The 72,089-nt window shown below is 35.6% G+C and overlaps 2 protein-coding genes across 18 annotated transcripts; one reads left to right on the forward strand and one right to left on the reverse strand.

The window, feature by feature from the left end:
- Nucleotides 1-12,290: 12,290 nt before the first annotated feature.
- On the reverse strand, nt 12,291-16,141 carry LOC114270997 (Sphingomyelin synthetase family protein). The gene is made up of 4 exons (XM_028212610.2): nt 15,685-16,141; nt 13,577-13,971; nt 13,068-13,261; nt 12,291-12,983 (listed from the first exon to the last, which is right to left on the reverse strand). The coding sequence occupies exons 1-4, from the start codon at nt 16,011-16,013 to the stop codon at nt 12,585-12,587; spliced, it is 1,317 nt and encodes a 438-aa protein (XP_028068411.2). The 5' UTR covers nt 16,014-16,141; the 3' UTR covers nt 12,291-12,584.
- Nucleotides 16,142-29,855: 13,714 nt separating this feature from the next.
- Nucleotides 29,856-52,119, forward strand: LOC114271020 (citrate-binding protein). 17 transcript variants are annotated; one of them, XR_014332843.1, is made up of 5 exons: nt 29,892-30,146; nt 34,912-36,055; nt 39,392-39,579; nt 50,554-51,511; nt 51,595-52,119. XR_014332843.1 is itself a non-coding variant. In XM_082874537.1 (5 exons), the coding sequence occupies exons 2-5, from the start codon at nt 36,031-36,033 to the stop codon at nt 51,959-51,961; spliced, it is 726 nt and encodes a 241-aa protein (XP_082730663.1). In that variant the 5' UTR covers nt 29,892-30,146; nt 34,912-36,030; the 3' UTR covers nt 51,962-52,119. The 17 variants fall into 17 exon arrangements, 12 of the variants coding, with proteins under 12 accessions (XP_082730661.1, XP_082730670.1, XP_082730669.1 ...); XM_082874537.1 differs by having other exon boundaries at nt 50,554-50,699; XR_014332845.1 differs by lacking the exon at nt 34,912-36,055 and having other exon boundaries at nt 29,898-30,146; nt 50,554-50,699; nt 50,815-50,974.
- The last annotated feature ends 19,970 nt before the right edge of the window (nt 52,120-72,089 follow it).

Here is a 72,089-nt window from a genome sequence, read left to right on the forward strand (position 1 = left end):
TCAACTCACGTGGCTCGTCCGTCTCGTGCCCAACCGCAACTGACCAGTGACGAGCACGTTGCCCACTCAACGTGGCGTCAGTCTGTCGATATACCTTCTCGCCCACTGAAATCTATCACTGTTAGCCGTGACTCGCCAACGCCGACCACACCACCAATTCAACGTGGTGTCGGTCTGCCTAGTTGTTCCAGTGCCAACCACACACGCCGCCCTTCCAACACGGCGTTGCTCTGTGCGTGACCACTTCAACTCACGTGGCTCGTCCGTCTCGTGCCCAATCGCAACTGACCAGTGACGAGCACGTTGCCCACTCAACGTGGCGTCAGTCTGTCGATATACCTTCTCGCCCACTGAAATCTATCACTGTTAGCCGTGACTCGCCAACACCGACCACACCACCAATTCAACGTGGTGTCGGTCTGCCTAGTTGTTCCAGTGCCAACCACACACGTCACCTTTCCAACACGTCGTGTGTGGTCACCAACTCCGCTGCGACACCACTGCTGCATCCAGCTTCGGATTGTCTAATGCCGACTACGCATGTTGCCTGTTCAACGCGACATGCGTTGTCTTGCCTGGCGCCATTTAGCTCATCACCGGTCCTCCATCTCAGCTTATCAACACTCTTCGGAGTTCCGAACCCCCAGATCTTGGTCTTGATTTTACAAACTTCATTCTCTTCATTGCTTTGGATTTGTGAGTATATGCTTGAAACCCTCTTTCTTTGGCTTTCACAGGTTTTGTGAACAAACTTCTAGAACCCTTGAAACTTGACTCTCCATTTCTGATGGCTTTTAAGTTTATGCACTTGGACATGTAAACAATTTGGGTTTTGTTACCTCTGTTTGTTTAGAGTCTGAGTCTTGTATAAACTGGGTCTTTAATATTGAATATTGTAATCTGAGAGAGAACGACCCACTTGAATCTTGTATGAGTTATTGATGTTGAGGAAGAACATATAATCCACGTGAGTGTTGTTGCTAGCTTTGCTTAAATGGGACGAATAAAATAAATGTTGTCGTTGATCTTATGGATGCTTGGGAAATACGTAGTTGATGCTAAAATTTTGTGTGACTGTTGTAGCTTTACGTCGACTTGAGAGGAATAGACGAAACATTGATTATTATTGTTGCATTTTTCATGAACTTGCTTGGAGGAATAGAATTGTTGTAGCTTAAATAGATCATTATTATTTGTTGATGATCTGAAATTGATATTGTTTGTCTCGTTTGTTGGCTTTGCTATTTCAGGCAAATGAAATCTTGATTGAAATCCACAACCTCGGGGCCCTTAGAACCCGCACTAATGAGAGCAAAGGCTGTTCCTCGGAAGTCCGAACAGAAGCAAGACTGTCCCTCGGGAGTTCGAAAGTAGCACACACCCTACTTTGGCAAGAAAGATTCCTCTGGAAGATAACTGAGTCTACCAAGCTTGCACCAACAGAAGTAAAGTTGTCTCTCAGAAGTCCGAGCAGAAGCAAGGCTGTCCCTCAAAAGTTTGAACGGAAACAAGGCTCTCCCTTAGAAGTCCGAGCAGAAGCAAAGCTGTCCCTCGGAAGTCCGAGTGGATGCGCACTTCTACTTCGGCAGCTAATGGAAGCAAAGGCTATCCCTCGGGAGTTCGAGTAAGAGTCCACTCTACTTTGAAAAGAAATATCCTCGTAGCTCGTATTGATGAAATGAGGTTTGTTCCTTAGAGTCCAAATGGAAGCAAGGGCTGTCCCTCGGAAGTCCGGATGGAAGCACACTCTTTTCTTTGGCAAACAAAATCCCTTCTGGCTAGTAACTACAAGAAAGATCCCTCCTGGCTGGCAACTGAATCTATCAAGCTTGTACTAACGGAAGTAAAGATTGTTCCCTAGAAATCCGAGCGGAGACAAAGCTGTTCCTCGAAAATCCAAGTGGATGTACACTCATTTCTTCGACAATCAATGGAAGCAAATGCTATCCCTCAAAGTTTGCACTAACGGAAGCGAGATCTGTTCTTCGAAAGTCTAAGTGGGAGCACACACTCTACTTCAGCAAGAAGGATCTTCGAAGCTCGCATTGATAAAAGCAAGGGTCATTCTTCGGAAGTCCGAGTGGGATCACACACTCTGCTTCAACAAGAAAGACCCTCGAAGCTTGCAATTTATGGAAGTAAGGGCTGTTCTTCGGAGGTCCGAGTGGGTGCAACACTCTACTTTAGCAAGAAAGACCCTCGAAGCTTGCATTGAAGGAAGCAATGGCTGCTCTTCGGAGGTTCGAGTGGAAGTACACTTCTACTGTGTCAAGAAAACTCCCTTCAGGTTGGTAACTGAGTCTACTATTCCTCTTTCTTCTTTGAGGGGCAACAAAAAATTGAAAACTATTTCAAGCAACATAACATAATGAAGATATACAATGTAGAGAAAATAACTTCTAATGGAGATACATAATATAGAGGAAATAAATTTCTTCATGACATAAGAAAGATAGAACTCCTTGGATAATGCAGTAAATATAAATTGTAAATGTCATAGATAGACTTCTTCTACGGAATGTTGAAATTTGCCCCTAGAGTTACAAGATCATTTGGAAAGCTTTCACCAGCTGCTCGGGTTGTGGCCATCATGCACCATCATAGCCATATCTTTGGATCTTTCTATACAGACTGATATCCCCAGCCCCGCAAGACTTTTCATGGATCTGTTGTAATCGGAAACTTGCTTCTTGTTGGCCAACACACCGGGCTAGGAATCCGGTACCTCCTCGGAAGTAAAGTTCACCTTGAATAATTATGAATTGGGCAAGCTTGGCCATAGTCAATTTTCCAACTTTGCTTTTGAGTTGTTTGAGGACTTCTCCTCTCCAGTCCTCCGGAAGGCCTTTGTCTTCAGGTATTATCGAAGGCTCTGTTCTCTTCTTGATGATAATTGTCGCCTCCTCCTCTGGGATATCAACTCTTGCCCCTAATGTAGCAAGGGCATCTGAAAACTTGTTGTCGGAACGAGGCACATGCTCTATTTCGACCTTCTGAAATTTGTCAAGAAGCCTTTGGACTGTTGTTCGATATGTGGCCAAGGCAGGCTCCTTTAAGACGAACTGTCCTGAAACTTGCTTCACTATCAACTTTGAGTCCCCCTGAATCCGAATCTTCTTGATACTGCGCTTCTCAGCTGCTATCAAGCCTAAAATAAGAGCCTCATACTCGGCTTCATTATTCGAACAATGTAAATTCAGTTTATAAGACAAATATAACTTTTCTCCACTTTTGCTTGTAAGGACTATCACGGTTCCTCCTTTACCTCCAGCTGCTGCTCCGTCAAGGCTCAATGTCCAAAAGCTTTCCTCGGAAGCCATAGCTGTATGCACCTCTCCTCTTAATTCTTCATTCACTGGTTCATAGTCACCACTTGGAAATTGAGCAAGGAGGTCAACTAAGGCTTGGCTTTTGATCGCCTTGGGGGCTACACATGTGATCTCGAATTCACCCAGTGCTAACAACCATCTTGCCACCTTCCCGGTTAGAACAGGCTTGCCGAGGAGGTATCGAATTGAATCACTTTTAGTAACAATCTGAATCTGATGTGCTAAGAAGTAATGTCTAAGCTTTTAAGCGGTGAATACCAGAGCTAAGCAATGTCTCTCTATCGGAGTATATCGGACTTCTGCTCCTCGAATCTTCGGGTTGATGTAATACACTGGGCGTTCTGCTCCATCTACATCTTGGACCAATAATGCCCCTATGGACTTAGGGGGTTGAAGTTAAGTACAACATTAGAGGCACCCCGGGCTGCGGGGCTATCATGGTCTGAGGCGAGGTCAAGGCCGCCTTGATTCTCTCAAAGGCCTTTTGGTGCTCTTGGTTCTACTCAAACTTGGCATCTCTTTTTAACAAAGAGCCGAAAGGCGCAGAGATCTCTGCCAGTGCTGGGATAAACCTCCGAATATAAGACACATTCCCGAGGAACTTCTTTAACTCCTTCTGAGAATGCGGGGGAGGCATTGCTCTGATAGATTTGACCTTGTCTTCATCTGCCTCAATACCATGCCTATGTACAAGAAACCCGAGGAACTTCCCGGCCGTCACCCCGAAAGCACATTTGAGAGGATTCATCCTCATTTTGAATTTCTGGCACCTCTTGAATACCTTCTCAAGGTCTCGGAGATGGTCTTCTTCTTTCTTGGATTTCACTACTAGATCATCAACATAGTCTTCCACCTCATGATGGATCATGTCATGAAAGATTGCAGTCATAGCCCTTTGGCAAGTTGCACCGGCATTCTTGAGTCCGAAAGGCATGACTGTATAGAAGAAGTTTTCGAGAGGTGTTCTAAAAGCAGTCTTTTCTGCGTCCTCTTCAGCCATCTTAATTTGATTGTATCCACTGAATCCATTCATGAATGAGAACATCTGGTGTCCCGAGATAGCATCCATGAGGGTGTCAATTTGAGGAAGAGGGAATTCATCCTTCGGGCAAGATTTGTTCAAATCTCGAAAGTCTACACATACTCTGATTTGGCCATTCTTCTTCTTTACTGGCACGATGTTTGCTAACCACGTGGGGTACTGTATTGGCCGGATGAAACCAGCCTGTTGAAGTTTTTCAATCTCCTCTTTAATCTTCTCTTCGAGATCTGGATGATATTTTCGAGCAGCTTGCTTAATTGGCTTGGAGTTTGGGAACACATCAAGATAATGGGAGACTAGGTCAGGATCTAGTCCGGGCATTTCCTTATATGACCAAGCGAACACATCTGAATATCGGCTTATCAACTTTAACAACTGTTCCCGCCTCTCTGGGCTAAGGCTCGAACTTATGAATATCGGCCTCGGTGCATCTTGTTCATCACTCAGATCTATTTCAATAAGTTGTTCGGGCAGAGGCTTCGGCCCATCTTGCCTGCATTCTGGAGCCACTTCAAGCTTTATCACTATGTCATTGTCAGGAGGCTCTTCTTTTGACTCGGAGTCGGTTTCACCGACTCCGCACACCTTCATAAATAGTACACCATCTTGCCCCCTTTTCGGACTTTCATCACCTTCCGAGGAATAGGCGGACTTTCTGGTCTAGAGATCGCCCGTTTACTTGATTCTGCCCTTGGCTCCTTGTCATCTTTGATATCCTCCCAATGAGGAATTTTGACCCCCCGAGGCTTAGAGGTGGTGGGAACTTCTTCGACAGCCAGTTCGGTGAAGTAGATGGCATCAGAATAATGAGCTTCATGGACCTCGAAAGGCCTTTCTGTGGCCTGAATTGTCACCGTCTTCTTTTCCCATTTAGCCTTAACACACTGATGATAACTTGATGGTACAGCCCCATATCTATGCATCCAGGTCCTCCCTAGGATGATGTGGTAGTTTGCCTCGGAATCGATAATATGGAACTTGGTGGCCGAGCGAATCTCTCCAACGGCTAAATCAACTGTTACGCATCCGATAGTAACTCTCCTTTCTCCACCGAAGCCAGTGATGACTATCGGCTGCTTCACAATGCGTTCTTCAGAGATTCTAGCCTTTTCTAGAGTAGCGCAAGTCATAATGTTGATAGAGGCTCCACTATCTAGAAAGGCCCTTTTGAACTCAACCCCGTTAATAAAAACAGTCACATAAAGCGGGCGATTGTGAGAAAAAGGATACTTCTGATCAACCTCGGAGAAAGTAATGGCACTAGATTGCTCTTTCGCCTTCCTCGGGATAGATCCCTCAGTCGACATGCATTCCTCATGGTGTGCCTCGGCTATATTAATGATAGACTTGGTGATTTCTGTTCTTGCCTCCCTGGAAAGTCCAAGCTGGTCAAAGAACTGCTTGAACTTTACACAGTCTTGCAAGGTTTTGGCATAGTGATCCGGATCTTTTTCCACTCTTGGAGGCTCGTAGTTAACCATCTCCTCGGTCTTTTCAAAATAAGGTGCCACATAAACATGGTGTCCTCCTCTTCCATAGTACTCTTCTCCTCCTTCTGGATCAAAGGGATCTTCACCATGAGTCATAAATGTTCTGCCCTCTGGATCGAGAGCACTTCCATAGTAAACTTGCTCACCCTCTGGCTCGAGGATGTCGTCCAGATAACAATCATCATCATCGAGATTGGCGATAGCCTCGATCATCGGGCCTTCATAAGCTATCATAGCAACATTCTTGCCCTTGTCTCAGTGTTGAGGATATGGTTGTTCTCGGATGTCTTGAGTTCCTTGCTTTTTGAACCTCAATCCGTCTGCCTCGACTTTATCTCTGAAGATTTTCCTAAGAGTCCAACACTTCTCTGTCGGATGTTTCAATGTACGATGGTAGACACAAAATTCAGGGCTCTCGCGGTCCTTTTTTGATGGCATTTCTTCGACATAAGGCAATTTTAGCTCTCCGTCGGCCACCCATTCCTTAACTAGAGCTTTCACTTCCTCGATTCCACATGGATAAGAAACATTCCCCTTTTCACCATTATATTGCTTTCTCTTCTGGCCTCTATGACCTCCTCCTTGAGAATTTCGGGTATCTGGGGCAGAGGCAGCAGCAACGATAGGTCTACGAGACGACTTGAAACTAGTCTTGTAATTGGCCTTAAATCCGGACTCCTGAGCCTGAAGAATGCTAATGTTCCGAGCTGCTTTTATTAATGCCGAGAAGGTGGGTAGCTTGTGATTAACTAGAAACATTTTGTACCTGCTCAACGCCCCTTCTAGACAAATTTGAACTAGATAACTCTCCTCAACTGCTTCATGACAATCCACGGCCTTGTCCTAAAACCTTTTGACGTAGTCAAGGATGTCTTCACTTTCTTGTTGCTTCTCTTTACACAATGTAAGTGTGGTCACCTTCTCAGCCACTTGAAAGAACTTGGAGTGGAATTTGTTAACCATTTCCTCCCAACTTTCGGACAGAGTTTGGGGCCAAATTAACATACCAACTATATGCTCGGTCGGTGAGGGACTTAGAGAATTCTCTCAGTCGGAGGACGTGGTTTGAACCATGAATACCCAGAGTCTCGATGAATCGCACAACATGTTCTCAGGCATTTCCTTGTTTGCCGTCGAACTTGATAAACTTCGGCACTGTATACCCCTCAGGGTATGGATAGCTCAGCATCTCAATGGGGTAAGGCGGCTTGACGTCTGGATCAGGCAAAGAGGGTAAGGTCCTCTTGCCCCGTTCGAGATCGAACATGGCCTGCACATCGGCGAGAGTGAGAAACTGTTGAGGGAGAGAGTTTGATGGTGGTATTCCCGGTGTCACGACCCAAACCCGGCCCTATGGGTTTAGCACCGTAACCGGCCAGTAATCCGAGATTACCGAAGGCCTGCTTAACAGTAATACAGTAAAACAGAGTACAGGGCCTGGCGGAAGCCAATACAGTGATTAAACAATGTCCAATGAGCTGTGACAGTCTGTATGCCAAAAAGATTTTTCATGCATTCATACATATACAAACAGTACAGTCTATACAAAATTTACAGTCACACAGTACAGGGACCTAATCCCTTGATAACAGTACAGTTAGCAACTGACAGTCTATACAGTAATCCAAACAGTATGGAGACAGACGGGGGAAAACAAACAAAACACCCCAAAGCCATAGCATGGCAACTCGGAACCTCGCAGTGAGGCACAAAGGCTGGCTTGACAAAACTGGAGTCTAACCCACGCTCCTAGCTCCGATCTGGTGGCTGAGCACCTACATATATATATAAACAGTGAGCTAAAGCCCAGTGAATAACATAATGCGTAAAGAGGTTTAGAATGAATGTCCTTACGGTAATGAAAACAGTTCAATTCAATCAGTATTTCAGTTGTTCAGTACAGTAAACAGTCATATGTGGTACATCCATTAGCATAACAGTAACAGTAGGTCTTAAAAGACCGAACAGTAATGATGGCCATCAGTCAGTAAACAGTAGTGGCTCCACGAGGGAACCGACAGAGATCTCTGTAACAGTAACAGTAACAGTAAACAGTATGTACTAAGGATGCCACAGTACAGTTCAGAAATAAAGGACATACATTCATTCAGTAATACCAGTTCAGTAAACAGTTCAGTTCGGTATTCAAAAGATATCAGTTGAACATATCTTTACACAATTGTTACTCACAGAGTTTGGGCTACGGTATGCTAGAGCGTGTCTCCCCAGTCGCCAACCCTACACAGTTCACAGGTTGAACACACTAAGCTACACAGTTGGGAAATATCATAACTTAATCCCTAATTTGCCTTGGTGTGTTCTTCTACAACGATATCCTCATCAAGATGTCTTAAACTAGGCCTAAGAATGCCTAGGATGGGATGAGGATGCAAAAATACACTTAGAAAACATTTTGCAAACTTTGCTGAAAATAGGAGCCTCGCTCGAGCGAGACTTTCTTCGCTCGAGCGGAAGTCCAAAATCAAAGGCTTCGCTCGAGCGAGGAATCCTTCGCTCGAGCGGTCTGTCGAAATAGTAAAAATACTGGATGCTGTGATTTTGCGCGCAATGGTCGCTCAATGGTCGCTCAAGCGGAGCCCTGGACAAAGGTGCTCGCTCGAGCGGGGAATCCTTCGCTCGAGCGAGGAAGCCAAATCTGGAATTTCCAGATTTGCCTCCCAAGCTCAAACCAAGCATTCTACCACTCCAAACTCGACCTCTTGGGCCCAAATTCTGGAAAACATAACTAAATTCAATGTATAACAAGTTTCACAGCTCAATTTATGAATTCAAGCCCCAAAGGTGAGTCAATAAAAACCATATTTAAACCCAATTTCAAACCATTTTCCAAGAACAATATGAACATGCAACATGCATGATCTTAAATCATTTTCAAAGCTTTAATGCTGTTTCAAAAGAGCTTAAACCTTCAAAAACAAGATTAACTCATGGGGTACCACAAAATTATGAACATGCATGCACCATTATACCATGAATACAACTCAAAACTCATTAATTCAAACATGCATGCATGAAATGAGCTTCAATTCACCATTAATGACCCAAATCATGACTTAGCTCTACAATCTAACCTGGACCATGCAACAAGCAACTCAAAACATGAACAAGAAGACAATGAAGCTACCTTTAGTCTTGTAGTTCAAGAAGGGAGCTCAAATATGCAATCTCCTTAACAATTTCTTCAATTTCCAAACAATTCTACAAGTGAACTCAAGACTCTCACTTCCTCTCTCTCTAAATTCGGCTAGAACAAGAAGAAATGGTTGATGAAATGTTTTGATAAAGCATACACAAGGCTTCAAATATGAGTAAACAAAGGCCCCACTAGATGGCAAAAGTGCAATTACGTCAAACTCTATAATTAGCTTATTTTAATCTAATTTAATCATACCCAATCAGTTTTCAGGTAAATACACCATAAAATCACATTAATTACGAGGGTCATGGAACATCAATCGGTTTCTAATTCGGCCGCCGATAAGGCCTTCAATTAGCAGTTTAAACATATAAGCATGAATAGATAATCATACAGTCAAACAGATAGAATGCAATTTAACTAACATATACTCAATCAATTCGGTTTCCAATTTCAGTCAGTCAGTTCAGTACTTTAATCAGTTTAATTATCAGTCATAATCAATTCAGTTTAACGATAATCGATGGTTATCGGTAATCAATCAGTCATAAGTCGGTAAACAGTATGAGGGTTGTTACACCCGGGACTTGGCTTATGGACCCGAAGAGTGAGCTAGGGGCGACTTGACCATTCTGGTGCTGCGAATTCATCATTGGTGAGGACATTTGACGATACTGGCCATCAGCGCCTATAGACAAGCCAGTTGGTGATGGGATATTGAATTGGGGCCCGTAGAGTCCACCGCACGGCGCCGCTATACCGGGTTGTGCTTGCAGATTTGTTGTCGGCACCAAAGGAGGCCCGCTTGGTGCTTGGGTAACATTTATTGGCGGTGTAACAAGATTAGGTACGGGTAGAGCTCCCTTTTGCGCCATCATGCTCCTTATGTTTTCCTGGACACCAACAGTCGCTGGAGCGCCATTCATTACACTAGAAACTCCCCTAGTCACCATTGGATCTTGGCTTGGCACGCCATGGAGCCCGGGCATGGGCAAACTGCTGCCGCCTACTGTGGTTTGAGCATGTGTTACTGTGGCCGTGTTGCCATGAGCCATAGGCTGATTGGGGCCTACTTCTCCTTGGATTTGATTTTGCGCTCCGGCGGAAATAACTCCACCACCAGTTTGATTTCCGTTTGGCGACGGTGCAAAGTTAGAACTCATCACCAACATGGTGTGAGTGAGATTCTGAAGAGTGGTAAGAATCTCTTGTTGAGTATTTTGAAGTCCTTGAATGGCTTCAAGCAAAAGTGGTTGATCTGGAGCCATGGTCCTGTCATCACCACCATTAGAAGATCCTTGTTGGTGAACTTCATCTTCTCCCGCCATCCTTGTTGGAGTTGTGTGGATTCCAGATCTCGTTGAGACCATTAACCAATCCGCCTCCCCAGTGAAGTCGCCAAAATGTAGAAAAGGGTTCAAGAAAGAAGTTGGAAAATTCGAAGATCTTCGAAGATCCTTGAAGAACAACTTCGAATTCTCTAGAAGAAATGTGAGAGGCTTAGATTCTTCAACAGTCTCAACTCAAGAACACAAGAGTAAAGGAGATGATGGAGATAAGAGATTGGGTGAAGAAGAAGGCAAAATAGCTAGAGAGAGAATAATGGCAAGGCTCTCCCATGGATCTCCCACTTTCACTCTCAAGGTTGATAATGGAGATGGGAAATTAGTTCTTTCCCAAGAGTCATCTCTCCAAAAATTCATCCCTTGTAAAGCTATGGGTGGATGCTATTTATAGGCACCTCATGATGTAGGATGGAGCCCATGTGCAAGGCACATAGGGGATATTCTCTCTAACCACCTTGTCCGAGGAGGTGACCTCTCCGAGGATGAGGAAAATCCCGAAGAAGAGATCAACCTCTCGGCGAATCCTTCTTCTTAGCCACACCTAACCAATGATCCCCAATCATCCCAAAGGGTCAGGGGTAGTCCCAGAGGACGTCCTGCCGCATAAGGGCCAGGGGTAGTTCAAGAGAACGCCCTGCCGCAAATATTGCCGAGTCTCAGGGACCCCCTAGATCGTGCCACCTCGACCCGGGTATAGGCTAGTTTAACCGATGAGTGAATTTATCTCCACTCACCGTCCTCGGGATCGGGTCCTTTGTTCGAACTCCATTACGCCCATGGTTCTGGTGCGTAGATCCCAGAAAGCTCCGAGCCCGCAAATGTTCTGGGACTCATTGACGGAGCGACTTCTAGATTGTGTCTGAATCCGTTCGAAGCCAAGTGTTTCGGACCTCTAGGTTACCCTTTCGAGTCCGAATGCCTCGGATCTCTAGGCTTGCTTAATCCCCTTTCGAGTCCGGGCCCGAGTAAGTCTTTAGGTTCGTGGATCTGAACCCTTTCGAGTCCGAGTACCTTGGATCTCTAGGCTTGCTTAATACCCTTTCGAGTCCGGGCCCGAGTAAGTCTCTAGGTTCGCGGATCCGAACCCTTTCGAGGCTTAGATCCATTTAGCCCGTTTGATGGTGATAAATTCGAGCCCACCAATCTTAGACTTGCGATAAATTCAGGCCCACCAATCTTAGACTATTGGGCCTAATTAATTTAATGGGCTCAAATTAGCCCCTCTTTCACCAAGCATTTTTGCAATTTATTTCATCCACAATTTTTACTCTATTACATCTAGCTTTATGAATAATTTTTACACAATAGAACAATATTTATGTACTGTTTGACTATCTTATTGTTGTTGGTGGCCATAGCGAGTGTTATCAATTATTTCATGTTTTCTTAAACGTTAACACCAATGTATCACTTGTAACCATGCAGTATTTGAATTTTAACTAAAAATTTTGGCTGAAGGTAAATTTAAAAAAAAAAAAAAAATCTTCAAAAACAGGAGGGAAAAAAAAGAGAAAAAGGGAACAATGCCATCTTTCATTTTCATACACCAAATCACCAATAACAAACAGTATATGCTAAATTAAGGGAGGATACACATTTATTGAGGAACATTCTCTTCCTGTTTGGGGGGTAAAAAATCAAAACATGTTTGCATTATTAATAAAGGAAAGGAACGAAAAAGGAATATAAGAGAGAAACAAAAAATGGAAAGGAAAAGAGGAGGAAAATGAAAGAAAATAATAAAGGGAGAGAGAAATAATTATGAGAAGTTTTAATTTCCTTTCCCCACTACTTTGCCAGGAAAAATTGGTTACCTGAAAGTGAATAAAAATTCTCAGTTACAACAATTATCATTTCCTTAATTTTTCAAGACAACCAAATGGCAAAATAAATCCCTCCTAATTTTCAACAAATTGTGACCTGTTGTTGACATCATAATATGATTTTTTTTTTTCTCTTCTTTTTTTCTAACAAATACAAACAATTAGACAAATATGCAAAATGTCTTTCTTCGCTTCAACCCGTGGGAAGATATATGGCAGAGTTGGAGATCATCTGCAGGAAATGGAAATACAACAAAGAACACACTAAAAGAAAAAGAAATAAAGAAAAAAGAAAAAGATGACAGACTCAAAAGTTACATTAAACTACAATGTTGAGACTTCTTAACCGTGGTGCTAAATCGTGGCACAAAAGCCCTCCAAAAATCACAGCAAAAAATCACCCATCACTCGTCCATGTAAAAGCCAGAAGAACAATGGTAAGTGTGGAGAAAATGGTGGCGCCAGAGAACAACCACATAGCCCGGCTCGTGCTAGTATGGTGGATCTCTTGACTGCCCAACTCAACCTCTTTCAAGAGCTCCCTCACCTCATCCATGTCAGAATCTTTTGCAGCCTGGATTAATCTGCTTTGAATCTTCTCTAGCTTGTCTAGCCTCCTATCCCTCGATGCGTCCTTGGTTCGCCAAATAAAACCTGTCATCTTCCAAAGGAGAACGCCCACGTAGATGGCCACGATACAGTCCACACTGTAATGGTGGCGTTCCCGTACTTCTCTCTGGGCACTGTGCATTACTAGTAGCCATATCAGAACTGAGCTAAAACCTCCATAAGCTTCCTACAATCACAACAAAATACAGTAACAGTTCAAGATTTGAAAATTGGGGACAATGAGAATGCAAAAACATTTTATTATGCGCACCGTCCATGCCATAGCTGTGAGTACTGCTACGAGCATATGGCCACTGTATAGGAGGTCGTTGCAGCCGCCTCCAGCCTTTTTCAGAAGATGATACCATGAAGATCCTTCGAAAGCATTGGGTCGCAAGAAATCAATTAAGAAGTTCATTGATCCCCAATCCGGACGGGGATCTTCAATGAAATTTGCAACTTCATCTGGATAAAGAAGAAGAAAAAAGTTAACACCTTCTTGTCTGGCTTGTACATTTTAGGACAGCTTTACACTGGAGAATCACGTAGAACTAGTGCAAGAAATAAAATAAGATACATATTTTCACTATACTACCAATGGCAAAAACAAACTCAAAACACTATAGGTTCGGTCGTGGAACACATTAACAACCCTGCATTTGAAGTGATTTGAACATGGTAAAAATCATTTGGCTTGGAAAAAGATAAAGAACTTCAAGTGCATGCAACACAGAAGACGAAACATGAGAATGAGAATGTTAATTCATAGACAGAACATACCAAAAGCTCTATCAAGATGGATAAGCTGGCGTATAGCGTTGGCATCAGAAGCATAAGGTACATAATATTTTTGAGCCCAACGATGAGGGTATGCAGGGACTCTGAACCGAGTTGATGCACACCAAGGCCGAGCTGATGGCAAAATTGTAGACACAAAAGTTATGGCCCGAAGAAGGCGCCCAATCGCCATGGTGAATATGTATCTTGCACCCAGCCCAAGACCAGGAGCTTTTACAGAGTCAAATAGCACAGAAAATGCCAACATTATAAACAACATCAGGAAATGGTGTAGCCCAATTACATGGGCTCTCAATATCTCAACCATTGTGTGAGGAAGTTTCTCGTTCATTGCCAGCAGAAACCACTGCCCAGTGTCCGGAAGAGGTGCAGTATTACTGTCAAATATTAATAAACCAATCAAATATCCAATTGCTAGATATTAGCTGGCATATTGCTGGAGTAGAATTACTTAGGCTATGTTTGGTTGGAGGATTTGGGAAGGGATTTGCAAAGGAAAGGGAAAAGGCAAGTGAAATGTGAACTAAGTAATGCGATGGTGAAACTTTTCATGGAACAACAGTTACAGATCTGTTTGATATCCATATAAGCAATGTATTTTCAACCTACAGCAGCTGAAATATGAAGCTATTGACATTTAAGTACACGATTATGTATTCTCAATCATTAAATTTTCCAATCATGCAAACTTACACTCAATGGAATGACTTAGTAAATGTATAATATCCCCTATGCTTTTACCGCATGACACCCAAGTTTGTATCCTGGTGGCTACAGGTTTGTGTGGTAGTTGTGTTCCGTATTACTCATTTCGTTGGTGCTAATCCTAGATCACCTTGACTGATCACCTTGATTACTCCAAAATATGATTATTTTTTCCTTGTTGAATCCTCTCAGCCCTGCTATTATCAGTCATAGTTCATGGCCTAAACAAATCATCAAAATCAACTTCAGTAACTAGAATCGTTGAGCAAGATTCAACTAGAGAAAACATAAAATTAGATTATGGGAAGATGGAGCCAAGATATTTATCCTACATAAATCTATCAATAACTTCTCTTGCAAGTTACAAGTCATTCCAATCCTCACCATAATGAAGTTAAAAACATTGCATATTCACACATTTTGGACTTCTCAAAATTAAAATACTTAAGCATAGCCAACCAAAAGTGATTAGGAATTTGCATCATAGGAACTTGTTCACTTGGCAATAATCATTTCTATCAAACTACACATGGAATGTACCACAAATCCTAGTTTCTAACTAACTCGTGTTGCTCTATTGGAATGAATATACACGGACCAAATACTACTAAGATAAACAACATTGCACAAGGCTAACCAAAATGATATGATTGGAGGCTACAATATTGAAGCGGCACTATGGTTCAAACCACATTGGCTATAAAAAAAAAACCATGTCCATATATAACAATGCTATGAACCATGAACAAAGTTTCACGAAAATCATCTCAAAGCCATGGCCAGTCAATCCTAAGCTTTGCCAATCAACTTGCTGGTCGACAAGTCATGGCTTCAAGATGATTTTCATGAAACATTTTTTGTGAAGCCTAGACTTACTGTATCCATACAATATAAGTGCCCTAATACGTTCATTCACATGCATATAAACACAAGATAAAAAGCATTTTGGTGCACTTTTCAAGTAAAAATCTAAAAGAATCTGCAACAGAACACCCGTACATAAGGGTTAATAATTAGCAACCAAACAAGAAAGATTCAACATATCCAATAACCTGAAATAACTGAATTACACATCATAGATCTATTAAATATCCAGACAACTCATTACAGTTGTCACCAGATCTGACTATGTTTTTAAAATTACAATGAAAAATGTTACTTAAAAAGCAAAACCTATCAAATCAAAAAACTGATCACTCCAAATCAAACCGAAAATTAACAAATCTAGTTCACTTTTTTCAAAGATCGAGCTTTTATATTTCCATTCTTAGAGATTTGTAAAACCTCAAATAATAACACCACAAATTAAACACATATATCGATTTTTACGAGCTGAGTAAGGATTCATCAGATTTGAAGAGAAGAGAAGAGAAATTGTGTATTACCGGTGCCAATCGAGGCCGAGAACGGCGGTGACGAAGCGAACAGAGAGAGCTTCGAAGAGGAGAGCAGAGAGCATGAAAAGCAAGGCGGCGACGAAGGGGAGAGCGGAACGGAGCTCGGCGGACCAGTGCTTGTAGAAAGGGACGCGAACAACGGCGATGAGAGCGAGAACGGTCCAGAGAAGCGGCTGGAGCTTCTCGTGCCACGACGGAGCAAGGTAGCGGAGGTAGTCAACGCCGACGTACGACATGGCGGCTAAACCGAGGCCTCCGCCGCGTAAGGCGGTGAAGATCGCCGCCGGCCGCAGCGGAGGCGGCGGCGACCACCTCATGGTTTGGTGGTGTGTGGCGGCGATGTGTGAGTGAGTGAAACAGTTGAAGATACTTTGGAGTGGTTGTTGAGATAGATCGGTGAGACTGTATTTGGAAAAGTTTGTTTTGACTTTCACTTTTTTACCGGGTTTCTATTTCAAAAGTTTGTTATAGATAATTAGCATAATTGGAAATTTCTCTACTTTGTTATCTGAAAAAAAAAAAGAAAAAAAAAAGGTTTATTTTCAGTTTTGTTTTCTGCATTTTTTTATTTATTTTCAGTGAACTTTTTATATTTTTATTTTATTTTTTAGATTCACTTAATTTAAATGTACATAAAAAAATTAAATATTTGTGATTTTTTAATTAATTAAAATTTACTAAATCCAAAAAATAAAAAATAGTCCGTGTTTTTTTTTAAATATTTTATTTTTGTAGGTACATCTTGATTTGTGTTTAAATAATAATTTTTTTGATTTAAATATATAAAAAAAACTCATTAAAAATAAAAAAAAACGCGAAGAATAAAATAATTTTAAATAGTATTCAAAAATTAGACTAAACAAATAAAAAGGAAAAAAAAAAAACAAGAAGAAGAAGAAGAAAAAAAACTCGCTTAATGATGTATTACAAATTTAATGTTGTTGGATGTTTTGTTTTAATTAGAGTTAGACGTTAGTTTGGTTTGTTTTTCAAAAAAAAAATTGAAAAAAATCCTCTACAAATAAATTTTTAAGAGTAATCAAACTAAACAAATTTTTTCAAAAAAAAACTCAAAATTTTGTTTGGTTAGCTACTTTCTAAAATCACTCTCTCATATACACATCAAATCAATCATTTTTTTTTTTACAAAAAAAAAAAATCAATCACTTTTTTTAAAATTCTCTCTCACAAAACAATTTTTCAAAACCATTTCTGAAAAAAGATAAATCAAACAAATTTTCGTACTTTTTATCTCAAAAGTTACTCTACAAACATGAATCAAATGCTTCCAAATGCAGGCTGCAGCTCAGCCAAAACTTCATCGTTTTGACTAGGTTTGATTTGTATATATATATATATAAATTATTGTATTTTATAATACACATCTATTAAAAAAATTAAAAGGATTTGTTTAGTTAAAATAAAAAAAGTAAAAGTTACATGGAAATTTAAAATATTTTTATTTGTCTCAAAATCACTTTTTGATAAAAAAAAAAAAAAAATTGCAAATCAACGCTAAAACATAAACACTTGAAATAGAAAACATAAACACTTAAAATAGAAACACAAAAATTTAAATTTTTTTAAATTAAATTTAATTAATTAATTTTTTTTAAATATAAACACTTAATTAATTAATTAATTTTTTTATAGAAAATGATTTTGAAACAAATAAAATTATTGCAAAATTAAATTTTCATACAATTTGTACTGTTTTTTATTTTAATGAATCAACTTCATTCAATTTCTTTAATAGAATTGTATTACAAAATATAATAATTTTTTATTTTTATTTTTTATATACATACAAATCAAACCCGGCCAAAACGATGAAATTTTGGCTGGGCTGCGGGTGGAAGCCTAGTCAATTTTTTTTTTTTTTTTTATATATATACAAATTAAATCTTGCTTGTTTCTACTTTTCAAAAAACACTTTTAAGAAAATTCTACTTTCTTATTTTTCGTATTTTTTTATTTTTACTGAAATTTTTTAATATTTTAAGTAATTTTTTTACTTTTTAGACACACCTAACATAAGTACACCTAAAAAATAAAAAAAATTGTAAAAAAAAATCTTTCAAAAATTCACTAAATACCAAAAATGCAAAAAAAAATACAAGAATTCAATACATTTTTTGTATTTTTATGTATTTATTAATTTTTTAAAATATTTTTTCACAAATTTTTTACTTTTTAGATACATCTAAGTAAGGTGCATCTAAAAAAATATAAAAAATGTTTAAAATTTAAAAAATATTCACTAAAAATAAAAAAATACAAAAACCAAAAAAATTAATTTTTAAAAAACTTAATTCAAAAAACTCAAACCACACACGTTGAATGGTGTTGTAGAGTGTTGTGACAACAGCCATCCTACTCCTAGTCTAAGAGCATTCAATTATGGAAAATATTCGAGACACTTAAAAAAATTATCACAATTCGATCTATTTTGTAGTTAAATTTTAATTTGTTACATATTTAATAATATAAAATTTAACTGCCTTATCACTTTATTATGAATTTAAAAGTGTAAGTCTTAAACAATTTTGTTTCAAGCATAAGGTTCTGGAACATTGTACAATGCTACCACTGGATTAGATGGAAGGGACTAGACTGTCCCTAGTTTACTATCGGACTAGACCATCCAGTCTGGTTTATTGAGTTTACTTTTAAATTTTGTTTTAATAATTTAAAAAATTCAAAATTTATTGTTACAAAACAAATATAATTTATGTGAGACTAATCGTATTATTAGTCTCCTTTTTTTAAACCAAAAAAAAAAGGCTAATTATACTAACCGTCCTTGTAATTTGAAGATTGTGTCACTTTAGTCTCTAACTTTTTAATTGTAATACTTTGATTTTGAATTTTGAATCTTGAATCTTGTTCCTAATAAAAATAATTAAATATATTTCCTTGGTAAATGGTTCATTTTAAAGGCAAAGTCGTCATGTAACTTATTTTGCGTTAGTTAATTTGTATGTTATTTGGAATGTAATGACATTTTTTTTAATGAATAATGCTAAAAAAAATTTGGTTATAAAGTTCTGTTTGACTTAATTTGTATAATCTATTTTCATAATTTTTTTTAAGAAATTAAAAAATAAATTGGTGAAAAAAATTAAAACACATTATTTATATAATTTTATCTTTTGGGAGGGTAGAAATAATTTTTTTAAATAAATTTTTTTGATATTTATTTTCGTTAAATTAATTTCAATTTTTTCAAAATTTAAATATGGCGACAACTTCAATATCATTATTAAACCAATCCATTAAATTAAAAAATCCAAAACTAAAAAGATTTCATATATTAAATATATCGATTACGCATTAAAAGCTTAATAACCATTTTATTACATGATAATCATAAAAAAAAAAAAAAAAAAAACCTGTTAACAACAATTACAACCATTTATTACATTATAACTATCCAAAAAATCAACAAAACAACCACTCATTACACGATCATAATCCAAACACATATTAAAATTTAATTTGACAAAAAATATAAAAATGTAAAATATTTATCATTTTTATATCGTAATTTTTATCTTTGGTTGGTAGAAGTAATTTTTAAAAATTCAAAAATAATTTTTTGATATTTATTTTTGTCAAATTAGTTTATTTTATCAAATTGATGACTTTGCCCGTTAAATGGAGCAACAGTGTTTTCAATTGTTCTTACTTGAAATAAGAATCAAAATTCATGATCAAATGTATCACAATTAAAATATTAGGAATTAAAATGACACAAGTTTCAAACAACAAGAATTATTAGTGTAATTTGCCAAAAAAAAAAAAAAAAAGGAAGTTCCGTAGGGGTATTGTAGTTTTCGTAGGCTTTGGCCCTGGGATAATATGTTGACAAGCAGATTTAAGGGTTGTTTGGGGTGTCCTAAATAAGTATACTTTTTGTCTTTTTGGACTCAAAAGTTGAGGAAAAAAATATGGATATTTGGATTAATTTTTTGACTTTTTATGAAAAAAATGTGTATTAAAAAATTGTATAAATAAGTGTATAGGGGAATAAAGTGATAGAGTAGGGGCAGCGCGGCAGAGGGCAGTGTAGGATATTGATTCTCTACTTTTCGGGCATAAATTGATCGGTTCTGTTCAGCCCATGGGGGCCCATCACGGGTCCTGTTTTACTAATCGGAACCGTTCAATGTGTAGAACTCGTCGAGTACTGTATGTTTATAAAAAATCACGTTGATTGGATATCGATAATTATCTGATCGTGTTAGTTTTTTTTTAACTGGTAACTATAACACCATCCTTTTTTATACAAAACTGATTTGATCATATATTTAACAATATCCGATAAACGTGATTTTTTACGGGAATATAGCACTAGACGAGTTCTACATATTGCACAGTTCAGATTATCAAAACGGGACCAATGGTGGGCCTCTACGGGACCAACTCTACCATCTAATATACTGAATATTTTACTATAATTTTTTTTTCGCCTCGGTCACTGACTCCACCATCACGTCAGTACCAATCTTGGGACTTGATTTTTGATTTGTATTAATATGTGTATATTATTTTTTTAATATTTTTTTGATAAATAATAATAACTTTTTAATTTTTTAGATAACTTTTTAATTTTTTAAATTTTTTAAGAGTTGCCAAACTTAACCTTCACCGACCCAAAGAAAGGGCCCTAGTGGGGTAACATTGGATCCTAGTCGTAGTCCACAATAAGATTCGTAGAACTATGTGACAGGAATACAACACATTGTCTAAAAATTTATACGTTTTTAAGTGTCAAACCCAAATAACTTGTATGAAAAGAGCCTCAAAAACCAATGAACCATCACCCGCGATGGTCAATATCGTCGTATTGTTAATCTAATTCCAGCACCTTCCAATAAAAAATAGAGTCAAAGTTTTATTTATTTATTTTTTTGAATTGCTTTCGAATTTTTAGTATAAATATTCAATACATGGATAAGAAAAGTTTAAATAGGAAAATGACAAAAGGTAGGCTCACTTCCCAAAATTTAGGCTCAATATTAGCCTTGGGCTCCAATTTCATAGCCCACAAAATGGTCCAATTAGTGGCTCAAAACTTGACACTTCAATTCGACAGCCCAAACAGGTTCAGTTCCCCAAAGCCTTAGTTCAAGCAGCTAATGGATCATCAATTAACAATTTAAGGCTTTAAATTGATAACTAATCAAAGGCCTAAAACAGTGTATTGTTTCATTTTTGCCTGCACTATGGACTTTTTTGTCTTTCTCTTTTGTTTTACTGATTCGTCTCCAGTGTGGTGTTTATATCTATTTTCCCTTTGTAACATCATGATTCAATTTATCAAGATGAGATTGATTATGTTGCCTATTGCTTATTAATTAGTCAAAATAGAACATGATTTTTATTTATTTATTATTTATTTTGTGTGTACAATACCTGTTATGATTTTTTTATAGCATTAATATACACTGAGATTCAAATGAAAACATAAACTTGTTCTTAACATGGGGTGAGAACAATGCAAAGAGTATGAATGAATTAATGAGAAAACTGATACAATTTTTTCAATGCATTCCTAGTTACCCAACTATTATTATTAATATACTCAATATATACATAGAGCCTAATGCATTCCTAGTTGCAAAAAATCACATATAACCACTACTCTTGATGTATGATTTTGTTGTTGTGATCCACATTCTATAACATTCTATTTTTTTGTTGCTTATCTTTTAGGCCTTTAAATTACTTTACTGTGGACTTTCATGAGTAATTGAGGAAGATAAACTTGATACACATACAATTAATTATTGGATGAGAGGGTAAAAAGCGTAAGTCTGGGCCTAGCTAGAACTGGGAAGAAGCGCGCCGAGCTATGGGCTGAGTAGAATGGGCTTCGCTGTTGGGCTCTGTTAGCCCGGTCATGGATGACTGAAGTTAGCTCGGTTCAGAGTATTCTGAACTGGGGTACAAGGAGTTGCGTTGTGCAAACAAGTTGATACCGAGCTAGGTAAAGCAAGGTAGAACCGAGCTAAGAAGAGTTCGGTGAAACTTGCCACGTCAGCATATGTTAGCCCGGTTGCTCTGTTATCCAACCGTGGTAAAGCCATCTCACTTGGTTTAAGCAGCGAGGAGGATGTTGAAGGATAAACATTATCTTTCGGGAGTGTGATTCCTAGGAGGACTCTACATTGAGGAATAAGAGTCCTATTAGGATTGTGCTAGGTAAAACCTATAAAAGCTCATAACAGACCTATGTACAGATAACACAACTTTGATTCTTAGATACACAGAGCTTTTGTCTATTTGTCTATCTTGCTAACTTAGGCATCGGAGGGGTATCCGGCGCACACCCACCGGCTAGCTCACGTTTGTGTTTTCAAGAAGTAAAGCGACGACGTTTGGAGGAAACGCAAACTTAATCAACAGGATTATACGAGAAGATTATTCTGCGCTCGTACAATTGGCGTCATCTGTGGGAAGTCCACAAAGAACAAAACCTCCTGATCAAGCTTTCCTCTTTAGTTGGAAGCAATGGCGCACAATGAAGACTTGCCGCAATCAGCTATTGATGGGCAAACCCCAGAGGAAGGTGAGAGGCATGAAGGTTTTCCTTCTATCCCTCCCATGGAAGATTTAGAACCCCAGCGACGGAACTCCCGAAGGGATGCAAGGGAGAGACGGGGCACTAGCCCCCGTCGCTCTCACAAAGTCCTGATAAACAAAGGCGGAGGCTGGATCCTCGAGTTCTGGAGGATCGCGTGAGGGAGCAGGACGAGTTAATTAGGAAGATGGCAGCAGACATGGAGTCAATGAAGCGCCAGATAAAAGGAAAAGGGGTGGCGACAGGAGAGGGACGCAAAGGCAACACGCCCCCTCGCCACTCGGAGGATCGTGATAGGCATACCACACCATCACAAACAGAAAGTAGGAGCCTTAGAACAAGTGACACTCAATCGAGGACTTCTAAGACTCGTTACTCTAGGCCTGAGAGAATGAGAGCTGAGAGGTCGTGTACTGAAGGAAACACATATCGACCCTCGCACACGCACCAGACGACATTTAGGGCTATTTTGGGAACTTGGCTAAAAGCCACTTTTTTTGGTTAGTAGCAAAAGCCAAAAGTTGGCTTTTTTGGCTTTTTTTTCATTTGGCAAGTTGGTTTTTAGCCAACGGTGAAATTACAATTTTACCCCTCATGGGTCACAACGTGTTACATAGGTTCAGTTGTAAATATTTTAAATAAATGGGGGTAGTTTAGTCATTTTATTATGATTTGACATCATAAACAAATATTAATCAAAAAAGTCAAAAGTCACTTTTTACCAACTTCCCAAATCATTTGTCTAAAAAAGCCAAAAGCTTGGTTAAAAGCCAAAAAGTCACTTTTTACCATCTTCCCAAAACAACCCTAGGCACACAGAGTTGCCTAGATCATCTGACTTGCGAACAGTACTAGAATAAAGAGCCTAATAGAATGAGGACACCAGGGCTCGCGACCCACGCAGAGTTTCAACACTATAGCGATTGGCCCCCCGGACACATGGGACTGTCGAGGTAGGAATGCCAATGCCGCGCCTTGCTTACGAACCAGCGGACAAAGTATTAGCAAGGCTACAGAACTCGCCGTTCGTTCCGGCAATAGAGAACGCACCACTACCTTCAGGCTTCCACCAGCCCAAATTCACCACTTATGAGAGGAAGACAGACCCTACATGCACTTGAGCCACTTTCGCTAGGTTATGGCAGTTTACCGGCGAATGAGGCCCTGATGTGTATCATGTTCCCATCCAGCCTTGGCGACCTAGGTCTAACCTGGTTCGAAAGACTACCAGAAGGCAGTATCTGTCACGACCCAAACCCGCCCCTATGAGTTTAGCACCGTAACCGGCCAGTAATCTGTGATTACCGAAGGCCTGCTTAACAGTAACGACAGAAATACAGAGTAAAGAGGCTGGCGGAAGCTAAAACAGTAAATAAAAGATGTCCAATGAGCTGTAACAGTCTGAATGCAAAAAGACTTTTTATAAACATACCACATTGACAACCAAAACATATATATATGCAACATACACACAAACATCCATGTCAGGGATCGAATCTCTAACTATAACTGTACAGTCAAGACTATAACATTTGTTACAAAACAGAGACAGAATGGTGGAACTGAGACATCCCAGAGCAGCCCTAGCTTGAACAGACATGGAACCTCAAAGTGAGGCACAAAGGTTGGCTTGACAAAATAAGAGCTAACCCGACGCTCCTAGCTCCGGTCCGGTGCCTGGACACCTACATGTATATATAAACAGTGAGCTAAAGCCCAGTGAATAACATATGCGTAAAGGGGTTAAGAATGAATGTCCTTGCAATAATAGTCATATGTGGTACATTCATTAGCAAAATAGTACAGTAGGTCTTAATAAACCAAATAGTCAGTTGATGGCCATTATAACAGTAAACAGTAGTGGTTCCAAACATGGGAACCGACAGAGATTTCTATGACAGTAGCAGTAACAGTACAGTAATAGTAAATTGTTATGGATGCCACGGATACAGTTTACAAGTATGACAAACATTCATTCATTAAACAATAACGGTTCAGTAAGCAGAACAGTTGATCATTCAGAAAATAATCATAATTAAACATATCTTTACAACACTGTTACTCACAGAGCACTGGGCTAGAGACAAGCTAACGAGCGTCCTCGGATGTCAACCCTACAGTTGCAGAACGAACACACACTCCGGATTAATAACTTAGCCCCTAACTATACAAGTATGGTTCTATAACATTATCCTCATTAAGATGCCTTAAACTTGGCCTAGGAATGCCTATGATGGAATGAGGATGTAAAAATGCACTTTAAAACACTTTTCAAATTTTTGCTGAAACAGGGGTCTCGCTTGAGCGTGGCTTTCTACGCTGGAGCGGACATGCAGACAAAGGAGCTCTGCTCGAGCGTGACTTCCCTCGCTCGAGCGGGCTGTAAACTCATGAAAAAGTACTGGATGCACGATTTTCACGCTCGATGGACGCTCGACCTCCGCTCAAGCGTGAGACTCAGATCCTCGCTCGAGTGCGAATTCTCTCGCTCGAGCGGACTGCAAAACATATGAACTTCTAGGCATATGCATTTCACGCTTGAGCGTGACTTCCTACACTCGAGCGAAAGTGCATGTACTCAAAGTTTACGCTCGAGCATGAGGTCCTACGCTCGAGCGTGGGTCCAAAATCTAGAATTTCTAAATTAATCCTCAAGCATGAAACTCGACTTTTAAAGCTTTAAATTTCAATTCTTTTGGGCTAATTTTTTGGAAAACACTTGAAAACCCATAATACAACATGTTTCAAAGATCAATTTGTAAAATCAAAGCCCATAGGTGAGTCAATTGAACACAAATTCAAAGGAAACTTGAAGAATAATGCAAGAACATCACATGCAAGTGTTCTAATGGATTCCAATGTTCCAAAACATAACCAAATGCAAGTTTAAACTCCAAAACATGATGAATTCATGGACTACAACCCAAATGTAGACATGCATGTGGAAATTCTTATGAAAACAACCTCAAAATGCTAGAGCATGTGTATGCATGTATGGATTAGCTACTCAAATCAACTCTTTAACTCAATTCTTGACTCTAGTCACCAAATTTCCATGAATCATGCAAGAAACAATTTAAACACATGAATAAGAGGATGAACTCCCTACCTTAGGTCTTGAATTCAAGTATGGAAGCTTAATTATGCAAATTCCTTTCAATTCTCCTAACTCTCCAAGCCAATTTTGATGAACTCAAGTTTTCTCTCCTATTCTCCCTCTCTCATGGTTTGGTCTCAAGAAGATGAGCAAATGATGCCTCAAACATATGCAAGTGTGAGAGAACTAGTGGCCTAGCATAAACCACTCAATGACAAAATGGTAGTAAATGCAAACTAATGTAATTTAACTTTATTTAATCTAATTTAATCATTCTAAACCAAATTTTCATTAAACCTACCATAAGATCACATAAATTCTAATTAGAATAAAACACTAATCAATTTATGGTTTGGTCGTCGATAAGACTTTCAATTCACAGTTCAAAGTTAAAACATGAACAGATTCATTCAGAAATCAAACAGATAGAAATGCATTCAAAACAATACACTCATACAATCAGTTCAGAATTTCATTCTTATCAGTTACTTATCATGCTTAATCATAGATTAGCACTAATCAGAGGTAAAGGTTGTCACAGTATCGCTTCCTGGGCACAATTGACAGAGGTGTTCGTGACTAGATTCAAAACGAACATCAAGATACCAGTGGAGATCGATCAGCTATTAGTCATAACCGCATCTCATAATCAACACCATTTTGTTCATAACTAATATCACATATTTCATAATCACATCTGATAACTAAAACCATTTTGTTCATAACTAATATCATATATTTCATAACCATAATCACATATCTTATAACCAATACCCTTTGGCTCATAACCATACCACTTTGATCATAACCAATATCACATATCTCATAACCATTGATCAGATATCTCATAACTATTACCCACATGAATCATAACCATATTTCATAACCAACCCCTTTTAGTCATAACCAACATCACATATCCCATAACTATCAGTTACTTATTTCATAACCAACACCTTTTTGTCATAACCAACATCACATATCTCATAACCACTAGTCACATATCTCATAACTAACACCCTTTTGCTCATATCCACACCACTTTGATCGTAACCAATTTCACATATCTCATAACCATTGATTATATATCTCATAACTACTACCCACATGAATCATAATCATATCTCATAACCAACCTCTTTGAGTCATAACCACTAGTCACATATTTCATAACCACTAGTCACATATTTCATAACCAACACTTTTTTGTCATAACAAACATCACATATCTCATAATTAATACCCGTTCGCTCATAACTATACCATTTTAACCATAACCAATATCCAATATCTCATATCTCATAACTATTAACATATATAGCATAACCAAACACCCTTTGACACCACTTTGCTCTTAACCAAAATTACATATCTTATAATCACTAATCAAATATCTCATAACCATTACCCATATATCTCATAACCAACATCACATATATCATAACTACTAATCGCATATCTCATAACCACTAATCACATATCCCATAACCAAGCACCTTTGACTTATAACTACATCACTCTGCTCATAATCAAATCACATATCTCATAATCAGTAATCATATATCTCATAACCTTTACCTACATATATCATAACCACATCTCATAAGTAACATCATTTGCCTCATAACCAACATCACGTATATTATAATCACTAATCACATATCTCATAATTACTACCCACATATAGAGGTGTAAATTTGGTCCACGAGCTCGTGGCTCACCCCAAGTCCGCTCACGACCTGGGTGGGCCCAACCAGGCCCGAGCCTAAGCCCAACCTAAGACCCTAGGCTATGTGTTCTAGAGCCCGGCCCAGGCCTGGCGTGTTATGGAGTGTGACCCATTCTGTGAGCTCGACTCGAATTTTTTTTCCCCATCTGCCCGACCCAACCCCAATGGCTCCCTACCTCTTTGTCAGTGCAACGGTAAAAAATTTAAAAAAAAATAAAAATTGAAACAATCATATAACCGTTAATTCCACCAACAACCAATTTAAATTAAAATTTTTATTTATATATATATAAATTAACCTCTCACTCCCAAGTCCTATAACTACCACCCCTCTTTATTTATTTATTTCTCACAAACAAATCTATCTCTCAAACTCTCAACTCTCTTAATTAATTTTGAAGTGTCATCCCTAAGTGACAATTGCAATTGATTACATATCTCTATTTTAGATTTATTTTTAGTTATAGTATCTTAATTAAATATAATAAAAATAGTAATATACAAATGATATACTTTTTAAAATATCTATATACACTTATAGACATATATATATATATATATATATATATATAATTTAACTAAATTTTAATAAAAAAATATGTTGAAAAAAATTTATCTATGACGTGATTTTATTTTGTTCTACAAAATAATTTTGCTCCTAAAATTTTTTCCCAACTTTTCTTTATTTTTTTCTCTACTCTATTTTCTTCTATTTGATTTGTCCTAGTTGTGCCTAAGCTCTCTCTATTTCTTACTCAGACTTCTCTATTTCACTTAAATTATCGAAGAACCATCGTTGATTGTTCTTCCTCACTGGATTCTTCCTCTCTACTCCCGTGTCTCTGCAATAGATCCCTGAACTCGTCACTACTCTCTCTGTCTAGTTCAATATTACTCATTCTGGAAATATTTATCTATCTCGTAAATCCATCTATCTCGAAACTCTAGCTCTTTCACATTAATATGTTATACATATACAAACCTTTGGTCGTAGTTATGATTTGAAAGGTTTTGTTATTATCAATTTGTACATGTGTTATAGAACTGTTGAAAAATGAATATTACGCATTTTGTTTATCGTTCTGCTATCTCAATCCTCTTTATCTCTCAAGCATCTCTCTCATTCTTTACTATCACTATAGATATCTCCGATGTTCCTTATTGAAAACGACACCACCTTTGATGTCATTTTTACAGGCGATAAGCCTGTTTAGTCTGTCTTTCTCATATTCCCTTTACTCTCGCTCTACTCGTTAATCTTCTCTAACTCTCATCTTCTGTTCCATGGTTTTAAGTCTTTGATCAAATTATTTAATGATTGTCATTACTAGGGGTGAGCATGGTCCGGATCGGATTGGATTGGATTGGGGTAAAACCAAGACCAAGCCGTTATCTACGATTCCTTAAAATTTGAAACCAATCCAATCCGTTTAAATCATGGAACCAATCTGAACCAATCCATTTAAATATAGATTGGATCGGTTTAGGATCACAGATTTACATTATTAAATAACAAATATATATATATAACACTTTAATTTCATAAAAATATAAACATAACGCTATATCAGTTCCACAATAGCAACATGTATTTCTATAATAGCGACATACTGTTATAGAATTTAAACAACCATAAGAAAACTGGTTTCACCATAAGTATTTAGACCATTACAAATTAAAACTAAAACTAACAAACAAAAGTAATAAAAGAATATATTATGTGGGTTTAGGTTTGAGTTTAGGTTTTATATGAAATAAGAGAAGATATTATGGGGGATGATGTATAATAAAAATATAGACTATTTGTATATGGTCCAGATCGGTTCCAATCCGGAACCAATCCGTGGACTACGAATTTTTAATTTTTTAATCCAAAACTGAACCACGGATTCAAAAAAACAAATCCAAACTTATCGGATTGGACTGAACTGGTTCGGATTACGGATTTCATGGATTCCTTACTCAGCCCTAGCCATTACATTTTGTTTTCTCTGTATCATGAGAGATCCCGATTGGTGATTTTAGGATTTTTAGTGATTTGTTAGTCATTTTATGATAATTGTTATGAAAGTTTGTTGTTTGATTACAAAATTTGTGGTTTAAAATTTTTTTGGATATTTTGGCTACCTCACAGTTAATTGTGTTGTTACGCATTTAGTGATTGATGTTATGAAATTTTATGAATTGGTTATGACATTTGTGATTTGTAAAAATTTTGATTATTTTTTATTATGTCACTCAGTGGTGCAGTCACACATTTTGCAATTGATGTTATTAAATTTTGTGAGTTGATTATGACATTTGTGGTTTTTAAAATTTTTAGATGTTTTTATTACACAAATTAGTGGATAGTTACATTTTGGTTAATGTTATGAAATTTTGGAAATTAGTTATAACATTTTTGATTTTCTATAATTTTAAACAATTTTGTTATGCCAATTAGTGATGGCGTTATGTATTTTGTATTTTATATTACAAAATTTTGTGACTTAATTACGATATTTGTGGTTTCTAAAATTTTAAATATTTTTATTACACTAATTAATAGTGTGATTATATATTTTGTAGTTGATGAATAAAATATGTTTTTTAATAAATTTACCTAATAAAAATAGATGAAGATCTTTTATTAAAAATGAATAAAAAAATTTATGTATAAATTAACAAAATTATAAATTAATAATTTATTTTATTATAAGCCTCTTTTAATTTTTTTTAATAATAATTATTACATAATTCTCCCCCCTAATGATTATTACACAATTCCCCCGCCCCCAAATAATTTTCTCAAAAAATTTGGAACCAGCATCCAAATTTGCCAAAATCAAAATTTCCTCATTGTTGACAAATCCCTAGACCGTTTCTTCAGCCCAATCGTTCTCAGAAATTACTCTCTCATTCTCGGTCGTCGCCGCTGCCCGTTGCCACCGCCCAGACCTGTTTTGCTTTCGCCGCCGCATCCGCCGCCATGGAGAAAAGCTCCCAAAGCTGTTGGCGAAGATCTCTACAGGATCTCGCCGGAGCTCCTCCACCGAAGAGTGAGTTTATTCCTCTGCCCTTTTCTTTTCCTCCTCGTTTTAGTAAGCTACATGCCTCAATGTATCTCTCTCTCTCTCTCGCTCTGCAACTTGTTTCTCTCCCTTTCTCCATCTCCATTCTATGAAACCCTAGACCGAAATCCCCTTCTTCGAAACTGCCCCTTTCACCTTTGTGAACTCACTGGGTTGGTTTGTAAAATTAGGAAAAATGATTTGAATAGGTTTAGGTTTTTTATGTTTGTTAGTTGTGTTGATTCCAGATACATATAGATATATACTTGAAATTTGGCTTGACTGTGTGAAATCTGATGTGTGGGTAATTGAATTTTGTACTCATGTAACGGATATGAGACTGTAATTTTTTATTTGTTTATTGAAATCTGTTTATGTTTCTAACAATTACTTTTGTGGTGGCTTGATTTTCCTATGAGAAAGAAAATTAAAGTGGTTTGTGATGTATTAGCTTTAGCAATTTTCTGGGAATTGTGGAAACTGAGAAACGAATGGATATTTTGATGTTACTGGAGAAGATGGTCTATGGATGCATGTTAATCAAGCCAAAGAGTTGGCTATTTATAGAGGGAGTGTAGATACAAGAATTATCAATTGAATTGGTTTTTAAAAAAATTAAAATGTAAAAAGAGAAAAAAGAAAAGAAAAGAGAGCTAATAATTCCTAGAAAACAGAGAAACATACAGAAACAAAAGAAACAGAGGATGATTTGGGAATGTGATCAATGACTTTGCTGTTTATAGATGGAATCAAAGAGAGAGAGAAAGAGTCAATAATTGGATTACAAATTTTGAACATTTTCAAAGGAAAAAGCTGAGAAAATAAAAATTAATATCAGATATTCATTCTTCACAGTTAGAGTTTTGAAATCAAAGTGGCACAGCTATTGGCTACATATGTTAATTTTGATTGAGAACCAAACTTAATATCAAATATTCAATAAGGGTTAGAGTTTTCAAATCAAAAGCCCTAATGTAAATGAAGTTTAGAGTTAGAAACAAACCTGAGCTACAGAAAATATCTCTTGGAAAGAATGGAAGCAACTAGTTCTTGACGTCGAGAGAGAGAGAGAGAGAGAGAGAGAGAGAGAGAGAGAGATTGTGAAGAAGATGTCAACACTGAGAGAATGGTGGCCCCGACACCGATAGGGCTGGTGGTCTTCGTCAATGGCTAAAGCTTCGGCTATGGCGGAAGAGAGGAGGGAGGAGAAGAGAAGAGAAGAGAAGAGAAGAGCAAGATAGGGAGGCCAACTGACTTGGGACCTCTCAATTCCTCTGATTTTCTTTGCCCTCTTTTTGGTAACCGACACCAACTGGGCTGGTGGTCTTCGGCAATGGCTGAAGCTTCGGCTATGGCGGAAGAGAGGAGGGCGGAGAAGAGAAGAGTAAGAGCAAGAGAGAGAGGCTAGCTGACTTGGGACTCCTCGACTTTTTTGATTTCCTTTGCCCTCTTTTTGGTAACCAGTTACACCGGTTGCCAATTCAAAATTATATTATTAAAATAATTTAGTTATGTGGTAGTTGTGAGATAATATGGTATGTATGAATAACTAAATATAACTAAGTTATAAGTTAATATGATAATGGTTGTGATCTATATGATATTGGTTATGATCTATATGATATTGGTTATAGTATAAAATCACATAACCTCATAATTGATGTATGGTACATCCAAATGTACCAGAGCATCACCTGTAAAGTAAGTAGTAGTTGGGAATTTGATGATGAAACATTTCTCAAACTTGAGGCAACACCCATTTACTCTGTGTTTGGTTGGGAGATTTAGGGAGGGATCTGGAAAGGGAGAGGAAAAGGGAATGGGAAAGGGAAAAGATATGTGAAATTAGGTGAAATGTAGGTATAATTTATTCACATTTCGCCTACCTTTTTCATTTTCCTTTTTAAATCTCACCTCAAATCCGTCAACCAAACACAGCATTAGTGAACGTCGTTTAAATTTTTGTTGCTAAATTTGTTCAAATTGAACCTGTTATCCATTCATCATCAATGATGCTTTGAGGCAATGGATGTTGTTGTGATTGCGGGAATCATGCAATTGCTATTCAGCTAAAATCTTCATAATATAATGCTGTGGATTCTGTACAAAACATTCTCATCAAGTGAAGCAGCAGAGCTTCTAAGGGGTGAGAACAAGTTGCCAATCCTCATAAGGCAACTCTTGAATTTTTCGGGTGAAACACAGCCAGTGGGATGTAGTGACATTAGGCTTTATTGATGCAGTGTGAAACGCGAAATAATAACAATCTTAAAATCTGTTGATTCAAGCAAGAATACCGGAAACAAGATCTCTCTCTATACTCGTTGATTCACAAAAAATACCAAGAATAAAGACTCAACAATAATTGATTATCAAAGAATATCTAAGGTTGGAACAAAAGAGTATATCAGCTCACAATTTCATTAATCATCAAAAATTGAAGAACCTAAAGCTTACAACCATTATTTATAGTAAAGGTAATTCTTAAAGAATAAGAAACTAAAAAAATAAAAAATAAAATCAAAACTAATAAAGTAGGAAAATTGCATCATATCAAATTAGGAAATTGAATAACTAAATAATTCTATAATATTTTATACTAAATTAAAAAATTCGTAATCAACTATTAATTTCAAAATAATAAAATAAAAAATAGTATATTTTTTTCAATTTGGTCTGCATCACTGATGAAAGCATTGCCAAGCATGGAAAAGAGATTGTTTGGGTTGGTTCTCAGCAATTGGGGATGGCACTGGAGCGGGGGGACCTGTTTGCAAATGCAGACCAAAGGGTTGAAATTGTCCCCTACATTGACAAAAGATTTCTCCTCTAAAATAGGATTTCTGGGGTTTGGGTATATTATTGCTATTGTTCCATGAGTCAAATGTCATTGTTTATCAATTTAGATTAAACAAGCAATTGTTATGTTTGAAATGAAGTGATGTCTACATTCATGGTGGTGTATATTCTAAAGCCAGGAATTGGATTTGAATAGCATAATTTGCATTTCACTCCCACTCCCACTTCCACTTCCACTTTTTTTCTTTTTTATTTTATTTTATTCTCTTCTCTTCTTTTCTTTTTACCCCCTAAACCCTACCCATCTCAGTCCATCTCTGGTCGATTTCGCGTCACCGGCGACCGCCAGTCTCATCGCCACGCCGCCGTCACTTCTCATCCCTGTTGTCGACTTCACGGCCATCGTGTTGCCCTCTCACTCTCCTTGGGTATGTTCCTTCATTTGGCATTGATTATGGTAGGTTACTTTACAGCCTTCATTTGGGTATGTTCCTTCATTTGGAAGGCGTGAATGCTTGCTTTTCATTGTATTCTATGGTTGGTTTGATTGGAGCAAAATAAGCGCATTTTTGAAAGGCTGTCTCATTCAGTCCGTTGGTTAGAACGACGGCTTCTTACGATATTGTATGGTTGGGTGGCTAGATCGGTTGAACCGGATGTTTTGGCTTTTGTAGAATTTGTGGAGGATTTGATTTGTTAGGTTGTTAGTTTGTGGAGCCTCTATGGCTTCCTTTTATGTATTCTTTGCATCGTCTTGATGCTTTTTAATAAAGTTTGGTTATTTATCCCAAAAAAAAAAGAAGAAAAAAAAAGGTTACTTCACAAAATTTTATAGAAACTTTGTTATTGTTGCTACTAGAAGCCCTACACTTTCATGCTTCAAATTCAATTTTATGAATTGCGTTTGTGCTTGATTTGATTGTCCTTTTAAACCCTATAAATGTGATTGGTAAGTTTTCTTGGGATTGTGTGAAAAAGAAAAAAAATTTACAGCTCAGGTTGCCACCATTGCACTACAGCCATCCCATTGTTGCAATCGGTACCGTTGTGGTGGCCACCATTTTTATTTAAAAACCTAATTTAATTGAAATAACGTTGTTTTTTAATATATAGTATAATATAATATATGCATGTATATATATATATATATATTTATTCAACGTGTCCCATTATGTGTCTGCCTCCTAATTTTTAGAGAAATGCCAGCTGTATTTGTATTTGAGTAGGTGTTGGGTGTAGGTATGTGTCTTTGTATTGAATTCATCTAATTGTCCAAAGACACCTGTGTATGGCGAAATTTCATATATCTTAAATAATTTGTTTATCAGTAAAGGGTAAAATGGTGATTACAAACTAACATAAACATTTTATGCATGGAATGAGAGTCTTATGCAAGTAATATAATATAACCCAACTATTTAGGCATACTTGTTGGGCAGTTGTAGAGCCAAGGAATTAAATAAATAAATAAAGGATCTAGCTGGTGAACCCTCAACCGGATTCCAGGCCCTTTCTCCCCCTGTTTCACTGTCACTCTCCTTTGGTAAGTCTTGATGGTTGCCTTTCTCTTTGATGCTCCAATTTTATGCATTGGATTGGTGGTTCGTTGTTCACTTCTTGTTGGGTTTTACTCTCTGTCCTCTATATGATGCCTAGTTGAGTGAGTTGAAATTTGTGTGTGGTGTTTGATTGGTTCTCTGTGGATATGGTTTTGGGGTGGGGTTATTTCTAGCTACTGTTAGTTTGTGCTTTGAATATCTGTGAGAATTGCCCCTGTGCTTGATATCACTTGGCTTTGTGTGTTCATTTTCACATGATCTCTTCTAAGCAATTCTCATTTTTGTTGGTGTGTGCTTGAACTTGATGTTGGTTGCCCATGACAGTGCACTCTTAACTCTCTATTCTTGACATTAATCCACCTTATCACTTGATGTTGACACCACTAATTTGTTAGGTGGCTATTGCAGCTGCAATAATGACCAGAGGGACCAACAAGAAATGGGCTAGGGATGCTATCTCTTCTACCTGAACCAAGAAGCCTAATCAAATGCGGACAGGGTATAAAGAACAACCCAAGAATGCATGGAAAACCAAGGGCTTAGCCCTTCCAACTATTTTTGCAATTGACGAATTCTTTCGCCATAATGAAGACACCAAATGGGCAGTGAAGGAATTAGAAAGGCGCGAGTTGGCGGGGTTGTTTGGGCCTTTTTTGAAGGTGTACCCACGTTTGGTTCGCCTTTTTTATCAAAATATGCGCAAGCAGTATAGGTTCCCCAATGTTTTGTACACTGTTCTTGATGGGGTCTGTGTTCAGGTTACCCGCTCCAACATTCAACAGGCCCTTGATTGTGAAGACTAGTGTCCATTGGAAGAAGGCCCCTACCAGGATCTACATGGTGATCTCTCCCCTGAAGCAATAGTCAATGATATGTGCAAGGGTCACTTCGGTTCTGACCGCCAGTCCACCTGTCGTGTGCACCTTCCTCCGCAGATGTGGTTGATTGACTCAATTTTTCATTTTAATGTGTGTCTGTGTGGCCATAAGGATGAGCGTCAGGGGCATTACTTGAAAGCCTCTATAAGATTGAGAAAGGGTATTGGGTGTTCGTGCCTGACTTAATTTGGGCCGAGATGGACAAGCTTCATAAGGGACTTGTGGTTATTCAGACACAGAAGAGTGAGAGTTGGGTGCTTCCTTTTCCGAGTTTGATTACTAAACTGTTGCTAGATCAGGGTTTCCCGATAGATACGGATGAGATTGTTGTTAACGAGCGTGTTGGCATGTATGGTAAGTCTTATTGGACTGTATTGGACTGCTAGTGTTCAGTCTATGCTTCCAACTCGGACAAATCGACAGCCTGCCCCTCCTCCTGTGCCTATTCCAGTGGAACTGCCCCTGCACCTTTTCAGATGACCTCCGAGCAGTATGAGCAACTGTGTCAGGAAGTTCGTGGTCTGCGGCAGGACGTCATTGCTTACCGTACTCAGTCTCAACAAGACTTTTTGGAGTTCAGATCCCAGTATCAGCAGGATATGTTAGATCTCCGGTCTCTTTTGCAGGCTATTCTTGATGCCCAGCAACGTCCTCCTAGGGTGTGAGTGTTGTGTGTGAGTGGCATGGTCTGAATCTCATAGTCTGTTGTTGTTCTTAAGACTTGCAGCTAACTTTTGGATGGATAGTATGACTTTCTGGTTTTATATATATGTATATATTGTATCGTGATCCATCTCTTTTTGGTGCATATCAGCTGCTTATCTAGTTGCAGGTTCACACATTTTAGTTGGGGGGATATCCCTCTTCCTTATTCTTGCATATTTGTATTGGCCATGCTCGAGGTGATATCTCTTATTCTCTTCTTTGGGTTGTTTGTGTTGTGTCTCTTTGATATGTCATTGATGTAAAGAATTGGATGCCTTGTGGACATTGTGATCAAGTTAATTATAATGTGAATTGCATTGATGTGGAATCAATGAAAACAAATCAAGTAATTAAACTTGTGCATGTGCTTACTTGTCTTACTGAGCTCTTTACTTAGTAATCTTTACTTAGTAACCAGATATCTTGCCTCAATAAGCACTGAGTGTTCGTGTCAAACCGTGAGAGTCTTGGAAAGAATGTAATGCGAGGTTAACTTGAGTTTGTAGCCTATTTAATTCTAGTTAGTGAGCCGTAGGGTTGTTTAACTGGTTTGGGAGTCACTGGTCCAAAGCTTGATACATGGGTTATTTAGAAAGCATAAGGGACCCAAGCATTGCACTACCCACATTCAAGCATAGTGATGCAATTAACGTGACAAAGGACCATAAGTGCAACAAAAAGCTTGATTCACTGATGAACATGGGAAATTTGATGGGGTTATGGGATTTGGTGATATGTGTTCAAGGATTAAGTTGGGGCCACATCTTTTTGTTAACATTCACTTTACACCAAAGGCACTTATGATATCCTACTATCTGATTATACATGGTAGAGAACTTGACTTGCATTGTCGGAGATAGTGAATTGTTCAATTGCTGAACTGTGTTCATGAATGAGAATTGTGTTTGAACTCAATTGATGTGTGTAATGGTTGTGTGGGAGTTGAGGCGTTTCTTGAATTTAGAGTCTTCATTGAATATGTATTTTGTGGTGAGAGACTAACATGGATGAATTTTGTGTGTAAATTCATTGCAAATCCTCACGAGACTATAACTCGGCCACTAGGAATAACCTTGTAGTTTAAAGACTTGTTACACATGCTAACTGTAGTTGTGAGTCCGACGAAATGGCCTATGATAGTTTATTTTAGTTTTTTTTTTTTTTTTTTTTTTTTTCTTTTTACTTTGCTCAAGGACTTGCATTTGCTAAGTCTCAAGTCATTGTTACTTGGCTTAATTATTCCACTTATATGTGTTTTTTAGTTGTTGAACTCTTATGGTGGGATAGTTCTTTAAATGGAGTCTTTCAGAAGTTTGTGGAGCCTCGATGATAGAGCGCCAATTGGGTTACAAGAACAAGAAGGAAAATTAAGTTTCAGCACTTTTCTGCCTGGGCGAGGGGAGCAGAAACAGAATTAGCTCTCAGCATTTTTCTGCCCAAGTGAATCTGGCAACAATCTACTCACTACTTTTAGTTAATTTGGCATTTTTTTTCCCTTTAAGACCTAATTAGGGGAGGACTATATAAGTCTCTTTCAAAGACTTGGAGAGGGTTCCACTTATTGAAGAAAACGGCTCGATGAGTGGCTAGGCATTCCACTTAGGTTTAGATGAAAACCTAGCCAAGTTGCGTAGACTATTTTATTTAGTTTTGGGATTGGTTTGTTGGTAATTGTATAACTTTGACACAATATTTTTATCCGAATGGATAATGCCACGAACGAGAAGAATATTTTGGATGGGTTTATATCCTCCCTGTCAAATGAGCTATGTCTGAATTTTTATGTTTTTGGGGTTAAATACCATCATAAATAGTTTCAATCATTAAATACACCATGCAATAGGATCATTTTTTTTTTTTTCATTTTTTGGAAACATAATTACCACATTTAAGTTTATGGCCTTTTGGGGATGTAGAGAATATAATGGTCCATTATAGACTAAATGCATGTGAGAAGTGCTCGTGCATTATATCGCTAGGTTCCCTTCTAATACATATTCCAACTCCTCTGATCTGTTCTCGACAGTCCTGATGGACTAGCGAGATTTGAACCCATGAAACTGCCATTGATTCTCATAAACTAACCTACCTTATAGAGAGACTTGATAGGAGTGGTACTCTATGATTTTGTAAACAGCCAAATCATTAAATATATAGATATGCTGTGCACCTTCTAAGGGGAGGATAGATAACTCCTTGTTGGCCACATCCAGAATGTCATCCAAAGGCTCAAAATGAGTCCATCCTCACCTGGTGTTAAAAAATAGAGAAACAAACTTACCTCTTCCTAACTCTGTTTCTTTCCCTTCTTTCCTTTCTCTCTCTACTTGATCGTACAAATTTATATGCAGAATGATATGATACTTTGTGATCTTTTCATTTCAAATTAAATCATTTACCATTTTAGCTTGTGATTTCAAGAAATTCCACTAGATATTCTTGTTGAGTTATATATATAATATATATATGCAAAATTCCACCCCCCTTGTCGATGAATATGAGTAAAAAAATTCTCATACAATGTTCCTCCAATTTGACTTAGCTGGCTAGCAATCCCAGTTGGTGACAGAGAACAAGATAGCAAGCCAGAGCACCTTTGATTGCTTGTTCTCCACCAAGCATGGAACTTTAAAGATGGCTATAGGTTGGTGGCTAGTTAAGGAAACTTCAGTTTTTAATCCCCTAAATTCTTTTTGTAAGTTATTTATTTATCTTTAAATTAAATAACAAATGATATGTATTTAAAAGATATTCATAATTTAAAATATATGGATCAAATTTATTGAGTGCAACTCACACTATATTAAATAGTATATTAAAACTTTTTCTCAAATGTCGTTTGATTGAATTTTCAGAATCTATTTCTTAAAAACAAACATCCCAATGAAGACAGAAAAAGAAGAAGTGTTTCAATCCAATTTGTACACATGGTTCTAAATAACCATTATATGTATCAGTATCAGTATCAGTATTAGTGATACTTATTTAAACCTGAGTGTGCAATATTTAAGGTTTTTCTGTTCTTTTTCATTTGTCACCTTATCATTCAAAATGCCTACCTACAGATACTGTCAACCATTTTGCTTCCAAGACCTAACATTTTCATAATACTTTCCTTAGCAATGTTTTAAACCAACTTTTCACTACAAAAACTTGCATTCACACCTACATTGAGTTCTCATCTCACCATTAGAGAGAGAGAGAGATGATTTCTTATACATCTCCCATGTTGTAGTGATTGTGGTTCCAGTGGGCTTGCTGACTAATTTCTATCGGTTGTTATGTGATGCAGATCCAACTGATGGATTCACAAATATTCCATTAACAGAATCAAACTTCAAACTGCAGAAACCATATGACATACCACTTGAGCAGCGCTGCAGCTTCCAAAATGGAGTTCACCGCTTGTGGGTCTATGCCGATGACAAGCCATATAACCCCAGTAGTCCTACCCAGCCCCGCACCGAGATTCGCATACTAGTACTCTCTCTCCACTTAAATTTTGTTTATATATATATGGAAAATTCTATGGTATATTTAATTGTGTACTTATTTTCTATATTTCATTATGGGTAAATTACATGAATAATGGCCTATATAATTTCAATCAATTCGATTTTGTTCATTAATATTTATTTTGTGTTAATATGATTCAATTGATAGCAAAAGGTTTTGTTTTTTTGTTGGATTAATCACATTTTTAGTCTTCAAAATATAAATCTCATGTCATTTTGGTCCTCAATATTTAAATTGGGTCAGTTTGGTCTTATATAATAGGGACTAGATTGACACAATTTAAATATTGGGAACAAAATTGAAACACTTATATATTGGGAACCAAATTGATACAACTTAAAATTAGAGACTAAAATGACACAACTCTTACTTTAGGAACCATACTAAAATCACACATGGCCTATTTTCAAGAATAAAATGGTAAATTCAGTGCCCAGCTCAGCGAGTTAGCTTACTCAACTAAAACCCAACTCCTCTCTTCTTCCCAGGGCTAGCCACTCTCGGTCCTTCCCTCCCATCATTAGATCTCCCCCAATCCTCCCTCTTAATTTATATTTCCTCCTAAGAAGTGAAAGCCAAAAGATTGAAATGGAATTCAAATCTAGGAGAAACCCAAATTTCTCTGCCTGCATGGCTTTAGGATTATGAGGATGGATGGCAGTGATGAATTCACCATTTTGCTCCTACAAATATATCACGTGAGCCGTAATGCCTATTATCCTTAAATTGACACATTAAAAATTTAGGAAAAATCAAACTAATTGAAACTATAGGGTCTAAATCGATACAAGAAGCAAAGTATAGACACTACTGACATAATTTTTCCTTTCATTTATCTTTCCTTACTAATAGTAATATTGCATGTATGAATTTATGTTCTCAATATGGGTTGAGTCTTGATCCCAATCTTATTGAGGGCGTAGTAGTCACCCTATGTGTGACCATAGGAGCCCTTACCCATTCGAAAGCCGAACAAGAGGAGTCTAGAGGGGTTTGCAGACATTTGGGGTTTGCGAGGGATCTACAAGTGCTCCCTCAAAGAGGGCTGAGCCATAGTGGCAAAAGATCCATGGTGGAGCCAATGATCCCAAAGGCACAACAATACTACTAATGATCGTTAATGGGGACATGAGGTACTATAGCCATGACTTAGTGACCACTGATCTGTATGATAAATGGTTCAGACTAAACATAATCCATAATGTGGATAAAGGGATTGTGAAAGTCTTCATCAATAGCTCAAAAACAGTGTGGGGTGAAGGATAGAGGCCCCGGTGATTTGTTTTTTAAGTGTGGAGTTTATGCTGCACCAACTAATGTAAGCTACTATATGAGTCAAGGTGGAAAGACATCAAAATATTCAAGAAGTGCAATTAAAAGCCTTGTTTAAGACAAATATACAAGTTTGCTTGTGGGATGATTGATAGAGCATTTATGAAAAGTTAGTTCATAGTCCTATATATGTCATGGGTGTACTTTTTTGATGGTAAACAATCAGTCTTTCATATATGCAAAGGTTTTTTTTTTTTGTTTTTTTTGGTCAAAATATTCACAATCATTAATATATGTGAAAATTTTGATGTGCGAAAAATCTTGAGACATGATCCAACAATGATGAGTATGTAAGACAAATAGGTAAAAGGATTTGGAGGCTAAGAATTGAGTATCCATTTCTCTACTATGCGTAAAAAAAAATAAAAATAAATTCTCTGCTATGGATTCTCTCTCTCCTTCCTTGTCGCTATGTTTGGAGACACAGATGCAGTTATGCACAATAGGTTCTCTCACCTACCCTGTCACTCCATATTACATCTCTGTCGTATAATGGATCTCTCTAACTTGATCATATGTAGAAAGGTGATTTAGAATAGTATGGGACAGGGATCCACATTTCTCTCTCCAAAACACAGTTTTTTCTTGATGAGATGATTAATACTTAAACAGGGTGTGATTTAGCAAAATTAAGAACACTAACATACCTATGGTCTACTCTGGTTGTGCCAACAAATGTATCCAGACAATTGGCAACCATAATGTAAAATAATCAATGTATAAAGAGAAAAATACAGAGAGAATAAATGTATCTGATGAACTTATTATTGATTGATGTACAAATCATGATTTAGCCAAACAGATTCAACGAGGGCCAGTAGAGAGAGGGAGGGAGAGAGAGAATAAATGTATCTGATGAACTTATTATTGATTGATGTATTGTGTTGTTGTGTATTACAAATGGTGAGTGGCTCATTATATAGGAGAGGGTGAGTGTAGTAGGTGAGGAGTAGGTGAGGAGTAGGTGGTGGTAGGTGATGGTAAATTGGTGGTAGGTGATGGTAAATTCTAACAGCCCCCCGCAAACTCAAGGAGGATAGAAACTAACCAACTTGAGTTTGAAGAGAGGAACAAAACAAGAAAATACATAAAAATAAAAAAGGATAGGAGACACTGTATGGTCGTGTCAGACCATTGGTGAAGACACTGAATGGTGGTGTCATAACGTTGTAGATGACACTGTATGGGGGTGTCATAACGTGGTAGATGACACTGTATGGGGGTGTCATAACGTGGTAGAGGACACTGTTGTGACAGTTGTTGTGACAGTTTACGGAGTCTTGCTGGACCCTTGTAGAAACTAACCGGAATCAATGTCGGGACAGTTTACAGAGTCTTGTCGGACCCTTGTAGAAACTAACCGGAATCTATGTCGGGACAGTTTACAGAGTCTTGTCGGACCCTTGTAGAAACTAACCGGAATCAATGTCGGGACAGTTTACAGAGTCTTGTCGGACCCTTGAAAAAGCTAACCGGTATCAATGTCGGGACAGTTTACAGAGTCTTGTCGGACCCTTGTAGAAACTAACCGGAATCTATGTCGGGACAGTTTACAGAGTCTTGTCGGACCCTTGTAAAAGTGGCACCCTCAAAAGGTGTGCCCAATTTTGTCAAAAGGCGTGCCATCAAAAGGCGTGCCCAATTCATCAAAAGGTGTGCCGGACATGATGGCGAGGCACGTGGGCGCCTTGGCTTGCGTGCCCGTTTGTCGGCTGGTGGTAAGAGGCGCGCGATGCGCGTGGCTGCCTCGGCTATAAGACAGAGGCTGAGGCTGAGGCAAAAAACCTGCGAGAGATATTCTGAGAGAGATTTCTGAGAGAGATACTGTGTAACACTCTGGTGCCTAGAAAATGGCTTCATCGTCTTCCCGTGGGCTGCTCACCCTCTTTCCCGACCTCAACGAGTCAACGAGAGAGAGAACTGGTGCGGTGGCACTGGAAACTCAACCAAGCGCCCCGGAGTTTGCTCCGTTGAACTTTCCGATGCGGTCGGTGGAGCAAAGAATGGCAGTGCAGTCAGATGTGGAGGCCAATCAGTATACTTTGAAGGCATGTGTGGAAAGCATGACGGCGGTCACAAATTTGTCGAACCGGCTGCAGAGTAGGACAAATGAGGTGCAGCATGTAAACGCCCAACTGGCTCTGCTCCAACGCATGTATAAGGATGCGCGAGCAGAGATAAGTGTGCTAAAGGCGGAAAACAAGGAGCTGAAGCGGAAGGCCACCGTGATGTTCCGATTTGGAGGGCCGCCATATGCGGCAGTGGAGGAGCAGGCAGGAGGCAACTTGCTTGGTGGCCTAGGAAGCACGGAGGCAACACCGTCAAGGCCCGCTCAGGACGGAGGCAAAAAGAAGAGACCTGCAGTAGAGTAGAGAAGAAAAATCCCGCCTGTGGTTGTTGGTTTTTTTTTTTTTTTTTTTTTTTGATGTAAAAGTGTGATCGGGGTTGATCCCCTGATATGAATAAAAGGATGGGCTGTTGTGCAAATTTGGAAAGTGTGTTGTGTTGTGTTGTGTTGTGTTTTTTTTTTTTTTTGGTTGAAGAAGAAGAATAATAAGAATAATAATAATAATAATAATAAAAAATAGATATCATGGAATGGGCGGTGGAAAAAATATGATGTAGAAAAAAAAAAAAAAAAAAAAAAGGGAAGGTGGTGGAATGATGTGTTGTGTGAATAATAAAAAAAATAAAAGGTGGCTCTTTTTTGCAAGCCAGGAATCTGTCAAAAAGTAAAATAAAAAAAAACAAAAAAAACAAGTGCACATGGAGGTGATAAGCTCAGTGGGTGGGAGTAAATAAAAAAAGAAGAATGGGATGTGTCCGTGAAGAGAGAGAGAGCCCGTGTCTGGTGAACATGGGTGATGTAAAAGGGGTGAAAAGAAAAAAATAAAAAAATAAAAAATAAAAAATAAAGGGAACAAGATAAGAGTGGATCTTAAAAGTATAAATAAAAGAAAGTGGTGTGCTAGCCGTGGGGTTGAAAGTGAGAGAGAGAGAAGAGTTATATATATATATATATTAAAATAAGAGAATTGTTAAATCTGTTTGTCTAAGTCATGAATTGGTAGAGAGAGGTCCAAACAAAACCACTACTCTTATCATCTCTCTCACTCGCACTCCAGCAACCAAGTAGAACAACCAGGAGAAGAAGAAGAAATGTCGGGTTCGGCTCTATTTGGTTCGAGAATGGTGGTCCTCCCAAACCCATCTTCTGGATTTGGTGGTGCGACGAAGGCGCCAGTTCCGAGGGTCGGCGGCGGAAGCTGCGGCGGTCTGGTGATAGAGTGCTCGTCTCGGCCGCAGAAGAAGGCGACGGCGCACCACTTGGGCCTATTGTCTCAACCTCGTCTTCACCGAACAAGACGAAGGCAGGGACGTTCTCGGTGAGTTCGATTTCTTTGGGACAGCGAAAGAAGGACCAATACTGTTTGTAATTGTCTGGGACTTTGTCGGCGGAGATGGAGCCGCCGGAGAGATGGACGATGATGGCTCTGGATCTTGCAGCGGTGGTGGTAGAAAGGAAATTTCAAGGTATGTGTGAAAAGTCGAGCGGACTAGGTTGAGGTCCGGCGGACGGCTAAGGTGAGGTTGCCGCCCGCCGGTGAAGCGAAAATATTAGGTTCTAAACCTGCTCTGATACCATGTAAAATAATCAATGTATAAAGAGAAAAATACAGAGAGAATAAATGTATCTGATGAACTTATTATTGATTGATGTATTGTGTTGTTGTGTATTACAAATGGTGAGTGGCTCATTATATAGGAGAGGGTGAGTGTAGTAGGTGAGGAGTAGGTGAGGAGTAGGTGGTGGTAGGTGATGGTAAATTGGTGGTAGGTGATGGTAAATTCTAACACATAACAATTTGTAATGCCTAATTTTTCTTAAACATTTTGAAGTGTTTTAGTTTATGGGTCTAATGAAAACCTTAAACTCAGTCACAGAACCCCTTGATTGTCCGATCATATACAATAATGAATGGCCTTGCTTGTGGCTAATAATCCCTTATATTTTACTTGCTTGTGATCTAATCTCTTATATTTTAATTTATGTAAAATTAGGCTCATTTTCACCTATAATTTGTTAGTCATATAGATGGGGGAAAAAAAATATTATCTTATCTTTTAATACATATTATCATATCTTTCACATTAAAATATATTTATTATTTCTATGTTTACATGCCATATGTATTAAATTTGTGTATTTTAGCCTAACTAAAAAGAAAATTAGAGTAATTATGAAAAATTTATTAAACATATTGTATTTTTTTTCAAACCTAAGAAATGGTCAGTACAATTTATCGTGTTTACTTTTTTATACATTACACTCTGTAAATGCCATTAGACATTGACAACAGGTAATTGATGAATCATTAACATAAATATTTACAGTAATGTTACATCCACCGAATTTGGGCTCGTTTGAATTGTCTGAATTTGTGCATGCCAATTGATACATAGTCATCCAGGAGGATACCGATCATCCAGGTGGATGCATGCTGACACGCCGGTTGACAAAGGTGACATCAGTCATTCGAGCGGTCATCTGACTTATGTAATTTGAATAATTCAGGCAAGCCCAAATTCAGTGGATCAATCATTAACATAAATCTTTAACAATTTTCAATAACCCATCTAAAATTAACACCCAAAAGGGAATAGTCCTTCCTAGCTATGTACAGAATATTCTATGTGATCTATAGTAATTTAGAATACAATACAAACATTAGATTAGTTAGAGAAGAAAACACCCATGCAAATCCAAATTTCTTCTGAAAATTGTCAATATGGCAACTCCCCCCCCCCCCCCCCCCCTAGGTACTTACGTCGCATATATTATATTTCTTTTGGAAATTATACCTGTAATTCTTATAATTTATCTATTATTTTATAATTTTATTTGTATCAATTTGAGACCCACTATTGGGTAATTCGGCTGGATAACCCCTGGATCTGCTTCCCTTGGGGCCCCAATTGGATTTAGGGCCTAGTGAATAATACTTATCAGGCCCACAAATCTAACATTTTTTATATTTGTGAGACATGTATTTCATTTTGGTGTGCAAAGTTCACTAGAATGATCATTCCATCCTATGTTTGATTCGATTAAAAAAATAATGACAAATACATTATAAATGAAATCATCTTTTACAATTTTAAAGGAATGATCATTTTATAGGAAAGTTTAAAGGAATCACTATTCCATTTCATTCTCGCTCATTTCAATAAACTTGTTTGGAAAGTGTTAGATTAGTATACTTTTTGACTTTTTACAAAAAAACGTGAAATATGGGTTGGGTTTGAAGTGATGTGGTAAAGAGGTGATGTGACCCAAATAAGATGATTGTGACCCAAATAGGATAATGTGCTAAAATAGCTTGTGCTATTTTAGCACATGCCAAACAAGCACTAAATAGAGTATCTGTGTTTGGTGTTTATGATGCTAGCATTACTGTGTCCTTGTTTGGGGAGTTGACTATTTTAGTTGGCTATTTGACTTTTTAGCTATTTTAGCGTGGTTAAAATAGTTGTGTTTGGATAGTTAGTTGACTTTTTTTTTGCAATTGATTTGATGGTTGTGAGAAAAAAAGTGAAATGATTATGGGTTGGATGTGACATTTTGTCTTATTAACTATTTTAACCTATTTTATCTTTTAATAAGCTATTTTAATGTAACCCTCCTCCCAAACACCCTGTATAAAAGAAGAACACATGGATTGTTGCAGTCCACTATAGTTGAGTAAAGTTGAGTGCAATTGAGTTCCTGAGGTTGACTAGGGGTTCAATTGTAATGATTTATTAACTGGTGTTTTGGAAAGATAGTTAAAAACTAGTTTTTTGACTTTTTTAAAAACCATATGTAAAATAATGTGAAAAGTGATGTGACCGAAAATAAGTTAAAAGTTGGCTTTTAGTTTTTAACCCTCTTCCCAAATGGGGCCTAAATTGTTTATCATATGGACTCTTATGTGCATATATTTATTTAATTTTTACAATGATAGAATTTATGATTATTAAATTAATTAAGAAAAAACACATTGATAATTTATACACAAAACTAACTAGATTAAAATTTAGATTAATCAAATAGAATCTATGCTGTTGTGCAATTTGCTTGGTAGAACAAACCACATGTATAAAACAAATATCTTCAGTTACTTGCCAGTTAAGTTGTGAATGCTATCACTGCTGAAAATTAGGTTTTTAGTGGCGTTTAAAAAATGCCGCTATAGCTATCAAAAATGCCGCTAATTGTTTTTGTGACGTTTAGTACCAAACGTCGAAGATGCGGCCGTCGCTATAGTTTTATGACGCTTTAAAAGCGTCGCTATATTTAGTATAGGCGGCGTTTTTAAAAATGCCGCCAAATGTCCCACGCTAAGGTACTATGACATCATTATGATTTTAGCAACGTTTTCAAAACGCCGTCATATCTTTTTTTTAAAAACTGACCGTTAGCTTTAGAGTTTAGGTGGCGTTTCTCAAAATGCCGTGATATCCTCTCTTTCTTTCTTCTTTTTTTTTTTTATTTTTTTTTATTTTTTATATTTATAAAAATTGTGCTAATTTTATGTGATTGAACTAAAAAAATACCTCTAATAAAATTGAATAGCACTAATATGAAATAATAACTCCCATTCAAATAGTAAATGCAGCATTAATTCACTTTCCCATTCAATTTAATATCCAATCACCACTACCCATAAAATAACATATCCACAAATGATGTTTTAGCATTACCTACAAAATAACATATTCAAAAATTGAATTCATTCATGTGCCCAAAAAAAAAAAAAAAATTGAATTCATAATTTTCAACAAAATAACATATCCAAAAATTGAATTCATAATTCTCAACAAAAAAATTACCTTGTATACAAGGCCAAAAGATAAGAAGAAAGTGAACCAAAATACCCAACCCCCCAGTCAGATCAAAGGAAAAAAAGAAAAAAGAAGAGGAATAAGAATCCAAAGGAAAGCCTCAAGCGTTTTGTCATGCATGCACTGAAATCCAAGGAGACTTGTGGTTCCATTTGCATAAATGTAATCAGAATTTAAAATATATTAACCAAACACATCTATTTCCTAAGTAATACTATTCTAGGGGTGAAAATAGTCACTACAGTTTATAAAATACACCATCACAAGAGCTATTTAGCATTCATCACAACATACTCCTAACTTCACATATATCTAATTAGTTTATAAAAAAAAAAATTCATTGAAGCATTTTACCAAACACTTGCAATGCAAAAAATCCGTTCACATGTGGTTGGGTAAACAAAGACGAAATATGTTTTCCCCCAAAACCTTAATCAAACCAACACAAAACCTTAATTAAAACAAATGTATGATTATTTTAGATATCGCGTGTAAGTTACATGTCAATGTTTGATCCAGTTATGTAACGGATTATTAATATAATTTTTAAATTTATACAAATTGACAGTGCAATGTGACAAAATGTAATATATTTTAGTTAGAGGAAATAAAATGATATTAAATGATAGTTCAAAGGAGTAAGACAATAATAATCTAGCTTGTTTTATATATATTTTTAGGTGAATAACTCAAATTACAAAATTGATTCAACACTATTGACTACCAACTATAACTAGATGCGGATCATTGAACATTGGCAAATTCATGATAAACCAAGTCAACTAGCAGCATCAATAACATGAAAATATTAACTGTTTACCGTAAAATAACTCGTTATTTTGCTATTCAAATAGCAAACTACCTCAAATTCACTATGCATCTACAAACTGATTTTAGTGATGTGAGATGTCAAATTTTCAAAACCTCACTTCTAAGTGAGGACCAAGAAGTCATTTTCCATCGAAAGCATGGCTACAACATGAGATAGATTCGTAACATTACAGCAATTTAAAACATCAATTCATAACCAAACAAAACATTTCACACAAATAAAACATCAATCATTGAAACAGAGCAATACTATCGCATTGCAGAATCAAAACTTGGCAACAACCAAATGAACAAAACAGAAGAGGGTTATAGTATATATATATAGAATCACTGAACCAGCACAAACAAAACAGAATCAACAACCAACACAAACAAAACCGAATCACTGAATCAGATTTACAATGGTCATATATATAGAGAGAGAAGGGGTAGATCTGAACCTTTCTGCCTTCTCTCAATGCCTTGATCTCCGCATATGCAATGCCTTGATCTGCACATACGAAAATCAACAAATACACCATCTCAATCGAGAGAGAGACCTTCGAAATTGAGAGAGAGCTTTGAAATCAAAATCAAAATCAAAATCGCCGAGATGTCATTTTGAGATGAATCACCGAGATTCGATTGATCGATCTATTGAGAGAGAGCGATTCGTTGAGATATTGATCGATCGATATTCTGAGATGAATCACTGCTATTGGAAGTACTTGAGAGAGAGAGAGAGCGAGCCGTCCAGATCAGGAGAGGGTTGAGTGAGTGAGAGATTAGGTTTTAAAGAGGGTGTAGAAGAGTGAGTTAGCGGCCGACCCATTTAGGGAGAGAGTGTTTAGAGATTTGAAGGCGCTTTTGAATGCCTCCTATCATCAAAACAATGTCGTTTTAATTAAAAAAAAAGGCGACGTTTACAAAATGCCATTAAATATTATAAAAAAGTGACGTTCAGAAAAACGCCATTAAATAAACGCCGTTAACATTTTCTGTAATGTATAAAGATCATCCGGTGAAATCAATGTGAAGTTGCTTGGAAAAATGAAAATTTTGCTTAGGATTTTGAAAGTCTTAAAAGTAAATATCAAAATATGATATTATCTAATTAAGTTTTTAAAAAGGTCAGGTTTCCGATCGTAAGAATTTTTTGAAAATTTTTCATTAGTCTTAAGTGATCTAATAATTGAGTCACCTCTTATGAATACTCATCTAAATAGTATATAATGATTGGGGCATTTAGCAACTTTTGACCACTCGGTAGTTGACCACTTGGTAGCCTTGATCAAGAATGCCATATACAAAGGGAAAAAAAAAAGAAAGTTTATACGTACATAAAATAATGTTCATCATTGCATAGATGTGAGATAAAATATTTGTATTTATAATTGTGATAGATGCAAATATTTTGTCTTACATCCATATCTATAGGATTGTTAAGTGAATCAAATTAATCGAGCTGGACTTGTATCCTATTGGCACTGTTACACAAAAAATTCATTTTTCTATACTTTTTTATATAGATAAATTATATTTTACACTCTTGCATTTTATACCAATATCTACTTTAGTTTCCCGTCTTCATATGTCTCGCCTGTGTATCGGGAGGGTAATTCTGTGGCTCATGGCCTATGTAAGTTAGTCTTTTTCCACGAGTTTGGATAGAAGCTGAAAGTTATGCCTTCATCCTTATTGTCGTTGGTTGCGTCTAGGGTCCCTGTTGTTTTGTAATTGCTTTCCCTATCTTAAAAAAATAAAAATGTAGTCCTTTTGTAATTGCTTTCCCTAATTTCATGGAATCAACTGAATCATAGAAGATTTGTAGTGATTTCATTACTACAAATTCTGCTTTTACACGTTTCCGCTACATTGCACACCTATTTATCAGTTCTATCTTTTGCGCAGGGCCTTGACTACTCATCCGGAGTTTGGCAGTTCGAAGGCTATGGTTTTGTCCCAAACTCAACCTCCGGCACTACAATTGTGCAGATCCATGGTGCGACCAATTACACCACAACTATCAAACTGAGGATCTACAATGGGGACATGAGGTACTACAGTGGTGATCTTGTTGATACAGACTTGTATGATAAATGGTTTAGGGTTAACTTAATCCATGATGTGGATAAAAGAAATCTCACAGTTTTCATTGATGGTGTGAAAAAGTTTGAAACAAAAGATAGAGGTGCTGGAGACTTTTATTTCAAATGTGGTGTGTATGCTGCACCAGCAAATATAAGCTATTACATGGAGTCAAGGTGGAGAGACATCAAAATGTACAAGAAGTCATTTTATATAGAGCGGCGTTTGGTTTACTAAAATGAAGGTTAGAATAGAGTGGTCATTATGTTGGAATACTCATTCTCTTGTTTTGTTTGGTAAAATAGTAGGGAATGTGCGTTTTGAATGGAATCACCATTCACTAATTTTGGGAAATTATTATTCGATTAGGAGATCAATGAATAGTTATTTTATTCTTGTTCAAAATCATTACAGTAAACCAAATAGTAACTTAAGAAGTACCAGTCAATGTGAATGAATGCTATTGGACAGAGACCGATTTAAAGATTTATGAAAACATGATACAACCTCTAAATGGTCCTAAATTGTGGTCCAAGACTGGATTATTACAGCCATTACCTCTTGTTTATCATAAGCCTCAAGGAAGGCCTCCAACTTCTAGAAGGAAGGGACCAGATGAACCCACCAAACCTACCGAAGTCACAAAACATAATACAAGAGTAAAGTGTGGTAATTGTGGGACATGGGGCCATAACTATAGGAGTGCAAGAATCCACCAAACAGGGAGTACCAACAAAAAAATAAACCAAGATGCAAGAGCTTAGTCTATAAAAGGAAAAGGGTGAGTGCATATTTTGTTGTTAATGTTTTAAATTAATACAACTAAATATATGTTTGATTGGACCAAATATTTTCCAAGGGCAGCTTCAGCAATTCCAAGGGCACCAAATCCATCTGCATCAAGGGCAAGTTCACAAACACAAAGGGAAACTTTAGCAACAAGAGCAACTTCAACATCAGAGGCAACAATAGCAGCAGGAACAAGGACAACACCAACATCAACGAGTGCAACAACAACAACAACAAAGGCAGCATCGTCACAAACATCTCAAGCATCAAGGGGAGCAACATCAACACCAACAATAGCCTAATTTACATGGAGGAGGAATGTTGTGAACTTGTCCTCACTTCAGAATGCATCTGCCTCTTAAGGAGAAGAACCCAAAGTAGGGGTGTTGTTTATTTTGATTATCAAACACTTTTGACAATGTGGCATGCTTTGTCTATGTAGTTATGGATACTGCTAGCATGTAATGTGGCATGTTTTGCCTATGTAGTTATGGACACTGCCAGCATGTTTGCATCATGAACATGTGGCCATTTTGACTTGGTGGATACCAACAATATATTTTATGAAATGAATTATGGCGATTTGCATGTTCGTGTGGATATTGGCTTCATTTGTGACAATGTAGTTACGGATACTGCCAGCAAGTTTTCCCCCCCTTCGCTGTCATTTAGTGACCACATGTTTTTCATGTTACTAACTTCTGTCATTTGGTGATAGCATTAAAGAGTCAAACAGTGGGAGTAACAGAAGGGCCAATGTGATACTTGACCAAAAGCGTAGGGGGTTAAGTGTCACAATTTGATGTGTAGGACCAAAATGAGATTTTATGTTCTGTGGACATTTTTTTTTTTTTTTCTTTTTTTCAGAACTTGTTTATACAATGGAAGTGAATGAGAGATTTCTAAGTAAAAGCTTTATAACTTTTGCAGAATGAGAGATTTCTTTTTCCATTTTCATTTTGTAAAAGCTTTATACCTGTTACTGTAAAAGGGATTTCTATATAAGTCTATCAACAAACACCATATAATGTATATGGATATATGCAGAATAATGGATATCAGGCCTCCTTAAGAATTTTACATGAATTGCAACAAAAATGGCAATGTGATCGTGTTAGTACAAAAATGTTTATACTTCATTTATAATGTACGTGGATATGTGTTGCTGTTAGTACAAAAGCGTCTTGGTATTTCCGCACTTTTATCTTATTCCTCTAATTTCTATGTAGAGTAAGACGGGTTGTCTTTGTATCATTTAATTTTTTATTTTATTTTGGGAAAATTACCCATAGGTCCCATGGGAAACATGTGATCTCCATTTAATCCCATAACCTTTTCACTACACCCAAAAGTCCTTTCCTCTCTCTCTCTGCTTTTTGCTTCCCTTCCTCTCTCGTTTTTTTTTCTACATTTTTCTGTCACCGTGTTTGTCATGGAAGAGGACCACCGGTGATCATATCTTTCTCCATTGATCGGGGTTCATTGATAACCACCAAGCATTGAAATCAACTCCGACTGAAATCAACTCCGACGAAGAAGATGATATATTTTCCAACGAAGAAGATGAATGGATCTACTTAGATCTGATATAGATCTACTCAGATCTACATCAGATCTGAGTAGATCTACACAGATTTGGTTAGACATCCGTCTTTCCCCTTCGATCTCTTTTTTTTTTTTTTCTCTCTCTCTGCTATACACTTCTGTTTTTCTGTTCTAATGGAGAAAATTTTCGAATTCTGAACAAGCAGTTTTCGAGTTTTAGTTACAGGCGGTGAAAACTGTAAAATTTTGCAGTTTCAAATTTTTTTTTTGGTGCTGGAATGAATCATGGTTTAAAACTGTAAAATTTTGCAGTTTTATAACATTCTTTAGAACTGTAAAATTTTACAGTTTCATAACATGTTTTTTAATTTTTTTTTCCGGCAATATTCTAGACATTCCGGTGAGTCTCCGGCGACCGTTAAACGGAAGTCCGACAGTAGTAAGATGTGAACAGTGTCTATAAATTTTTTTTAAAAAAAAGGATTTTTTGGTAACAATTAAAAATGTGTTGGACTAATTGGTGCAAGTATTTTGTTTTGGGATTAGTTGGCTTTTGAACTTGTTACATGGGACTTATCAGTAAGTTCCCCTTTTATTTTATCATTATGAAAATAGTAGCAGTCGTAGATGTAACTATTGTTTTGGGACAAACAACGTAAATCATTGTTTTTCTATGTGCTTGTCTTGTTTCTATTTTTTTATTTTTTATTTTCTATTCGTGTTTTGTATCTCACCTATCCTGATTAGGTGTATCAATTCCTAACAAAATGTGGTATACAGGAAATATGTTGGACTCAAATTCGAAATTCTTGAACAACATACTAGCAAAATCATACCAAAATCCATTGAATTTTGAAAAAATAAATATGAATTATTAATTTAATTTGTGACTAATCAAACATCACTAAATTCATTACAAAAAACAAATATGGTAAATTATACTTTGCACCCCTACACTTTGGTCTGTACACATGAAATCGTAACAGTCAACCCCTTGCACTTTTAGTGAAATCCCACTTTGATCCTTACACAAAATCATGACAGTCAACCCCCTGCACTTCTGGTCAAGTGTCAATTTGCCCATTCTATTACTCCATTATTAAAGTTTTTAACAGAATCCAATTATGTAATATATATGTGACTATGAAATGAGCGCAAAAGAGGAAAATCATTCTCATTTCCCACCAATATATACTGTCTCACGTGATAAGCATGTGAAAGTTATATAATATAATATGTGTGTGTGTGTGTGTGTGTTCATATGTTGAAAATTAGGACAAAGACATAAGAAAGTAGAGCTTTTAAATTTTTTTTTTTTAAAAAAAAAAGGCAGTAGAGAAATCGAAGACTCTGTTACTGTGGAAAACAAAGTTTCATTATCTCAATTTTTGCAAAACCCAAGTTTATCTCCTTAATCGTTCACAATTTACGTTTTGTTTTAGTTGAATACAATCAAAATTTAATGTAAATTTTAGGATGAAATGTGTATAGATGGGAAATTTGGGTGATTTTTCTCTTTTGCCATTATTTAATAGTCATATACTTGTCACATTACTGATTTCTGTTAAAAACTTATATGATAGAGTAACAAAAGGGAGACATTGACACTTGATTAGAAGTGCAAGGAATTAATTGTCACGATTTCATAAGTGCAGGGAGTTAATTGTCACGATTTCATATGTAAGGATCAAAGTGGGATTTGACCAGAAGTGTAGGATTTTTTTTGTTTTGGGTGAATGACGTGTAGGGGGTTGACTATCACGATTTCATATGTAGGGGCTAAAGTGAGATTTTGTGTAAAGTGCAAGGATGTACAATGTAATTTAGGGCTGTACAAAATACCGCCCAATCCGCTAAAACCGCACTGATTTATATCAATCCGCACCGCTCTATCCGTTAACCGTGGTTTAAATTTTAAAATTTATAATCCGTCTTTGAAACTGCTCTGCTCTACTATAGTTAATACATATATATTTTTTAACCTTTAATGAAATATCAAAGTAAAAATGAATGTGTAAGAGATTTAATATGTGAAATTTATTACAAATTAGTTGTTACATATATGAAAAATATTATGTAAAATTAGTTTGTGTCATATATATGAAAAATATTATGCAAATTAGTGTTATATATTATGTAAATGCTTGATAATTGATTAAAATATTCTTCAATCCGCCAATCCATCCAAAACAGCTCAAACCGCAATTTGTCAATCCGCCAATCTACTAATCCACCATTTGGTTTATAATTTTACTCTCAAATCGCCCGAACCGCGCTGTGCACACCCCTAGTGTAATTTACCCAAACAAAATAATATAAATCATAAACAAATATCTCTAAGTTGCAACTCAACAGTGCTAAGTTCATAACCTATTATGGTTAAATAATATGAATTATAAACAAATATCACTATGAGTTGTTTTTGCAACGTATTTTGGTTTAACATTTGAGTAGTCCTGTAATCATATAACAAAATACCACAAAAGATAAAATTAAATGTAGGAAAACATTATGGCATACATTCCTCAAATGGTATGTACAATATGCACTTTATAATTAGAGAATAAAATAACATAATTTTATACTTTCTGAGTTATAACAAAAAAATTGTTATAATTAAACATAACATGAGCCATGACTAAAAAACTCATGAAATAATTAAAATAATGTCGTAACTGAATAAGAAAACTAATCATAACTAAAAAAGAAAATGACATAATTAGGAATGTATATGATATTTCCCTTTCAAGGGTGTGTATATTACAATTTCCCTTAAATGTATGGTACATACTCAAAACATGTGTGTGGGTCTCGATTCACCAAAAACTCCTACACCTCGCTAGGAGGTCAGTAAATCAAATCTCCACACCTCTATGTGAGTCTTATTCCTTGTGTATTAATTGGGTTTTTTCTCCCACTTTGAGAGTTTCTTTGGAAAAGTTTGTATTGTATTTGATCTACATTTCTATGATTGTAATTTAATCTGGATTTTCTCACCTATTTTGAGAGTTTCTTTGTAAAAATATGAGGTTTCTCTCCTATTTTAGGATTTGCTTTGTAATAATTTATATTGTATTTAATCTCTATTACTATAATTGTAATTCATTGAATTTTATTGTAAATTTATAATAGCTTATATCAATTAAATCTTTTAAAAAATAATAATAATAAGCGTGGTTGTGTGTAGAATATAATTGTCTAATTTTGAATAATCAAAGTCCAGCCCATTGGATTGGAAAGTAAAAGTCAAGTCTATTGGGGGGCAGCATAAACATTTGGTTATGATTTTCTTGCCCTCTTTGCACGATTGCATGCCGTGAACTTAGGTGAAGTAATTTGAGTCGAACAGTACTTTTACAATAGATTCTATTATCTCATATGTATAATTAAAATTATTTTATTTTCCTTCTATAATTATTTATTTATTTTTTTTTTTTTATAGGTCTAGCTTCTCTTTAGCTCATATCTTGAATTGAAGGATATTGTTCGAGTTTGTAAGACTCACTACAGGTATCGTTTTATGATATGAGCTGTTTATTTTGTATGAATTTTCATATATATTATCTACACCAAAAACTAGGTTGATTCGATAATCATTATTTGGTTAATTTATTGTGTTTGTCGCCAAAATATATTTTCAAAAACATACTTATCATCTATTTTTTTTAAACCAATGAGATAAATTGAATATGTTACAATTATCAAATTAATCTAATTTTTTTGTATGAATGATATAACTCCATAAAACAAATGATTCGGATAATTGAAAAAGGGGATGTATGGTAAGCTCCACAAGCGTACACAGTACACTCCTTTGGATTAGAGAAAAGTCCAACCCTATTATTCACATAAACAAATAGATTGATTCAATAATTGTAATTTATTCAATTTCTCAAATTTATCTCAAAAAAATATTGATAACAAGTGTATTTTTTTAAAAAGATCATTCATTTTTTTTGGGGGTAATAAACGATATAAATTGAACGTGTTACGATTATTGGATTGACTAAATTTTTTGTGTGAATGATATACATGATGCACTCTCCAAAATGAATGATTCGAATTATCAAAACGAGATCCGTGATGGCGATCGAGATCTTATGTTTAAATTTGTTGTCGTATAAGTTAAAGAAGGGGGATTGTAGGCTAATTAAAATAAAGGAAATTTTAATTATGTCATTTAAAGTTTTTTGTTATGACTTATTGTGGTATTTGTTATGACTTGATTATAATTATGATTCTGTTATGACTTATAGTGATGTTAATTATAACCTTTAGTAATTATTAATTTGGTTATAATACAAAAAGTCGTTAATTATACTTTACGTAGTGTTTGTTTATGAGTCTTTTTTTTAGTTATGGCAAACAAAAAAATAATTGTGATTATCAAAATTACAAATGTCGTAACTTGTATATAGGTGTTTATGGGCATCTATAGTCAAGTCTTGATATTACACAATGGGGGGTGCTTGGTGCAGATTAAGTAGGTGTTTGAAATTTGCTTTTTTGATATTTTTTTTTGTTGACTTATTTTTTTTATAATAAATTATAAATACATTTTTTTGAAAATTACAAATACTTCCAGTCAGAATTTTTCATTTAACAGAAGTAATATAAAAAGATAAATTTTTAACTACCCTCCTATATAACAATAAAATTACTAAAAATATTAATTAAAATATATTTCTAACATCATTAACAATTGTTTATGACTTAATGATTTATTAACAAAATGAGTCATTTATTATGCAATTAAAAATTTAAAGACAAAATATAATTTTCAAAAGAATAATGCTACATCTCCTAATATATCACTTCTATTTTTATTTTTAATGATGTCACGACCCGCTCCCCGTACCCAAGGGTTAAGCATTGTGATGGCCAGTAACTGAGGTTACCTACGGCCAATTCTTAAACAAATCAAATAACGCGAGCGGAAATAATATTTAAATAAGGGTACCAAAATAATCATTGGAGCTTCTATTTTTATTACAAAATATATTGACCAAAAAGGCCGATATTTACATAGAAAAATATCATAAAAGTGTTGTGTGTGTCTATTCCGCAGCCCCGCATCTAAGACTTTTCAAAAGCTATTTCTGAATTGCATTGTTTCCTAAAAATTGGTAAACAAATATAAGCACATGGCAGAGTGAGAAATATTATACCGAGAGTATAAGGGACGCGAAATAACCATGGATAATTAGTTAGGCCAAAACATTTAGGATAACTTAGTCGGAACAAATAATCATTTAAGTAGCAAAACTGAGATTATGTAAATAAATAATTATAACCACGGTACTTTGATAAACAAATCGTTTAAGTGGCAAAAACTGAAATACAGATATTATGTAAATAAATGAACATAACCACGGTACTGAACAAAACAGAACAGAGGTCACAGAAGTGACAGTCAGAACAGAGGTACGGATTCAAGAGGTGACTCGTACGGATTCTAGAGGTGGTTTCCACAATAGTGTAGCACTTAGCTCCGCACAGCACTTTGCTCTGCACAGAACAGAGGTCCATGGATCCATGACAAACAGAGGACCACAAAATGGTCAAACAGAGACCAATGGTTATTTAAGTCCCCCAAGACGTGGGACTCCCGTGGTGGTACTTAGAAAACATAATTGTTTATAAGGTCATAGTCAAATATTCTTTAAAAGTAAAACAAACATATCCATGTATTTCCTTTTAACAAATATAGTTCAGAAATAAATTCACATAACTGAAATCTTTATAATACATAACTTTTATTAATATACTAATAAAACATAACTTGTGTAAAATAGATTTTGGTAAGTCAAAATATACGTAAAATACATTTTGGTGATTCAAGATATAATATAACTTACCTTAACTTTAATACCTTACTCTTTCTTTCCACTATCAAAGACCCTTTTAACTTCCCCCATTTTTTTCCTTCTTCCTCTCTTTTCTTTTCCTTTCTCCTTTCCTTTCTTTCTTTTCTTTTCTTTTCTTCTTTTACTTCTCTCCAGGTGAGACGCCTCCTCCTTAAATAGAGAGGAGAAACCACTGTCTGGCCAACACGTGGCTGAGCCCCAAATCATTCTGTAGATTCTATAATTAACTAGTGGGTGGCACACACACGATGTGTGTGCAATTTAAATAAGTAGGAATAAAAAAAATAATAATAAAGTTCATATTATAATGTGTATTTAGCTTAAGTGGTATGAATCGTCGTACTTAAACCCATGGTCATGGGTTCAAGCCTTGCCCATCTCTTTGTTTAATTTTTTTTTAAAAAATAAAAAATACTGCCACATGGCATGAGGAGAGTGAAGCTTCAGGACACCATATTATGTGTTCACTTTATAATAGTATAGATTATATAGCTTCATTCTATAATTAATTATATAGCTTCATTCTTATCTTTAATAGATATTTAAGATAATTATATTTTGACTCAATATTTTAATATAATTATATAAATAAATTAATTTCTAATTAAATTATACTTTATCATATACCAACAGTAAATTAATTATTTATTTATATTTTGACCCCTAAAATTATATTATTTTACAAAATTACGCATAATAATATATAATAAATTATATATTTTTCGAACTGAGATTAAATAATATTAGTATAAATTCTACAGAATAATTAAAAATCTGGGTTGTTACAATCTTCCCTCCTTTTAAAATTTCGTCCTCGAAATTTGTCATATGTAAACTATCCGCTGCGCACTCTGATATATATATATATATATTAGATGATTAATCTGATAGAAAATAATACCTCAAAAAAAAAACTTTATCAAAAATAACTCACTGTCTAGTTGTCAAAATTGTTTTGGGCCAAAATAAGAAATAAGGAGCGACTTTAAAAACTTTTCACTCGTTTTATTCACGATAAAAATAAATAAAAATGAGAACACAATGACAGAATTATATTCAAGAATTGAAAAATTTGAGATGAACTTTTCATTGATGGAAAATAGTTTCAAAATTAATATCTTTATAATTTGAACCTACTTTTAAAAAACATCAAAATAATTTTTTTTTTTGAATACTGAACTGAAAATTATATGTATTTAATTATATTATAATTTTGGTGGGTGCTTGAGCCCGACATCCTTTTTTTCTTGTCCTTCTTTTACTATAACAAATATAAATTATATCTAATATCTTTCACAAATTAGGCACACTAATTTTTTTTTATTATATATACATAATCATATAAAATTATAATATAATTAAATCAACTAACAAAATATAATATTTAGGTACTAATTACCCACTATCTTACTTCTTAAATGTGCGTGTGTCCTACGTTCCAATGATTAGTTTTTTTATTATTTTTTTTATAAACCATTGTTCTAATACCACTTGTCACGACCCGCTCTCCGTACCTAAGGGTTAAGCATCGTGATGGCCAGTAACTGAGGTTACCTACGGACAATTATTAAACAAATAAAATAACGTGAGCGGAAATAATATTTAAATAAGGGTACCAAAATAATCATTGGAGCTTCTATTTTTATTACAAAATATATTGACCAAAAAGGCCGATATTTACATAGAAAAATATCATAAAAGTGTTGTGTGTGTCTATTCTGTAGCCTCGCATCTAAGACTTTCCAAAAACTATTGCTGAATTGCATTGTTTCCTGAAAATTGGTAAACAAATATAAGCACATGGCAGAGTGAGAAATATTATACCAAGAGTATAAGGGACACGAAATAACCATGGATAATTAGTTAGGCCAAAACATTTAGGATAACTTAGTCGGAACAAATAATCATTCAAGTAGCAAAACTAAGATTATTTTCATTTAAGTGATAGAAACTGAAGTACAAAAATTATGTAAATGTATAGCCATAACCACGGTACTGAATAGAATAGAACAGAACAGAGGTCACAGAAGTGACAGTCAGAAGAGAGGTATGGATTCAAGAGATGGCTCGTACGGATTCTAGAGGTGGCTCCCACAATAGTGTAGCACTTAGCTCCACACAACACTTTGCTCTGCACAGAATAGAGGTACGGATTCAAGAGGTGGCTCGTACGGATTCTAGAGGTGGCTCCCACAATAGTGTAGCACTTAGCTCCGCACAGCACTTTGATCCGCACAGAACAAAGGTCAACGGATCCATGACAAACAGAGAACCACAAAGTGGTCAAACAGATGCCAATGGTTATTTAAGTCCCCCAAGACATGGGACTCCCGTGGTGGTACTTACAAAACATAATTGTTTGTAAGGTCATAGACAAATATTCTTTAAAATATAAACAAATATATCCATAGGTTTCACTTTCACAAATAGGGTTCAGAAAAGAATCCACGTAACTGAAATCTTTATAAAACATAACTTTTATTAATATATTAATAAAACATAACTTGTGTAAAACAGATTTTGGTAAGTCAAAACATACGTAAAATATATTTTGGTGACTCAAGGTATAATATAACTTACCTTAACTTTAATATTTTACTCTTTTGTTCCACTATCAAAGACCCTTTTAGCTTCTACCATTTTTTTCCTTCTTCCTCTCTTTTCTTTCTTTCTTCCTTTCTTCTTCCCTTTTTTTCTTTTCTTTTCTTTTCTTCTTCTTTTTCTTTTCCTTCTCTCCAAGTGAGACGCCTCCTCCTTAAATAGAGAGGAGAAACCACTGTTTGGCCAACACGTGGCCGAGCCCAAATCATTCCGTAGATTCTATAATTAATTATATAGATTTATTCTTATCTTTAATAGATATTTAAGATAATTATATTTTGCCCCAATATTTTAATATAATTATATAAATAAATTAATTCCTAATTAAATTACACTTTATCATATACCAACAGTAAATTAATTATTTATTTATATTTTGGCCCCTAAAATTATATTATTTTACAAAATTACGCATAATAATATATAATAAATTATATATTTTCCGAATTGAGATTAAATAATATTAGTATAAATTCTCCAGAATAATTAAAAATCTGGGTTGTTACAAATGAGGTGGGAGAGAGAGAGAGAGAATAGAAAGAGATAGAGAGAGGAAGGATGAGGAGTGAGAAATGGGGTCCATTTCACATTATTAGAGGTGGATTAGGGACTCAATTAGAGCTCTCAAACATTTTTCTTTTCGAAATTACAATTAATATTTTAAACAAATCTTAATAAGGAGCAACTTCTCTCCAATTGGGACTGGAGCGTGTTGTTGGACTTCGTGGGCCCATCACGGAGCCTACATCAATGATTCAAACCAATTCAATACGCAGGACTCGTCAAGTATTTTATCCTTATAAAAAATCACATTAATCAAATATAAATAATCACTTGATCAAATCACATTTAATTTAATTTTAAAATTATAGTTACCGTTAATATGAATTTGATTTGATCAAATAGTTATTGATATTTTATCAACGTGATTTTTTGCAGGAATAAAATGCTCAGCGAGATTTATACATTCAACGGTTCAACTTATCGATTTATACTCCGTAATGAACTTACAAAACCTAACAACACCTTCCAATTCGATTTCAAACCAAAGAAGTGTGTGCCATCTCAATATATTTATAATTTGCTTTAATATTAAAATGCACAAACTTTGCATCTGTGATTTATGGTCCACCGAGAACAGAACAAGATGACAGGAGTAGCCACCCAAAGTCAAGTCAAGTCAACCTATAATAATAAAAGTAATATTATGGATTCAAATAAAAAACTCAAAAATTATTGAAAATTTTATATTAGTGGTTTCTATTCATTTCATATACAAACCTTACACTGTATAAATTCAATCTTCACCATGTATCCCTCTATTAAGAAAAATCTGGATAGATATGTCATGGTTCATAACATTTTTGTAATAATAATAATAAAAGTAAATTACTAAAAAGATGTAAGTTGATAAAATTATTACATATGCATGAAAAAATTTATAATTTTAATTATTAATATTAATATAATTTATTATTAATTTATAATTATTTTCAAAATTATATCCTGATATTATTCTTATGTTGTATAATTTGTTACAGAAGTGATGGTCCAAAGACATGTCTTTCATATGCATCGATCTATATCCCAATTTCGTATGCATCTATCTATTTTCCAAGTTGTATTATCTATAAATACCTTTCCATGCTCTTGCAGCTCTTCATCCCTCCATCCTATTACTGTCTTTCATAGCTTTCTATTCTATTAATAACAAACAAGCCTACAATGACATTCTTGCCCAATACACTTCCCAACCACTTTCTTTCTTTCCTAGCCCTTTTACTCTGCCTCATCATCCTTGCATTGCCCACTTTTTTTGATTATGTTGCTTTTGTTTCTTCCTTAACTGGAAAACAAGCAACTGAAACCACGGCTCTCTTGACGTGGAAAGCTAGCCTTCACAACCAAACTCAAACTCTCCTGTCCTACTGGGTTGGAACCAACCATTGTAGTTGGCTTGGAATTCGTTGCAACAAGGCCGGTAGAGTTGCCCATATAGACCTTCAGAGTTATGGTTTGAAAGGTACTCTTTCTAATCTTAATTTCTCATCATTTCCTCATTTCCTCACCCTTGATCTTTTTAACAACTCACTTTATGGGACCATTCCCCCCCCCATATTGGTGGCCTTTGGAGACTCACCTACCTTAGCTTGCCTCTCAACAATCTCTCTGGAACAATTCCGACTGAAATAGGCCAACCAACCAATCTAAGGATCTTGTACCTGAATAGAAACCCAATCGACGGCTCCATCCCTCAACAAATAGGATTGCTCAGCTCTCTCAATAAGCTCAGCTTGTATACTAACAATCTCAGGGGTTCAATCCCTTCTTCAATTGGAAAGTTGGGCAACTTAACCACTCTGCACCTTTATGACAACCAACTTTCTTGATCAATCCCTCAAGAAGTTGGGATGCTGAGGTCTCTCGTTGATCTCGAACTCTCGGGGAACAAGCTCACGGGTTCAATCCCTGCATCTATAGGGAACTTGGGCAACTTAACCACTCTGTACCTTTATGACTTTCTGGATCAATCCCTCAAGATATTGGGATGCTGAGGTCTCTCGTTAAACGCACACTCTCAACAAACAATCTCATCTGTTCAATCCCTTCTTTAATTTTATATTATGCTGTTTTTGCTTCTTCCTTAACTGGAAAAGAAGGAATTGAAGCCACGGTTCTCTTGACTTGGAAAGCTAGCCTCCACAACCAAAGTCAAACTCTCCTGTCCTCGTGGGTTGGAAGCAACCATTGCACTTGGCTTGGAATTTGTTGCAACAAGGCCTGTAGAGTTGCCCATATAGACCTTCAGAGTTATGGTTTGAAAGGTACTCTTTCTAATCTTAATTTCTCATCCTTTCCTCATCTCCTCACCCTTGAACTTTTGAACAACTCACTTTACGGGACCATCCCTCCCCATATTGGTAGCCTTTGGAGACTCACCAACCTTAGCTTGCCTCTCAACAATCTCTCTGGAACAATTCCGACCGAAATAGGCCAACTAACTAATCTAAGGATGTTGTACATGTATGGAAACCAAATCGGTGACTCCATTCCTCAACCAATAGGATTGCTCAGCTCTCTCAATGAGCTCAGCTTGTCTACTAACAATCTCACGAGTTCAATCCCTTCTTCAATTGGAAACTTGGGCAACTTAACCATTTTGTACCTTTATGACAACCAACTTTCTGGATCAATCCCTCAAGAAATTGGGATGCTGTGGTCTCTCATTGAACTCGCACTCTCAATGAACAATCTCACTGGTTCAATCCCTTCTTCAATTGGAAACTTGGGCAACTTGGCCGCTTTGTACCTTTTTGAGAACCAATTTTCCGGATCAATCCCTCACGGAATTGGGATGCTGAGGTCTCTCGTTGATCTCTATCTCTCAATGAACAACCTCACGGGTTCAATCCCTGTATCTCTAGGAAACTTGACAAAGTTGAATGCATTAGACTTAAGTCTAAATTCATTATCAGGCTCCATTCCTTCAGAGATAGGAAATTTAAAACAACTCGGTTATTTGTCATTCATTGATAACCAACTCACTGGCTCTATTCCTCCAAGATTGAACAATCTTACACATTTGAAATGGTTTCGGATAGGTTACGACAAGCTCGTTGGTCATTTACCAGAAAACCTATGCTTTAGTGGATTACTTACAGAATTAGTTGCACCTGACAACAATCTCACAGGTCCCATCCCAAAAAGCTTGAAAAATTGCTCTAGCTCATACAAAGTTAGGCTTGACGGAAACCAACTTTCGGGAAATATATCAGAAGATTTTGGCATATACCCAAGCTTGGTTTACATTGATTTGAGTCATAACAATTTTTATGGTGAGCTATCTAAAAACAGGGGAAAATGCCACAATTTAACTGATCTCAGAATGTCTAACAATAAAATTTATGGTAAGATACCATCTGAATATTAGTAGGGGCAACTCAGCTATCTGTTCTTGATCTCTCTTAAAATCATCTAGTTGGAGAGATCCATTGAAATTGGGAAGGTTGGCTTCACTATTCAACCTTGAGCCGGATGATAACTATTTATTAGGCAATATTCCTCCAGAATTCAGTAAGTTTTTAAATTTAGAGAACCTTAACTTGGCAGCAAATGATCTAAGTGGCTCAATCCCTAGAGCACTAGGAGAGTGCAAGAAACTTTGGAACTTGAATTTGAGCAATAATAGATTTGGGGAAAGGATTCCTATTGAAATAGGCCATATCAACACTCTTCAAAGTCTTGATCGTGGTAATAACTTGCTAATTGGTAAGATACCATAACAGATTGGAGAATTACGAAGCTTAGAAAGGTTGAATCTCTCCCACAACGAGTTCTTTGGTTCTATACCATCATCTTTCAATAAAATGGTAAGTCTTACTTCCATTGATGTGTCATATAATCAGTTTTGGGTGGGTTTGTTTGTCCTGTTTTATGTGTTTTGTTTTGATTTTGCTTCTAGCAGGGTAGTGGTGTGGTGTGTTGCTTTCATTTTTTAGGATTATGTCTCCTATACTAGACTTAGGTGGTGTTTTTCTTTCAATCTCTCTATTCCTATGGTTCACTTGTGATTGCTTTGTATATGAAATGAAGTTCATGAATCACACCTATGATATTTAACAAGCATTCAAGGTTGGAACCAATTTGAATAGGATAGATAATTCCTTGATCATTTCATAAATTCTTTCCTCCTTCCACTCATTCTCTCGAATAAACAAAGAAATGCTAAATCTTTGTAAGTCCCTAAACCTCAAAAAGGGCTTTTAGTTTATAATATGATCTTCAATTTGTAGCAGTGTAGGCATGGTGCTAGGGCTTGAGCTTTTGCTTTGTTTTCACTGTTTTGCTTCTTTTTTGTGTAGCCATATTGAAACCTCTCCAATTTTGGTTTTCTGGTTTGTTGTGGGATTGCTCATGATTAATCATGCATAGGGTGCCAACATAATTGGGATGCTATGTTTTTGATAATGATGCAGTGTTTGTTCCCACTTTTTGTAAGTTGCTTGATCTACTTTGATTAATAAAATCTTTGCTTTTGGCTGATCAAAAAAAAAAAAGAAAAAAAGAAAAGAGGCTTTCAATTGCAAAAAAATATCAATTCAAACACATTGTAAAACATACTCACCATACAGAAACATTTACTAGAAAGTCAATTGCAAGCATCCAAATCATTCATTCGACATTGATTCTGCAAAAGCTTTAAGCCTTTTGCCTGGCCCAATCTCTAGACATTAGTCTCAAACATGTGCACATGTAGGTCAAACACACAAAGCAAACTGATACAAATGAACTCATAACCATTCACATGACCACTTTTGTCAACAAAGAAGTGTTGTTGAATAATTACCAGAAAATGAGCAAAGTCAAGATATCTTGACTTGCTTAAGAAGTTTATTTTCTTTAAGATGAACATTTTAGAAAATATACACAAGAAAATTCTAAATTCACAGACAACATAGTAGTAGATCAAATAAAAATCGAAATAGTTGTGTTTGGAAAGTTGGCTATTTTAGTTGACTATTTGACTTTTTAGCTATTTTAACTTGGCTAAAATAGTAGTGTTTGGGAAGTTGGTTGATTTTTTTATTTTTTTTTTGATTTGATGGTTATGAAAAAAAAAAAGTATAATAATTATGGATTAGATGTGATATTTATTTTATTGACTATTTTAACCTATTTTATTTTTTAATAAGCTATTTTAACCTAACCCTTTAGCCGAACATCCTATATAAAATAAGAACACATGGATTGTTGCAGTCCACTAAAGTTGAGTAAAGTTGAGTTCCTGAGGTTGACTATGGGTTCAATTGTAATGATTTATTAAATTGTTTATCATATGGACTCTTATGTGCATATATTTATTTAATTTTTACAATGATAGAATTTATGATTATTAAATTATTTCAAAAAAATTTCATTGATAATTTATACACAAAACTAACTAGTTTAAAATTTAGATCAATCAAAATATAATCTATGTTGTTGTGCAATCCGCTTGGTAGAACAAGCCACGTGTATAAAACAAATATCTTCTGTTACCTGCCAGTTAAGTTGTGAATGCTATAAAGATCATCTGAGGAAATCAATGTGAAGTTGCTTAGAAAAAAGAAAATTTTTCTAAAGATTGTGAAAGTCTTAAAAATAAATATCAAAATACGATATTATCTAATTAAATTTCTAAAAAGTTAAGGTTTCCGATCATAAGAATTTTTTGAAATTTTTTCGTAAGTCTTAAATAATCTAATAATTGAGTCACCTCTTATGAATACTCATCTAAACAGTACATAATGATTGGGGCATTTAGCAACTTTTGACCACTCGGTAGCCTTGATCATGTACAAAGAAAAAGAAGAATGTCACGTCCCAAAATTTGGACAATTAAATATTAAATTAGGACTAAACCCCAATCAATATTCCATCATCCAAATCCTAGGGGTGAAACAAAAATCTAAACATTCTAGTCTCAATAAGGTAATTAACAAAACACCAATCATACCATGCACCATAATTTCATAAACTATCTAATATATCCAACGTTACAGTAACAATAAATACTTCAAAACAACTTAAATAATGTAAGGTTACAACCCAAGCCAAATTTTCCAAAATACTAAGTTCATTAAAAAAAAAATAATAATTACATAAATTAGTATCAACCCTAAGCTCAAGAAAAATTAAAGAAGTCCAAACGACAGGTCCTACGATCACGGTTATTTCTTGTCACCACCAAAGCCCCTACTAATCCTGCAAAGGAAGCTCAGTTGCGCTCCAACAGAACGCACCCGAGTTGCCAAGAGACAAAGCGGGTCAGTATACAGGTATACTGGTATGAGTACAAGAATTGACACCCACGTGTCCACCAGACACAAACAAAAAGTACATTATTTCTTATCACGGGACAAGACAAGTAGTTCCAACCGCACCGAGACGAATGGGTAGTTTCCCGAGATACGGTGGCATTTAGTTTCTTGTCCGTATACAACGAAATATAAATTGATTATAGAATAGACAATATAGAAATAATAAAAAAATATGGTGGGTCAGCCTTGCATAAAAAGTTAGTAAGACCCACCATCCTGCAAAACAAATAAAGTTAATATAATTTAATCATAAGTAACTTATTAAAAAAATATATATATAAAATTACACCGTTTCATACTTAAACAGTTCGAATTGATCAAAACTCAAAGAATGAAAGTTGTACAGAATCAAATTTCCTAAAAGACAACGTGAACGAATTTAACAGAAAGTGAACAGGTTAAGAGAAAGGCTTGATCTAAAAATCTAGATGGAATTCAATCGAAAAATATGAAGCTGAAAACGAACAAAAACTGCCATAAGATGATTTTTTTCCGAAAAAGTTCAAAACATGAAAAGTGTGCAGAATAATGTTTTACTTTAGTTTACGCGAAGCCAATAAAAATGAATTCATTTCATGGGTTAAAACAGCCTATAAAATCTGCATTACCAAAGTGAATCAAACCGACAATAACCAAGGTCATCCGATTATAAGTTCTAATCGATCTTTTTAAGAAAAAGTTACAACATAAAAGTTGTCCAAAATCACAAATACATGCTTCTGCTCAAATTTCATAATTTATCAAGATCGTTTACTATTTTTTTTTATCATGAACATAACAGTACCATACACACTATTCTAATAAATTCATAATTAAATTCTTTGTTCCTTAACTCCACCACTTCAGCTCTCCCCTTCCGGCCTACACATATATCCCATGTGCCTCCCGTATACCTAACACCGCTCCGAAGCCAAACTTGCACGGGGATATCGTCCCGAGTTTGACTCGCACTCCCCGGATGGTTAGCATATACGTACGCGCGCAAATCAAAGCACTCGTCTACTCATGAGAACGAGACAACAATATAAATAACATCTCATCAACATCATGAGACAAATATAACAATGCCGGGAATAAGGCATTAAACAACTCTCATACTCCTCACTTTTTTTATACACTCTTTCTCCCCATCACTCAAATAAAACAACAATCCATGGAGTCATGGTGGAGTATAAGGAATTTATCTATATGTTCTTAATTAATATCAATTTCATATAACCATGAGTGTAATTACAATCATAAAATAAATTCATATAAAAATCCTAAACATGGCATACACAACTAATCAATCTAATTAAAATCAATTCATCATCTACATGCAAATACAAAATCAATCCAACATCAAATAAAAATAAATAAGTAAATAAAAACAATGAATCAATCCATCCTCTAACCAATATCTATGGATTCTAAATTTATTTTAATTTTATATAATCATGAGTATGATTACAATTATGAAATCAATCCATATAAAAATCATAAATCTTGCATATACAACTAATCAAAATAATTAAAATCAATCAATCATCTAAGAGCATCTCCAATGGTAGTAGGCATTTTACCTATCTAAATATTACTATAAAGTACACATTTTATTTTGTCTGTCAACGATTTCATGTTTCTACCCCAACCATGCTCTTTATTTTAGCTATTCATCCAAATACTATTAACTTCATAGAATGCCACGTCAGCAACAAAGATGGAGGGAAATAATCTTAATGATTAAATACATTTTGCCTAGCCTTGAGGGCTAGCTACATGTAGCTAGTGAATGTGAGCTGAGCCAAAATGCCTAAGCATATGCCTAGTGCATTGGAGTTGAAAAAAGTGAGTCATATTAGGCATTTTGACTAACAAGCATCATATGCCTAGTGGGTTGGAGATGCTCTAAAAACCCTAAACTTTACCTACACAACTAATCAAAGTAATTAAAATCAATCAATTATCTAAGAACCCTAAACTTTACATACACCACTAATCAAAATAATTAAAAATTAGTCAATCATTTAAAAATTCTAAACCTTACATATCCAACTAATTAAAATAATTACAATCAATTAATTATCTAAAATCTTAGACCTTATATATACATCTAATCAACATAATTAAAATTAATCAATCATCTAAAAATCCTAAACCTTACATATACATCTAACCAACATAATTAAAATTAATCAATCATCTAAAAATCCTAAACCTTATATACTCAATTAATTAAAATTATTACAATCAATTAATCATCTAAAACCTTAAACCTTACATATACATCTAATCAACATAATTAAAATTAATCAATCACCTTAAAAAAAAACCCAAACCTTACATACCCAACTAATTAAAACTATTACAATCAATTAATCATCTAAAAATCCTAAACCTTATATACTCAATTAATTAAAATTATTACAATCAACTAATCATCTAAAAATCTTAAACCTTACATATACGTCTAATAAACATAATTAAAATTAATCAATCATCTAAAAATCCTAAACTTTACATATATATATCTAATCAAAGTAATTAAAATTAATCAATCATCTAAAAATCCTAAAGTTTACCCACACAACTAATCAAAGTAATTAAAATCAATCTATCATCTTTATATAAAACAAAATCAAACTAACATCAAACAAATAAAAATAAATAAATAAATAAAACAGCGAATTAAACATAAATCAAGGAAAGTGGGTTTTGTACTCACAATATTATTTTGAAGGTCAATAAAATATTTGGAGAACTAAAGGAGCCACCAAAACAAAACCCTAATCTTTCTATTTTTTCCCTCTTCCTTTTTCCCGGTGTTCCTCTTTATCTCGACTTTCTTGTTTTTTTTTTCTTTTCTTGATATCTCTCTCTCTCTCTCTCTCTCTCTCTCTCTCTCATGCCACACACAGCACTCTCTTTTTCTTTCTTTTTGCTTATAACCTAATTGACTACATATTATATATATATAACCTAAATCTCATCCATAACAACCTAATAAACTATTGTATAATATTATACAACAATTTATAATATATATAAATATAAATATACGATATTATATATATATATATATATGTAAATAACAAATATAAATACACCTTTCCTTTTTTTTTTTATATATAAAACAAATATAAATATTTAGATTAATTATATATAATTAAATAACACATTAAATTCATTAATTATCACATTAAATTCATTAATTATCACATTAAATTCTCATGTAACCTACACAATTGATAAAGTCAAAAATAAAATAAGATATAATAATCATAATAATAAATAAATGACTTAAGAAAATTAGGATCGCTACAAAGAAGAAGAGAAGTTTATGCATGTAGAAAGTAATGTTCATCATTGCATAGATGTGAGATAAAATATTTGTATTTATAATTGCGATAGATGAAAATATTTTATCTTACATCTATATCTATAGGATTGTTAAGTGAATCAAATTGATTGAGCTGGACTTATATTGGCCTAGTTACACAAAAAATTCATTTTTCTATACTTTCTTTTATAGATAAATTATATTTTGCACTCTTGCATTTTATACCGATATTTGTTTTAGTTTCCCATCTTCATTTGTCTCGCCTGTATATCGGGAGGGTAATTCTATGGCTCATTGCTTATGTAGGTTAGTCTTTGATTTTGATTTTCCACGAATTTGGATAGAAGCTGAAAGCTATGCCTTCATCCTCATTGTTGT

Source organism: Camellia sinensis, chromosome 6 (genome assembly GCF_055761805.1).
Source record: "Camellia sinensis isolate YWXY chromosome 6, ASM5576180v1, whole genome shotgun sequence".
NCBI lineage: Eukaryota > Viridiplantae > Streptophyta > Magnoliopsida > Ericales > Theaceae > Camellia > Camellia sinensis.

Excerpts from the sequence above, each read along its gene's own strand:
- LOC114270997 (XM_028212610.2), bottom strand. The coding sequence starts at position 16,013 with ATGAGGTGGTCGCCGCCGCCTCCGCTGCGGCCGGCGGCGATCTTCACC. Across the intron at positions 13,972-15,684 it reads CTCGGCCTCGATTGGCACCG|TAATACTGCACCTCTTCCGG; the intron begins GTAATACACAAT and ends AATATTTGACAG. Across the intron at positions 13,262-13,576 it reads CCATCTTGATAGAGCTTTTG|ATGAAGTTGCAAATTTCATT; the intron begins GTATGTTCTGTC and ends TTCTTTATCCAG.
- LOC114271020 (XM_082874535.1), top strand. The coding sequence starts at position 30,077 with ATGGAGAAAAGCTCCCAAAGCTGTTGGCGAAGATCTCTACAGGATCTC. Across the intron at positions 30,147-39,391 it reads CGGAGCTCCTCCACCGAAGA|ATCCAACTGATGGATTCACA; the intron begins GTGAGTTTATTC and ends TATGTGATGCAG. Across the intron at positions 39,580-50,553 it reads GCACCGAGATTCGCATACTA|GGCCTTGACTACTCATCCGG; the intron begins GTACTCTCTCTC and ends TCTTTTGCGCAG.